General features: G+C 46.5%; 1 protein-coding gene and 1 long non-coding RNA gene across 2 annotated transcripts; one reads left to right on the plus strand and one right to left on the minus strand.

The window, feature by feature from the left end:
- Positions 1-31,056: 31,056 nt before the first annotated feature.
- On the minus strand, positions 31,057-32,250 carry LOC123953427. Its single transcript, XR_006820873.1, has 3 exons — positions 32,130-32,250; positions 31,393-31,624; positions 31,057-31,120 (listed from the first exon to the last, which is right to left on the minus strand). It is a non-coding gene; the product is annotated as an uncharacterized LOC123953427 (long non-coding RNA).
- Positions 32,251-34,693: 2,443 nt separating this feature from the next.
- Positions 34,694-41,538, plus strand: DMRT2 (doublesex and mab-3 related transcription factor 2). Its single transcript, XM_046023232.1, has 4 exons — positions 34,694-35,002; positions 35,770-36,341; positions 37,945-38,047; positions 40,183-41,538. Exons 2-4 carry the CDS (start codon positions 35,817-35,819, stop codon positions 41,238-41,240), a joined length of 1,686 nt encoding a protein of 561 aa, XP_045879188.1. The 5' UTR covers positions 34,694-35,002; positions 35,770-35,816; the 3' UTR covers positions 41,241-41,538.
- The last annotated feature ends 29,848 nt before the right edge of the window (positions 41,539-71,386 follow it).

The following is a 71,386-nucleotide window of genomic DNA, read 5'->3' on the forward strand; positions in this document are numbered from 1 at the left end:
TCGAGAATTTTAACTTGGCTGTCTTCCTGACTTAGTACAGAGGAAGGAATACATGTAATTTCGTGGGAGGGTCTTGGTCAGACTACTAGCTTACAAAAGAGACCCATCCCACAGGCCTCCAGTTTCCTTTGGTGGGAGAAAACCCATGGTCTGGCAGTCAGATTGCTCTGCTCCGACGCCTGCCACTCTGTTCTTTCTGCTGAACGGGCCCCGCCGCCCCTGTCCTCGCTGTAGGTCCTGATGGGGTTCTGACGCTTCCCACTAAGGGCATTAAAGCAAAATGACTTTTTCTTTTCCCGGAAGGAACACCATAAAGACAACCAAGTGCCTGAAGGTTTCCAGCGTGTTCAAAGCCCATCCACCACGAGCTCTGCTTTCTGATCCTCTTCAGAAACTTCCACCTGCCTTTGAAAGCACACCGCTTCCGTTTCCGCAAAGCGGGGCTTATAGTCTGTGCCTTTATGCCTAAGGACAAAATGAATGTTACCCTCCTCGCATGTGGGACAGACTCCTTGACCCTGAGCACTGTTTCTGAAACACAGAGAGACATGTGGATGGTGGTCTGGTGCAGATGACCTGCTGGGTTCCCATGCTTTCTTTTCTGGCCCCGTGCTCAACCGTCACGTACCAGCTGTGGAGCGTTCTTCCTCTGGAAGGTTCACGCAGGCCCCTCATGGTTAGGAAGGGCCGCATCCTCCTTCCTGCCAATCTTCCTGCAGTTGTCTGAAAAAAGCAGAAAGCAGAATCAGCACTAGGAGGGGCGTGCTGCCGCCAGAGGAAGACTTCCCCTCTGGCCCGGGGCTTTGATATTCTGGAGGCTCCAAGCCTCAGCAGCCAGCCGCAGAGCCAGAGCCGTGGGGTCTCTGTCCCTCCTGCTGTGTCTCTGAGGTAGACAACAGGAAAAACAACAAACTGAGACAAATCTTGTGTATCAAGTTGAGGAAATGGGGCTGAACTGGACCATTTGCTGAGTTACTGTGTATCTAGCCCTGTACCTTGGGGTCAAGTTCTGGTAAGGTTTCATTTTTTTTTGGTTCCTTTTTTTTTTTTTAAGGTTTTATTGATTAATTGACAGAGATCACGAGTAGGCAAGGAGGCAGGCGGGGGCGGGGGGAGGCAGGCTCCCTGGTGAGCAGAGAGCCCGATGTGGGGCCCGATGTGGGACTCGATCCCAGGACCCTGAAATCATGACCTGAGCCAAAGGCTCAACCCACTGAGCCACTGAGCCACCCAGGCGCCCTTTCCTTCAGTTCTTAATTCAGTCAACAAATATTTCTGGCACACCTACTGTGTGCCAGGCTTGGTGCTGGAGATAGCACGGGCCAAAGAGCTCAGCTGCCATGGGACTTATGGTCCAGTGGGGGAAATCTGGAAATAGATATCAATCTGGAAACAAATATAAGTGTAAATACAGATAAACTACAAACATAACTCTGAAGAAGAAATTCAAGGGGTACATGAGCAAAAGGCTGATTAATTCTGGGAAGACTTTCTGAGGGTGTTGGCTACTTGTTTCATTTGGGTGTAGCTGACACACAGTGTTACAGTCGTTTCAGGCGTGCGGCCCAGTGAGCCAAGACGCCATGATGGTTAATTTTATGTGTCAGTGTAACTGGGCTAAGGGAAGCCAAGACAAAGCTGGTAAAATATTATTTCCAGGTGTGTCTGGGAGGGTGTTTCTAGAAGGGGTTTGAATTGCTGAGTTGAGGAAAGCGGAGGGTCCTCCCCACTGTGGGTGAGCATCACCTAACCCCTTGAGGGCCTGACTAGAACAAAAAGGCGGAAGAAGGGTGAATGCATGCTCTCTCTGATTCATCTGAGAAATATATCTTCTCCTGCCCTTCTGCCCTCAGACTGGGGCGCTTGTAACGCTCAGGCTTACAACATCAACCCATGTTCTGGAGACTTTTCAACTTGAACTGAATAATACCACTGGCTCTCCCAGGTCTCTAGCTTGCAGATGGCAGATTGTGGGACTTCTCAGTCTTGTGGCTGCATGAGCCAAGTCCTGTAACTGATCTCTTTTTATATAAATGTATCCTATCGATTGTTATTCTAGAACATTCTGATTAACATACAGAGTATGGAACAGATGAGAAATAAAGGAGGCCAACGGGGAGGAGGAAAATTTTAGGAAGAGGGAATGGCAGGTGCTAAGGGCCTGGGGTCAGAACGTATGTGGTGTCTATGAGGAATTGAGGAAGCCGCTGTGCCTGGGTGAACCTGCAGAGAGCAAAGAGATGAGACAGAAAGAGAGCGGGAGGGTGCTACATGTTTTGACTTTCCACCCCAAGGACAGCAGGAAATCATTCTAGAATTTTCAGTAGGGGAGTGGTACAGTCTGATTTTATATGCACGTCTTGCGGAGCTCTGTGAGGACAGTAAACTCGTTAAAGCAGGGCCGGTGTCTTCTGTTTCTTTATATGCTCCGCGGAGCCAGCAGCATGCTGTGTGCGTCCCCGGGCCCGGCAGGGTGTGTTGTGATGATGATTCATGTAGGAATTCACTTAGCTTTAGGTTCAAAAGTTTGTTTTGTTGCACTTGGTAAAAATAGAATATCTGTGTTCCCTGTAACACAACCTCGGAAAACTAGATTTATCTCAGTGTACTGCAAGGAAAAATGCTTCTCTCTGCACACACATCACACACGTATGTACGTATATGTACACACTTCAAGTGAGACCGTTTCTTACCACTGGCAATCCATACCTGATTTATGACTTTTCCTAACCCCTCTCGATCTCTAGCCAAAGACTATTCCTTTTTTCAGTTCACCTAAAATATTGTCCAGCTAATAAATAGGTTCAAAGACAGACAAAAGGAGCTTCCACAAGTTATGAGAAAATGCCTGGGCTCTTGAAAGACCTCCACAGATACAAAAACATAAATCTCGCAGAGCTCTTTTGAAATGTCATTCACCTTCCTTTCTCATAGGAAATCAGGGCCCGGAGAGAAATTAACTAACGTTACAGTTCATCTGGACCTTGTTACTCAACCCAGGATAAGGATGGTCGAGGAGGATGGACCCAGTAGAAGCAGACCCGGTCGGAGTTTTATAGTTTCCCATTAAGAAAACACACACACACACACACACACACACAAACACACACACACCCCCACCCACCCACCCACCCACACCCAAAAAAACCCTCTTGAGCTTTCTAGTAAGACAAATGTATTTATGCAACATTCGGCACCTGGAAGATATTCACTGATGACAATCCAAAGAGTTATCTATTAGGCAGGGTTGGGATTGCAAACGAGCAATGCAGAAACAGAAGTCATCACTTGGTTCTGAAGCAGTGGGGCTTCTAGAACACATAAAGCCATCAGGGATGTTTTCACATGCTGAAGCGTGCGGCCTTAGTGGGCTGGGGAAGTGCGCTTCTGAATATCACTTATGGTTACGAGCATTAGTGTTTTAGGAAACTACAGCTTCGCTCACTTTCTCATTTCCCCATCCTTCTTTTCCTCCTCCCTCCTTCCTTCTTTCCGTCCATCAGATAAGATACAGCCCATCGCTCGTGTGTAGCAGATGCCGAGGCGGATTCATGGAAGTCTAGGCAGGGTCCCTGGCTTCCTAGAATTTTCATTCTAGTGGGAAATAAAAGATGCTCGATGCGTGCAGGATGGAACCTGCGAAGTACCCCGAGACTGTAAAAACGTGTCCCGAGCAGGGACGCCAGCTTAGGTTGGCGAGGAGGAGGCTGTTAAGGGGGACTAGGTAGTTGTGAGTCAGGATTTAGGGAACAGAGACCCCAAGGAGGTCCTCCTGTTATCAGTTTGCTCTGGGAAGGGGCTGATTCATCCACACACATGGCTTGAGTGGCAAGATTTCTGCCGTGAGGCGATTTTTTGGATGTAGACCTGGTGATGCCTGGCGCCGAGGGGTTAGCCAGAGCGAAGCTTTGTGTGCTCCCGCAGAAGAGGGCGCTGATAATTTATTTTCCCTTCTTCGCTCTCAGTCCCCTCTGCTCCGGGAGGGGAGGAGCTGTCAGATGGCCGTCTCCCTGTATTTTCTCCAGCGTGGGGACCTGGCCGCCCCTTCCCTTCTCACTGTTTTCCCTCCAGTGTGTTCTTCTGTCCCCTCTCGGATGAACCAACCTGGGACTCAGTGTGTTGGCCCCAGTGCATGTCTACTTTACCCGGCACACAAATACCCCGTCTGAGAACTGCCGGCGGCACCACGGGCTTGGGGGGCTTTCACGTGTCCTTCCAATCCAGCCTGCTGCCCTCAGGAAAAAAATTGCCTGTGTGCCGAGATGCCCATTCCCTCTAAGAAAACAGGAAAACCTATTTATCCCCGTTGGGATGTGCCCCCTGTGCCCTCTGGGGCTATTCTTAGTGATGCTTCTAGAAGATCCATTTTTAAAGTTTCTGGGGTCAAAGTAGTAGCTGCTCCAAGAGGCAGTACTAGCAAAGCGGCTGAGGAAGCAGATTCCCGCAGACGCACTGCCAGTGTCCAAATGCGGGTTCGGCCTCTTACCAGCAGAGGCACCAGGCATCTGCTTTCTCCCTCAACCGTGAGGTTCCTGCCGGTGTGTTCCTCCCACGCTCCCGGGAGGATTATATCTCTGCAGTGTCTAAGAGGGGCCCTGGCACAGGATAAGTGTCATATACGTTTTCTTTGTGACCATTCCACCGCGGGTCACAGGGAACATCTGTTCTTAGACTAAATTCTCATTAGCAGCTGCTTTCTGAGTCTTACGTGGTCAGAGATATTTTGCTAAGGAAGACTGATAACTTGTTCCTGCGGCTAAGGAGAGACCTAGAATGGGGAGCCCTGACTTTCTTCTGTCCCTTCCCAGGCAGTGTCCCCAACCCCAGCCCCAGGTAGCTGCTGTCCTGCTTTCTGTCCCCACACGAGGTTGTCTTTTCTAGAGTGTCGTGTAAATGGAAACCTACGGTGTGGTATAGTCTTCTGTGTCTGACTCGGTTCACTCAACGTGGTGTTTTTCAGGTTCAGCTACGCTGGTGTAGGCGTTAGTTCCTTTCATTTTATTGCTGAGTCATATTGGGTGTGGCTGGGACATAGCCACATCACAATTTGTGTATCCATTCAGCTGCTGGGGGACAGTTGTTTTATTTCCAGTTTGGGCTCTTCTAATACGCATGCTGCGAACATTCTTGGCCACATCTTTATGGAGACATATGTTTTCCTTTTTCTTTCTTTCTTTTTTTTTTAAAGATTTTATTTATTTATTTGACAGAGATCACAAGCAGGCAGAGAGGCAGCAGAGAGAGAGGGAGAAGCAGGCTCCCCGCTGAGCAGAGAGCCCGATGTGGGGCTCAATCCCAGGACCCTGGAATCATGACCTGAGCCGAAGGCAAAGGCTTTTAACCCACTGAGCCACCCAGGCGCCCCTGTTTTCCTTTTTCTTGAGTGAATACCCAGGAATGGGATTTTTGGGTCATATGCCCAGTGGATGTTTTACCGAATAAGCAACTTCCGGAACATTTTTCAAAGTAGTGGTACTGGTTTCATTCTCACCAGTGAAGGATGAGAGTTCTGGGTGTTTCCTATCACTGACACTCTGCATTGTCGAATTTAAACATTTTCTAGCTATGCTAATTCATTATGTGACTGGTGACTCACCACGGGAAGCATCTTCTCGTGTGCTTTTTAAGAGTGTGTATGTCTTCTTTGGTGAAGTGTCTATTGAAATCTTTTACCCATGTTTCTTTAGGTTGCATCCTTTGCCTTTTATTTGCAAGAGTTCTTTATATAATTTAGTTACAACTCCCTTGTCAACTGGATGTATTATGGCTATTTTCTTCTAATCTCATTGTTAAAGTCTTTCCTCCTCCCATGCAGTACTGGTTGTCCATCAGGCACTAACTCACCCACAAGTAGCCCCGAACCAGGGGATCCTTAAAGAAACACCAAGTCATTGCTCGTCCCAGCAACCTGGTATTTCTTCCACTCTTGGAGCTCAGTGTTTACGTTTGGAGTTGAAAAGACACCCCGTGTGAGCTAGAAACAGTATTCCATCTAATGCTGTCAGAAGAAACAGCTCTTAGACCCAGCATCCCCAAGTCTGCAAGATGGAACAAACAGATGTTTTGTCCATCACAGAAGGGGGTCTATCACATTTCTGAAAAGTTGTCTCTTTCTCCGCAGTGTCCTGGCTTTTATTAGCAAGCAGTCTGCCCAGATGGGCTGTCCCTGGCCTCTTTGATTCTCTTCCGGCAAAGAGCGAAGTTATCCAAGGCGTGCAAGGTAGGTCCTGTCTACTCTTGTAGGCTTAGAGGATGGGCAATGGAGGCCACTCGAGCCCCATGGAGTAAACCCAGAAGGCATTTATCAGACCAGGAAAATAAACCTCTCGGGGAGAAGCAGCCGAAGGGGAAAGTGGAGGTGGAGGCAGTCAGGATTTGTCTCCTTTCCATCACCGTCTAACAGAGAGTAAAGTAATAAGCATACTGTGAGTGTTCCCGGAGCACAGACGAGTCACTGGGCACCGTGATGGACGGTTCACACAGATCCCATTGAATCTTCATAAGAACCCAAAGAGGAAGACACTTTCATTATCCTCATCTCAGAGAAGGGAATGGAATCTTAAAGTGACCGTATAACTGATAATGGCAGAGTTGGGACATTGAGTTATGTCTACCACCCAACCCGTGTTTGAGGTACTTCTGGAACCTTCCCCCTCACAGAGAAGGACTGAGTCTTTGTTGTTAGCTTACCCTCTCTTTTGTCTTCCTGGCTGCCTTCTTTCTGCTAACCCTAAATGTTCCCAGAGAGAAGGATAGGGCCCAGTTCTTTCCTGACTCCTTTGCTTAGAATTCCGGATTCCCCGGGGCAGGAGGGGAGGGGATGCTCTCTCTGCATCATCTCTGTGCTGATTTACTGACTGACCCATGCAGATTGTACTGTGAACACAGCTCATGGAACCAAGTCCTCCTCACCCACGCCAAGGATATATTTCCTGATTTCTTTGCGACAGTGAGAGAGGGGGCTGACCCAAGACCTTCTGCGGTCCCATTCCAGGGCCTTTGTGAGAGGCCCGCTTGTATCAGTCTCTTTCCTTCTTCCATAAAATACGTTCTAGGTTTGGAGAAGAGAGCCACACAGACGAGCTGAGATGTATACACTGGGTGCTTAGTGATGCTCACTGTAATGAAGGAGCTCGCTTCCGCACACACCACTGAGAACGGACTCAAGTTTGTCCCCCAGAAAAATCGCTCATGTCCACCTGTCCTGACCTTCAAGCCAGCTCAAGTTGGAACCATGAAGGTTGAAACTAGGTATGCCAAGAGTCTACACTACTTAAGATAGCCCTCGATTTCTCTGTGAAATGACTTTGTCCCTATCCTGGGATAGTAAATGAGAGAAGGAGTCAGGGCTTGTCCTTTCAGAGGGAAATGAATACCCAAGTCCGTAAGGGAAACTGAGGCTCAGAAAGTCCTTATCTGCATCAGTAGGCACCTCTCAGCAGAACCTGGGGTGGGGGGTGGGCTTCTCAGCGGTGGGAGTCATGGAGGAGGCAGGAAGGAGATAAACCAGGGAAGGAAAGAGCATGCGTCATACGTGCAGGTTCCTTCAGGAGCTTGTCTGGAGGCTAGGGGTGGAGTGAGCATCACACACTCAGGAGCGTGGGGAGGGAGGTGGCCTGTGTGTGTGTGTGTGTGTGTGTGTGTGGCTCCTGCAGATGGCACCTTTGTCCTAGCTGTGCTCTGTGCCCTGGCCTGGCCCCTGACGTGACTGAAGGGCTTTTAAATATGAGGAAACCCACTTCGGGAGCCCTTCTCCGTAGGCTGCCGTTGTGGGAATCTGCCGCGCTCTCGGGTAGCTGAGCTCAAGGCTTTTGATCATTGCTCAGACCCAAAGCTGTTCCCACGTTCCTTTACCAGCCCCGAAGGGGTGCAGAGACATTTTGCTTTGGTTTCGATTAGCTTGCTGGTTCTAAGGCTTGTTTTTTTTTTGGGGGGGGGGAGCCAAAGCACGCTTATTTCCTTTTTTATTTAATTTTTAATTTTACTTTGAATTTTTTAATTTTTAATTTTTTTTTATAAAGATATAATGTATTTTTATCTCCAGGGGTACAGGTCTGTGAATCGCCAGGTTTACACACTTCACAGCACTCACCATATCACACACCCTCCCCAATGTCCATAACCCCACACCCTCCCCCCAGCAACCCTCAGTTTGTGTTTACTTTGAATTTTTATTATTTTATTTTTATTTATTTTATTAGTTTCAGAGGGAGAATTTAGTGATTCATCGGTTGTATTACAACACCCAGTGGTCATTCTGTCACGTGCCCTTCTTAACGCCCATCCCCCAGTTACCACATCCCCCCACCCCTCCCCTCCAGCAGCCCTGTTTGTTCCCCAGAGTTCAGTGTCTCTTATGGTTTCCCTCCCTCTCAGTTTTCATCCTACTTTATTTTTCCTTGGAATGAAATCTTGCCATTTGCAGTGACATAGATGGAACTAGATAGAGGGTATTACAGTGCTCAGCAAAGTAAGTCAGAGAATGACAGATACCGTAAGATTTCACTCGTATGTGGAGTTTAAGAAACAAAATAGATGAGCACTTCTCTCTTTCTTTCTTCATTTCTTTCTTTCTTAAGATAGGTCAGTACCGGGGCGCCTGGGTGGCTCAGTGGGTTAAGGTCTGCCTTTGGCTCGGGTCATGATCCCGGGGTCCTGGGATCCCGGGGCAGAGAGCATGCTTCCTCCTCTCTCTCTTCCTGCCTCTCTGCCTACTTGTGATCTCTGTCTGTCAAATAAATAAATACAAAAAAAAAAAAAAAAGCTTATCCTTAAAAAAAAAAAAATAGGTCAGTACCTAGATTAGTGCCTTCTCATTTTTTATTTTGAGGAAGAGGAGGGGGAACTTGGAGTTTGGGCTCCCAGACCTAGTATACATAGAACCGAGACATGAGATTGCGTTTTAGAAAAGGAGCCCCACTGGGGAGCAACGCTGCTTCATCACCTGCTTCTGCCCGTCATCTCGACTGCCCCTGGGACCCAGGCATCACATAAACGTTTATAGGGCTCTTTGAAGGCAAGTGGTTGCTGAGGCCCGGGGGCTCCAGTACAACACTTAAGTTCAAGTCTTTAAAGGTGGACTGTCAGTTCTGGGCGCGGGGGCCCTGGCACCTCTGTCTCCCATGATTGCCCCAAGGCTCTCATCAAACGCCTTGAAATAGTCAGGTGAGCCTCTGGACAAGGGCCTTCAGTTTCCTTGATATGAATACCGAGCATTTGATTTAAAATTTATTTTTTTCCAGATTTATTGAGATATATTGACATACAACTTGTTGTACATTTAAGGTATACAACCTGTTGATTTGATACACGTGTGTCTTACAAAATGATCACTGCCCTAGGGTTAGCTCAGTCCTCTGTCACACCACGTAATTGCCGTTTCTCTTCTGTGGTGAGAACATTGAAGACCTACTCTCTTAGCAACTTTCTGGTATGCAACACAGCATTGTTACATAGAATCACCTTGCTCTGCTTTGCACCATCAGAACTTACTCAGGTTATAGCTGACACTTTGTTCCCTTTGACCATCTCTCCATTCCCCCTTGTCCCCCAGCCCATGGCAACCACCGTTCTAGTCTAGTCTCTCCGTGAGTTTGGCTTTTTTAGATTCCACATGTAAGTGATCTCATGAAGGGTTCGTCTTTGTCTGACTTCTCTCACTCAGCATCATGCCCTCAGGGTTCCTCCATGTTGTAGCAAATGGCAAGATTTCCCTCTTTCTCGTGGCTGAGTCATATTCCATTGCATGCACATACCCCGATCTCTTGACTGGTTCGTTCACTGGTGGAACCTTAGGTCCTTTCCACCTCCTGGCTATTGTGAATAATGTCGCAATGAACACAGGAATGCAGATATCTTTTCCAGGTCCTGCTTTTATTTCCTTGGGATAAATACCCAGGAGTGGGATTGCTGGTTCATAGGTTAGTTCTATTTTGAATGTTTTTTTTTTTTTTTAAAGATTTTATTTATTTATTTGACACACAGAGAGAGATCACAAGTAGGCAGAGAGGCAGGCAGAGAGAGAGAAGAGGAAGCAGGCTTCCTGCTGAGCAGAGAGCCCGATGCGGGGCTCGATCCCAGGACCCTGAGATCATGACCTGAGCCGAAGGCAGTGGCTTAACCCACTGAGCCACCCAGGCGCCCCCTATTTTGAATGTTTTGAGGAACCTCCATGCTGTTTCTGACAGCGGCTGCACCCATTCACATCCCCACCAACAATGCACGAGGCTTCCTTTTTCTCCACATCCTTGACAACACTTACTATCCCTTATCTTTCTGATGATGACCATTCTTACAGGATACGGGCGTTTTATTCCCTGATGATCTGGGTGTAATAGACATACCAGTGGTCTGTTGAAGGCTGACTTTTCTTGACCTAAAGGGAAATCATCTCAGGCTATTTTTTTATCTTCCTTATCTGTTACTGATTACTCTTAGACCTTGAGAGTGGGGAAGGAGTGACGAGAACATGGGGGATGATTAATAAACGTTTGCTGAATAAATGGGGCGCCTGGGGGGCTCAGTTGTTTGAGCACCGATTCTTGATTTTAGCTCAGGTCAGGATCGCAGGGTTCTGGGATCCACCCCCTGTCGGGCTCCACGCCCAGCACGGAGTCTGCTTGAGATTCTCCCTCTGCCTCTCCCACCACTCACACAGAGGGTCTCTCTCTAAAATGAAATAAATAAGTCTTTTTAAAAAATTAAAAAGATGTTTGTTGAATAAATGAATGGGTGGATGTACCACAGTTTACCTAGTTGGTCTTTATTGCTGGGCTTTTGGGTTGCTTCCATTTAAAAAAAATATATAAATAATGTTACCTTCAACATATTTGTATATGTAGCTTTTTCTTTGCTTTGTGTTATTTCCTTTCAGAAGTAGGATTTCTGGGTCAAAAGGTATGAACGATGTTATGGCATTTGATAGTTTGCTAAGCTTCTTTGCTCAAGGTTGTACCAATTTTGGATGCTCCCAGCAATGTTTCGGGGCCCGTTTCACACCACTGGCTTTGCGTGTTGACATCACATTCTTTTTTGCTACTTTATTAGGTGAGTAATGGTATCTTGAGGTTTAAAATTTTGTATTTCTTTGATTTCCAATGAGGCTATTTTTCTATATTCATTACTTACTGTATTATTATTTTGTGACTTCTGTTCATGTCTCCTTTCTATTATCAAGTAAATAACACTTTTATCTTTTTAAGATATTAACCCTTTATCCTGTTTGCTGCAAATGTTTTCCCTAGTCTGTTATTTTTCCCTTTCCTTTTCTTTCTCCTCCCTCCTCCCTTCCCCTCCCCTCCTCCCTCCCTCCCTCCCTCCCTTCCTTCCATTATTTTAATGTTCAGGTAGTCAAATCTGTTGATCTTTTCCTTTGACTTCTTTGCTTCTAAGCTGTAAGAACATAAATACTAGTAACAGCGGAAAGATAGGCACCCAGTGCATGAGCTGGGAAAATTTCTCTAGTTTTATTTTTCTGGTTCGGTCACACCTCACTCCGTATTTACTTTAGGAATTTCGGGTCATGTGATTAGTTCCTGGTGTGAAGGGCATGTTACAGTTCCAAAACCTTTGGTACCGTGCTTTTGCTCAGTGGGATTTAGGAAGAAGTAGGCAGGAGGCTCACTTTCTTCTTCTTCCTTCCATACTCCCTTTGTGGAGACTCAAGATGGCAAGAGGGGAGAACAGCAGCTGGCTCGAGTTGCTGGAGGAAGGAAGGGGATTATCATAGTGGAATACCTTTGGAGGGACCAAATACCTTCTAAGCAAAACCTGGGAAAAAGAGGAAGGATAGAGTCTGTGTTTCTTGGCTCGGGCAAAGCTGGCTTTTAGGGTTGTGTTAGGGGGTGTGTGTGCAGTGGGAGACTTGTGCCCACACAGGTGTTCAACTGCTAGATGAAAGGGATGCAAATGCGCCATATTAAAATCAGAGGGAAATGTTGGGTCAAGCATCTTCTGGGTATATCCAAAAATCAGAATACTGAGGCTGCAAAAGGCCAGTCCATGAAAATCCGGAAGCACGTGTCTCCCCAGGGATTCCCATCTGGGTTTTCTATTCTGTGTTTCTTGTGGTCTCCCTGTGAAGAGCAGGGAAGTTGCTAGCTGTCACGTCATCAAACAGAGCATGCGTGCCAACTCCCCAGCCGCCGGGAACCGCTGTGCAGAGAGTTCACGTGGGAACGAGGCGGGCATAAACATTCTCTTCCTCAGTTGCTGGGTCTGACTTGCCCTTATGTTATTGTAAATATTGAGCTACTATTGCCCTATGGCCTGACCCCAGGCTGTGGCTTGTGTGAGGTCTATTAGCAACAAGCGATTGTTTGAGCTACTAGTACCATTGACCTGAAAAACCACGAAGGGTTAGTTAGCCATTTGTACCTCCCCTCTCAGTTATACGGAGAACGTACTGGGCTTAGAGCAATTAGTAGTTGTAATGAGAGATGAGTATAAGATGTTACATAATTTTGAGTTGTTGAAGTGTGAGACTCACCGTGCCAGAGTGATGAAGAATGAGTGACACAGATGTACTGCATGGTGACTAACATAGCATAATAAAAATTATAAAAATAAAGCAGGTAAAAATTAGAAAAAATTAAAGGTGAACGACTAGAAACTTATTAAACAAAAGAGGTAGGAAAACAAGATTTATTTTTGGCTTGTTTTGCTTTTTGTTTTTATTGAGGTTTTCACCAAAATGTAAAAGAATCAAATTCATTACTATAAGCAAAAACCTGAGGGGGGCGCCTGGGTGGCTCAGTGGGTTAAGCCTCTGACTTCAGCTCAGGTCATGGTCTCAGGGTCCTGGGTTCGAGCCCTGCATCGGGCTACCTACTCTGCGGGGAGCCTGCTTCCCTCCCTCTCTCTGCCTGCCTCTCTGTCTACCTGTGATCACTCTCTCTGTCAAATGAATAAATAAAATTAAAAAAAAAAAAAAAGCAAAAGCCTGGGGAAAAAAAAAAGAATGAGTGACACAGAATATAAATTCTGTACTTTGCTCAAGAATTGGTCATGTCTGTCTAAGTTTGCTAAGAGCTCTGAGCCCTCAGCCCCTGTCCTCACCAATTAATACAAGTGTTGGCCGGGCATATATGGGATCAGCTCCTTAAAGACAGGCATGCCAGCTGGAGTGCCGGATGGAAGGACAACTGCCCTTTAGGGATTTCTCCTTTTGGCTGGTGTCCTCAGGGAGTAATCCAGGTTTTGATTCCTGGTTCTTTAATATATGTGCCTTTTAGCCCTACCTGATCCTTCCTTCCTGGTGCTGGTCTGTCGTGAAGACTCAGGTGGGAGGCTTTGTTGACCTGCTGATGGAAAGAGCGAGAAAAGTGAATGCTCTCCCTGCTCTTCCTTATCTGGGGGAGCTGAGGTTTATCTTAGATCCTAAGGAGCCGTTTGGGGTAGTTTGCTCATGTAGGAAGGACCTGGGGTCTTTTTGCCTTATTTACAGGCAAAGGCTCTGACCTCTTCAAATGGACAGCAATGACAGTCAGTATGGGATGGATTTCAGACGCCATGCTGAAACCTATAGGATGGTTCTCCAGGTGGGGGCTCTGGTCCAACCATGTTGTCATCACCTGGGAATTTGTTACAAATGTAATCTCAGACCCCATCGGGAAGTGTATTAGAAATGTACATCCTCAGGCCCTAACTGAGACACCGAATTGGGAAGTTTGGTGACGTGACCCAGCCATCCCTGTTCTAGTGCTTGGACTGTGTGATCCTGTAGCATACTGAAGTTTGAATATCACTGCGTTAGAGTGTGCTAAGTGAGTTGTCTCATCCACACAGCATCCCTGTAGAGGAGAACCTCTTTCTAAATTTTGGGGGCACCTGGGTGGCTCAGTTGGTTGAGTATAGGACTCTTGGTTTGGCTCAGGTCATGATCTCATGAATCATGGGATCGAGCCCCACATGGGGTTTTTCACTCAGGAGGAAGACTGCTTGGAAGAGTCTCTCCTTCTGTCCCTCCCCCTGCTCTCTAAATGAATGAGTAAGTCCATAAAAAGTCTCAATTTCACAGATGAGGGAAGAGGCAAAGGAAGGCGCAGTAGGGTTTCACAGCAGCAGAGGTGGCCTTGAACCAGATATGCTGACTTGGGTCGCAAGCCCTCACCTGCTGTGCCGAGATGTGCGGACGGTAACAGAGGGAAGAAGAGGGCCAGTGGTACAGGTCATGAGGAGCAAGGATGATTTTTGTTCAGAAGTATTTACATAACTTACAACCACGTACTGGGGCCTGTTCCTACTGGCGTGTGAGGAACACGTGTGAACACCTCTTCCCGCCTCTGCATTCAGGGGTGCCGGGTTCGTACTCGAAATTGGCCGTGGTGGGAATGTTTACACCCCAGAAACTACCAGGCCCTGCACCTCATGGCGGCCTCTGTGCATCACCCGGCAGTTGTTAAACCTTTCCCAGCCCCCCACTGCCCAAACGTATCGACACGTATTCCCTGTTCTCAGGTGATGTTATGTTCCAGGTATCCTGGCTAATCGAAAGCAAGCACCAGTGAGTCATTCGTATTTTAGCCACTTCCAAAATAACTTTTGTTGGCCGCCACTGTATTTTCTCACGTGGACACAGTTGCTTTGACTGCATTGGAACTCTGGAACCCTACCATGGGAAGGGAACTTGGAATTTGTCTTCCCTACGCCCTCAGAGATTACAAAAACAGGCCTGTAAGAATCATGTGCCTCGAGGAGTGCCAGGTTTTTCGACATCCTTTCTGAGCTCTTTTGGTACCTGTCAGGCTGAGGTCGAGGTACACAGAGCTGACCCAGGCCTGAGAGGCAGCAGCCGGCCTAAAACCTGCTGCGAGGGAAGAGAAGTGCCCTCCCTGTGGCCTGGCGAGGGTGTGGGAGTGATCGGGCCCCAGATTCCCTGCCTCTGGAACGGGGTAATGGATTGAAATGTCAACCCAGAGCCTTCTCGGAACTTCTGTCTCAGAGGGGTTCATGTAGGAACAACTGAGGATTTGAGATTTCAGGGCTCCCAGGCCAGGGGGCCGGGGCCTTCTGTGTTTTCCCGCCAGGCTCTCATTGCATCTCTGTCTTGGATGACAGGTTACACCACTCCCAGGCCGGTGGGGTGTCCCTCTCCCCAGACGGAATCAGGAATGAATTAGCATGTTTCCCTCTTGTAAGTGATCCTCTTTTTAGAGTAAACATCCCCTGGGTTTCTGTGACGTGTAACTAATGGGGTGCCGAACTCTCAGCGCTGGTTTCAGACTCCGAGCGCACACGTGTTGCCAATCCATCATGCTTCCAGTGCTAATTAACATAGCAGGGACACAATAAAGCCGCAGATCCTACGCACATTACCCGGCTCGGGTTACGCTCTCTAACAGTCTCGCTGTTGACCCAGCGAGAGCCCACGTTGGGAAACAGAGCTCTGGCCTCTTCTCCCTGGCCAGACCTGTTCCAATTGGGTGAAAAAATGCCCTTGTGCAGTATTATAAGCCTGGTGCCCACTGGCCGCTTGGTGCTTGGGATTCGGAGACAGGGCCCGAGTTCCCGGAGGGGTGGTGTGGGGCTCTCCGGCTGTGCTGGACCAGGGCTACTTCTCCAGCAGCCTGGGCTACCGTTCCGACTGGGACTTCCGGCCCCTGCCTGGTCCTCAGCTCCCGAGGCTCTCAGCAATATTTCAGTCGGAGAAGGGCTCACCTGCACACGGCACCAGGCATCTCTCTGTCACCCCGAGGGCAGTCGGACAGACATGCACTTGCATCTCAGTTGGGGTGTTGGCTACATGGGTATACACATTAATCACTGAATCACACACTTAATAGCTGTATCTTTCACTGGATATAAATTCCAGGTCAATTAAAAAGTTTAAAAAATTACCCCTTGCTTATACTTTATAGCCCTTGCTTAACCCTCTCTGAATGTCTGACATCGAGATAAGATACAGAAATGGGGCATTGCGGTGGCTCAGCTGGTTAAGCGTCTGCCTTTGGCTCGGGTCGTGGTTCCAGGGTGCTGGGATCGAGCCCCGCACCAGGCTCCCTGCTCAGCGGGGAGCCTGCTTCTCCCTCTCCCCCACTGACCCTCTCTCTCTCAAATAAATGGATAAAAAATTTTAAGAAGTTGATAAACAGATGCTGAGGTTAATATGACAATAGGACCCATAACTTGTCTGTCAAATGGATTGTTATTCCCCGATAATATTATTCTCATTAAGAAGATTTATGGATGTGAGCTTATAAATTCCTTCAGAAACAGAAAAGGAAGGGTATGTTCAGAGCCCATTCATGGTGGAGCCTCACGCTCTAGTAGTGGCTGGTATGTGTAAGTTCCTGCTTTCGGGGCCCTCATAAAGGGGCGATCTAGGGAAAACCCGATAAAGCGTCAGCTGTCTGGTGTTGAAATGCTCAGCACACAAGTCCTGCTTAAGATAGCATCCGACTAAGCCCACCTTTCCTCAGTTTCCATGATTTAGGGACCACCAGGCTGGGCTGGGGAAGTCGAGAAACACACGGTCCCCACTCCTGTTTCGGTCAGGGCCACTCCGGACTTGAGCGTTTCACCCTGGGCCTTCTCGGATGCTCTCCGGGGTGGAAAGGGTCTTAAGCTAAAAAATGGGTTTGAAGACCGCTGGGGTAAATGACTTCTAAGGTGTCTCCCAGTTCTTAATGTCTCCGTCACTCCATAGCACAATGAGGAGATGTTTGCCTGAGCACACATCTCACGGGAGCTGTACTTTCGTATCGCTCCACAATCAACAAATCTTTTTATGTTGAAGTACGCCGTACACGTAATGTCGGAAAAATGGTAGTTATGCAGAATGTAAGATGTTCAATGTTTTAAAAAAATCCATATATACTTAACAGTTATATGAATATTAGGCACCATCTAGAATATTATAATGTATTAAATATTACATATGACAATTTTTTTTTAGAAGATTTTATTTATTTGACACAGAGAGCGAGATCACAAGTAGGCAGAGAGGCAGGCAGAGAGAGAGGGGAAAGCAGGTTCCCTGCTGAGCAGAGAGCCCGATGTGGGGCTCAATCCCAGGACCCTGAGATCATGACCTGAGCTGAAGGTAGAGGCTTAACCCACTGAGCCACCGAGGCACCCCAAATTGTTTTGTACAAATAGGAAAAACAATCAAAATAATCTTGAGACTTGTATTGTGTAGATAGAGAAAGGTGACCTGAAAATGGCTTGTTTGTGTCCTCCCTGCCTAAATATTTTTAAAGATGAGGTTGCTGGTAAACAGTAGCATGTTTTTCACATATCCTCAGCTGAGGGATTTGTTTGACTGTCCAACAAGTTGGCCACTCAAGAAAATACTAAACCAATAATTAACTTTGGAAAAAAAGACAAAAAGAAACAAACAGTGTCACACTGTCAGGCTCAGAAAACATTGGAGGAAGAAGCTAAAAGCTTGTAAGAGAGACAGTAGCCAACAGTTAAATAAACAAGCCATTAAGAATTGTGGCGTCAGCACGTTGGCGATTTGATAATTGCTCATTGCTGATGGCTTTCATCCAGCCATGGGACTACAGTAAACTATAGCTTCATTAACCATGACATGTTTTATAAACCACGTGATAATTCAGTTTACCCTTCTTCTTAAGCATGAACATTATTAGCTAAATGAATAAGTAATATTAAAGACTGGGTTTTCTCTTGAGATCTCAGTTGGCATACCCCGTGATTAAGCGGAGCATAGATAGGTTTTTACCTGCTAAATATCAGGGCTACTGTTTCTTGCAAGTTCGTTTCCTTTTTGGGGTTGGGTCGGATGCCTCTCTCTGCTGTGATCTCCCACTTGGCTGTGGTATAAACCGTGCTGTTGCACGGCACATTCATGACAGATGTTGCTAATCCATCACTCTGCTCGGTCCTGCCCACCCTCCGAATCCCTGTCACGGTGCCATGATCGTGGCAGCCACAGACTGGCAATGTGAGCTGGCGCGGGGATGGAGACCCCGTTGCCATCCCGCCTCTGACTGCCGCTGCTTCCTTTTTATTTTTTTAAAATTAAAATCAATTAGCCAACATATAGTAAATCGTTACTTTCAGATATAGTGTTCAGTAATTCATCAGTTGTGTATAACACTCAGGGCTCATCACATCACATGCCCATCACCCAGTTATCCCATCCCCAGCCCCCCTCCCCGCCAGCAGCCCTCAATTTGTTTCCCAGAGTTAAGAGCACTACTAGGTATTTACTCCAAAGATACAGATAGAGTGAAAGGAAGGGGCACCCGTACCCCAGTGTTCATAGCAGCAATGTCCACAATAGCCAGACTGTAGAAAGAGCCCAGATGTCCATCGACAGATGAATGGATAAAGGTGTGTTATAGACCTACAATGGAATATTATGCAGCCATCAGAAAGGATGAATACCCACCATTTCCATCGACATGGATGGAACTGGAAGGGATTCTGCTAAGTGAAATAAGTCAGTTGGAGAAAGACAATCATCATACGGTTTCACCACTGCTTCCTGATGATCCCAGGACCCAGGTGGCCAGTGGGTACCTCTCTTTGCAGTGATGACACTTCCTACTCCCTTTGTGCTTACTAGACTGCCTGTCCGTAGCTGCTCCTTTTACATGTTCAGGTCCAAACACTATGTCTGGAAGTTCATCTGAATGACACAATGTTTTGTGATTCTAAAATGAAAAAGAAAAAAAAAGAATTTGTTGGATTGATATTTGCCATGTAAGCCTTTCAATTACGAAGTCAGAGCTGGACAAATTCTCTGGATATTATGGCTCTAATAGAACACTTGTGCCTCTAGGTCAGTGACTTTTTTTTTTTTGCTGGTGGAAACTCAGTTTTTTAAATTTTATTTTATTTTGTTATGCTAGTCACCAAACACTATATCACTAGTTTTTGATGCAGCGTTCCATGATTCATTGCCTGCATATAACACCCAGTGCTCCATGCAATACATGCCCTCCATAATACCCATCACAGGGCTAACCCATCCCCCCAACTCCTCTCCCCTCCCAAACCCTCAGTTTCCCGGAGTCCATAGTCTCATGGTTCGTCTCCCTCCTTCATTTTTTCCTTCCTTCTCCTAATGTCCTCCATGCTATTCCTTATGTCTCACAAATAAGTGAAACCATATGATAATTGACTTTCTCTGCTTGACTTATTTCAGTTATCATAATCTCCTCTAGTCTCATGGATAAGGAAGATGTGGTCCATATACACAGTGGAATATTACTGAGCCATCAGAAAGGATGAATGCCCAGGGATGGGTCAGTGACTCAATCTTCAGTGGGCATCAGAGTGGCTGGTGTTCCCTTCAGATCTGTTGATTCAGCACCTGCAGGAATAAGCAGTCTTTTTGGAGGGGGAAGGAAGAGCCAGAATTTCGCAGGTGGCTGCCATCTGTTGTGGAAGCCGAGAACCTCTGCCCCGGGGGGATAGGTGTGGTCAGTATTTGGCTCTGTGGATATGGTCCAGACTAGTGGAAAGGCTGCAGTCGCAGGCCCTGGAGGCCTTCTCAATACAGAGCTCTTACTCTCAGGCCCTTCATGCAACTTTATTCCACGAGAGGACGTCTAGTAACACATTAATGGCAGATAAATTATCACTTACCTGTTTAGTGCCCCTTGCCAACAGTCTGCATCCAGATTCTCAAATGTCAAGTGCAGTAAAAGGAGATGCTCATACAGCTGACATTGACTATTTTTTTTTAAGATTTTATTTATTTATTTAACAGAGAGAGAGAGAGAGAGAGATATCTTAAGTAGGCAGAGAGAGAGAGAAGCAAGCTCCCCTCTGAGCAGAGAGCCTGACTCGGGGCTTGATCCCAGGACCCTGAGATCATGATCTCAGCTGAAGGCAGAGGCTTGACCCACGGAGCCACCCAGGCACCCCTGACATTGACTATCTTATAAATAAGTCATCTGTACGCAAGAGCATGCATCCAAAGGTAGTGGGTGTTGGAGATTTCTGCCATTTCCACAGGCGGTGGTAAAGGGATTGGGCTCTGGAGTCAGATCTAGCAGGGTTTGAATGCCTGCCCCCACTAATTTATCATATGTGTGATGTTGGGCAAGTTTCTTAAAACTCTGTAAGTCTAAAAAAGGTAGACATAATGCTTGACTCACAGCACTGTTTTGAGATATGAATTAGGTAATCTATTCATGGATCTGGTCCAGGTGGGTGCCCTATAAATGTCGTGGTGTTTCTGTTTTACACGAGTAGCTGGAGTGCTGGTCTGCTCTTAGACACTGGCGTTCATACCGAATGCCACAGATTGAGTTCGTGTTTTACATTTCTGTTTATTTAAGTTCCCCATCTGTCTCAGAGTGAGGACCCAGATGATAGACTGTATGATCTGACCCTCCCCACCTCTCAAACACCTGTGCACCTGCACTGTCTCCCTTACTCACGCTGATACAGGTGCACTTGCTACTGCTTGTTCCTTAAACAAGCCAAACACATTCCTACCTCAGGACATTTGCACTTCTCATTTTCTCCAGCTGGCATGGTATTCCACAGACATCTTCAGCACTAGAGGAAGAAGCAGACTTCCCACTGAGCGGGGAGCAGGATGATTTGGGGCTCAATCCAAGGATCCTGAGATCATCATCTCAACCGAAGTCAGAGGCTTAACTGACTGAGCCACCCAGGTGGCTCTCTGGTTTATTTGTTCTTGTCCATCTTTCTCTCATGATGCTGGGAGACTTTGTTTTGTTCACTGCAGTGAACACAACTGGGCTCAGCACATGGTAAGTACTCAGTAAATCTCTGTTAAATTAAGGAATGGGAGACTTTTATTTGCCTCTCACAAATTAACAGCTTAATTAGTCATTTAATCAACAAATATCCACTAACCAGGCATTTTTTTTAAGGTATTGTTCTAGGTGATATTGGGAAACTGGAGTTGTAAGATATGGACCCTACTTCTAAGAAACTGACAGCCTAGATTTGGAAAAATGACTCAGACCAAAATAGTAAAAACTAAATAAAACAATAGAAACATAACTAAAAATACATGACGGTAGATTATAAAGGACATAGACATTAAGGCAAATCAGAGGTCAAAGGAGAAAAGGATTTCTTGGATAGGGTGGGCAGGGATGGTTTTTCGTGAAACAGGGATCTGAGCAAATCCTCGAGATAGGGTAGTATGTTGGAGAACTGAGGCGCCGGGTCCAGTGGAAGGATAGAGCGAAGGCATCCGTGAACACCTGCAGCTCTGTGAGAGCGCATTGGCTACGCTCACAGCCACAGTGGGGATTGAGGTTGTGGATGGCTTTGCAAACCGGACAAGCATCAGGGCGGGTGGCATTGTCTGGGGACAACAGAGGAGGAAGTAATGGCTTCGGAGAGCGGACTGTGGCAGCATCATCAGATGACGCACCTGCCAATGTGTGCGGGGTGGGCGTGGGGGGGCGGCTGAGCTGGGAGAGGCTTGCCAGCAGAGGAGGCTTTGGAGACAGGCCAGGCCGAGGGCATGGGAGATAGAGCCACGCACCAGGGAAGAAGGCTGGTTTTGAAAATAAACCCTTGAGCCCACAGAGGCTGGCTAGAAAGCTTGGTCATTATCTAGGCTCTACTATCACTTTTCATCTTCCTTTTATTAACATCTAGCTTTTTGGTCCTTTCATGGCTTGTGGCCTCTTTCACTAGATAAGAGGGGTGAAATCCAGTCTTTTAAAAAACCTTTCTCAACCCCCGTTTTAAAATTGGTTTTCAGAGGGAGAGCGATTTGGCTTCCGGGCTTTGATAAACATTAAAAAAAGATCTCGTGAGCATTAAATTTAATGTTTTATAATGTCTTATAAACACTAATTCCATCAGGCTGCATGTTTAGCAAGATGAGTTCACTTCGCCCGCCCATCCCTAGTCCCCAGTGCCCAGATGGAGGGGGACCCTGTCCCGTAAACTGTTTCAGCTGTCTTATGCAGTGTCACACATGGGTTTAGCTTAGACACTGCTCCACAGGCAAGGAACAACAATGGTGTTAAATAAATGTTGTGCTGGTGGCTGAGACCCTATCAGGTTAGTGGGCTTTGCTTATGCAGGTAAGAATTTTCCGTTCATGTCTGTTTGGAGACATGAACCCGCTCCCGTGACCCGCTCCCCGACTCCCCGAATGGAGGCAGAGCAGTCTGAGTCTTTGAATTACTTAGCTCATGGCCTCAACTGTCCTCTGGCTGTTCTTTTAGTAAGTGGTGGATATAACTTTATCTCTCAAACACGTTAGAATAATCAGGCTCTGACTTGGAATCTTGGAGAGCCGTCCCATATGGCCCGAGCATTCTTTAATTTCGCTGACAGATGACTAAAAAAGAAGTCCTTGCATACAAAGGAAGGAAGCTCTTTCAGTGTTTTTCAGAATTAAGTAGATTGGGTGGTAGGAATTTAAGTAGAGGGGAAAAAATGGATTCACAGAAATGCCTTTTTTTTTTTTTTTAAGATTTTATTTATTTATTTGACAGACTGAGATCACAAGTAGGCATAGAGGCAGGCAGAGAGAGAGAGAGGGAAGCAGGCTCGCTGCTGAGCAGAGAGCCCGATGCGGGACTCGATCCCAGGACCCAGAGATCATGACCCAAGCCGAAGGCAGCGGCTTAACCCACTGAGCCACCCAGGCGCCCCACAGAAATGCCTTTTAAAGCCCATTAAGATCTGCTTCTATGGAGGCAGTGAATGGTAGAGGATGCTGGGTGGCTTTCCCCTCTATTTTGGTGTTTCTGTAAGCAACTGCCCCCAAAGTCACCATGACTCCACTGAAGCTTAGTAGGGCTGATTTGGATTGAGATGAATTTCTTCTTGGTTGGATGAGACTCACAACCAAGGTAGGACTGGGACCGGGGTCCCTGAGGATGGCTATCATGTAACACAGTAGCATAAAGCCAGTGGCATCATATGAAAAGTCTCTCGTCTGTCACTCCTGAATGATTCTGGCGCATGTGATAAATTTTGTTCCCTACTTCCTTTGTGAGAATACTGTGATTACTGAACAATCGAGAAGTAGCCTCATTGTCTGTTTGCATGTACCATGTTGCAAACAATGAGAAACAGAAGTGAAATGGTTAACACCTCTGGGGTGAGTCTCCTTCCCCAAACCATGCGCCACAGATACTGTTGTCAGTTTAATTAGCTTTGTAGTTTTTAGAGACCAATTTTACAATGGCAGCAAAAGCAAATTGTACTTTCGGAAAGCTTGTAAATTTATATCTAATTTCTAATTTATATCAAGTACCAAAAGTGTGGTTAATAAAACTTTAATGCTTTACAAACATGCAGACAAACACAAATGTGAAGCTGATGTCATTATGATATATTTCTCAAAATTTCTAGATAAAATTCCACACTTAAGAATTCATATCTTTCCAGAACATATCATTTATACACAATGTGGATTTTGAAGTGAATACTCTAAAATTTCCTGATACTTATTTTCTGTGCCCTGCACAGGACACAGAATCAGAGTTTCTTTTATTTCCCTTTGCCTTTTATTATTATTTTTTTAAACAGAAGAGTTATTAAAAAAAAAAGAAAACCCATAAAAACTTTTCTTGTAGCAGTGATAACAAAATTACATTTATCTGAGCCTACCAAATACATATACCCCGTAACAATGAATGCTTACTTACAACTATGGAACGGGAGAAGAATGGAAATTCTGTCGTGGTGCAGGATCTGTAATTTAAAACAATTTTTAAACCACTTTTTGCTCTTTTGAGTTATTTGGTAAGCTCCAAAGGGCTCAAGAGTCTTTCTCAGGGCAGGCTAACCACATGGATTCTTCTCCTCTTTCAATTTTTAGTTATCAACATCCACAAATTTAGGTTTAAGAACCAGTGTATACTTTGCCTCCCTCAGATAACTAAGGATTGGTGTTCTCAGGCTTGTCTTTAGAAAAAGTCACTGGTTGAGCTGAGTTTATGCAGGAAAAATTTCTCCCCAGAAGGATAATGTTTTTGGAAAGGAGTGGAAACAGAATTTTGAATGAAGGCATGTGTGTAACCGAACGTGGGCAGGGGAAAAGGTTGTAACTGACAGGTCCCTTCTGTGGTGCAAAAAGTCACCATTCCAGTAACTGCAAACTACACTCAATTAGGCGGTTACTCAACTTGTGTCTTGACTTGAAAACTGCTTGAAATTCAGGAATCGTGGTCCTGTGGTCAGAAAGGACAATGAAAACATATTAAGCAAGGAAACTCATTGATATATATATAAAAGTTTATCTTCGGTCAGGAACCGGCATGTTAGGAAGACTTAAAAGATGTTTCAAACACCAGTAATCCACAGAGACAAATAAAAGCAAAAGGAAAATATGACAGTGAAACCCGGCATCTGGTTGACATTTACATAAAGACACGAGAGTACAAACAACTTTCAGGATGACAACTCTAGTGACATATTTTTTAAAGAGTGCAGAAAAGAAATATTTGGCTGAGCAAATCTTAACACCACATGTAAGGGAGCCATCAATGTTTATTACATTATAGATTTGCCAAATGACGTGGAGCATCTGGGAATACTACACGGAGTGCCGAGATGGAACTTGATTACGTGCTTTCATACGTTGTTCTGTGGACTGAGGCCAGATACGGTTCTTTTGGAAGAGATAAGCAGGGGTCTACTGACTTTGTAACTCTTCAGTAGATGGAAGTTAAGCAGACAGATGTCTGCGTGGACGGTGCAAGTGGGAAGCAAAACACCGTGGAGAAGAAAAAAAAACAACAAACCCCTGTTCTTTGAGACCCTCCCTGGCAGGGTGTCTGTTTATGTAAAGGCAGGGCAGGCAAAGAAGCCTTTGGGCTCAGGACGGGTTTTCATTAGTAGGCAGAGTAAGATTCCCTGAGTGGGGAGGAGCCCAGCAGGTGCACAGTTCGAAAACCAAGGGGGAGGTAAGCTCTCTGGGAAGTAACTGCTCCCAGGCCCTTACAGGGTAACAGCCCTAAAGCTCTGGGGGAGTAATTAATGACCGCGTGTTTGAGAAGGGCTCCTCCAAGTTGGTTAGAAAATCAGGCTGCATGGAATTCAATTTCTAGACTCTCGAATCTAGCGGCATGGTTCACTTCTGCCACTTGTGTCTCTGTCCCCAGTCCTCTGGCGTCAAGCCCGGTGCCCAGATAGTATTTTGCTAGAATGAGTTGTCACAAGATTGTGAATTCTAGAAAATATCAAATCTGAGGCCCAAGAAATTCCATCCACTTCGTGTACCGATTCAGCCAATGGGGCTGCTGCTCTAATGGACAAAAATGCAGTCGACTTTCTCAAGCATCCTCTGAGCAGGGAGGGGCAGAAAGAATGGCCCATGACACCTGCTAAATCTGGCTAATGGATAGATATTGTATATCCAAATGGATATATGGATAGCATGGATATTATACAATTGGATTATACTAATGGACATTTTACTATTTGGCCTGCTTTTATATATTGTTTAAAATTTTCATTACTACAAGTGTAAGTAAGAGAAAGGGAAAGAAAACAGCTCAGCGTCTAGCTGCAGCTGGAAACCAGGCTTAGAGATAAGAGAATGGAAGGTGAACCTGTCCTTTCCCACGCAGCAGCACGTTCCTTTGGAGGAGAAAGAAAAGTGTTTGAGTCAACCTGTTTATTTAGGTTTATTACCTTTCTGCGTCCCTCCTGCCTTTCAAATGGAAGGAATAGTTCTTTCTCAGTGATTCCACAGGGATAAAGAAATCTATGTAAACATTCCATAGCTTGGTTCCCTGTTGGCCACAAGAGAGGTAAAGCACTGGATTTTTAAGTTTGGTGGATGAAAGAACGTAATGGCAGCTTAATTGGAGAGAAGGGCATTGCTTCAACAGTCATGAATGAAACAGCACCTGTCACTTCCCTCTCCCGCCTGTCACAGACAGCATCTGATTTGATCTTGTTAACTTGCTACCCAGGGCTTGATCTTCCTGATTTGAAAGTGAGCAAAATCAGACAAGGGGAACCTCATTAATGCTGAAAATGCTTTGTGATTTTCAAAGAATTCCATTTTTTTTTGAACTTAAGAAACCACTGATAGTAGGCAAAGAAAAATATTTATTGTGCCTATTTACAAACGAGCCATGGAGGCTTAGACAGGTTAAACGACTTGTCTAAAACTTCTCAGGGGTTCCAGAAATGACTTGTGGTCTTCTATGCTTTTGGAGTCCAGGCTGGTTATGCAGCTTCCTGTCACGTTTGCATTATGTGGGTGTCTTGGGTCATTTCCTACCACCAAACTTCAGTCTTCCTCACTGGCCACAAAGCCAAATTCTGAAAATCTGTTCCTCACTGACAATGCTCTTTGTTCCCCAGGGGGCTGTCTGTAGGGAGAGATCTGCAAGGTGGAGGCAGGGGAGTATGGGAGGAGAGAAGGACTGAGAACCATGGCGTCGTTTGGGCAGGGGCACTTCTGAGAAGAGAGCTTGCCAAATTCGTGTTTGTGGAGATCAAGTTGGCTTCTCCTGGAAGAAAAACCTGGGCGCATGTGCACGTGGGGAGCTGATTTCGGACAGAAGCCCCTGAGATCTAGGTCCCTTTTCTTTAGGGCCCCTCTGGCTAACTCCTGGTAGGGAGCGTGCTAAATGGGGGGCTTCAAATTCAGACCTGGCTTCTGTTGTCCTAACCTTGTACTGTGGACAGGACAGCCCTTCCGGACTGGCTCCCGTTAAGTGTAAAATGAGGAGCTGTGGACGAGTGAGTAATGCCGAGTCAGAACGGTCTGCCCAGTACAGAACCTGACCTGGACCCCCAGTAAGTGCGATTCCTTCTTCTCCTTTCCTTCTGGCAAAATCCTTCAGAGAATCCGTTCTTCCCAGTAGACGTTAGAAGGCTGGAAGGAGGGGATCAGAACCCCCAGGGAAGCAAATGACCTCCCCCGTCTTCCTTTCCTCCGCCAGTGACCGTCCAAACTTATGACCCGATCACTGTCCCTAGGACCACAGACCCCGGGATCTGTGGTCCTAGGGACCACAGGGGGTGGGATGGGGGGGGAGGGAGGATGGAACGCGTGGGTGCTGCTCAGTTCTGAGACCTGGACCCAGACCTTCGGGTTAGCCGGGTCTCGGGTCCACGTGCCCGCTCCACAGCGCCCCCTCGCGGCCTCTTGCCTTAGGGAAGACGAACTTGCCACTGGTTTCCCCAAGCTGGGTCTCAGGGCAGCAACCCCGCCCTGGGGGTCACTGGCGTTTGACACTGCAATCGCCTGGGGATCATAGACACTGGGAGAGGATCAAAGCATTCCGAAGTGCCGAGGGATGCACTTTTGTTAGCCTGGCCTCACCTCACCAATAAATTTTTCTGCAAACGGTGGGGCAGGGGTGGAGGGCCAAGCAGGGCCTGGTGGCCGGCAGGAAGGGACAGGAGTGTCATGCACCTGTGCTCCTGCCGCGTTAAATCAGTATGGTGCCAGTGACATCTCCCCCTTTCTTGCCCCCTTCGAACCACTCATCTCCCTCCCGCTCATCTCCCTTCTTTAAACACTGGCCTGCTCTGTGGGGTCAGCGTTTTCAAAGAGAGTATTTCTTTCCTCGGGGCTCTTAAAAGTTTATGTAACACTTTGTTATAAGGGGTGCGCCCTCAGGCGGGGCTTTCTTCTCTCCCTGCCCCCCCTTCCTCCCCCCACACAGGCCTTTCCCATTTTCTCACCCCACCTAGAAGTATAAAAAAATATGTGGGACATAGCTTTAGGGGTGATTTGTTTTAACTTTAGGTCTTTTATTTTGCAAACTAACAGATGGAAGCCTCAAGGAGGGAGGGTGAGGAGAGTGGCTCAAGGTCAAGGGTGACTTTAGTTGGCAAAACCAAGGATAGAACAGGAAAATCCTTAGCATTACTAACCCCCACCCCCCACTTATTTCACAGACAGAAGAAAATCCCAGAACTATCTCAGGCCAAGTCAAGTACTTTGTAGAGGTGTCGGTGTTCTCACCAACTGGCTTCGAGGCTGGGCACTCACACTTCAGTCACTGGAGAATAGGGACAGTCGCTGGCTAGCCACAGGAAAGCAGGACAGAGCCCAGTGCAGTTTGATTCTCTCTTCCTCTCCACTCCCTCCCCACCCCCAACCCAGAGCAGACACCATAGTGCATCTGAGCCGTGCAGGTCATTCTGTCTCCGTCTTCTGCCGGGCTGGGGTAGAGCTTGAGCATAGGATGTTTCTGGTAGAAATTAGGAGGATCCCTCCTGCCAGGAGAGACACTTCTCAGAGAGACTTCCTGGGGCTAAAACTCAGACCCGAGAGTGAGCATATCACACAGAACAGGGCTAGGAAGGCCTGTTTAGATGGCCTGTAAGTTTTTGCTTAAAATCCTACTTTGGAACCTTTGTGAATTGTGAGTACCTTCTTTGTCACCGGAATGAATCCTCATCAGATCTGGGCTCTAGGAATTAACTCTTTCTTGAAACTACTCCATGTTCCCTTCTTTGACTAGTTGACAGCTTTGGTTTGTTTTTCGTTTTTTCTTGTTTTTTTTTAGTTTTGCTTTCACATTTTTTAAAGATTTTATTTATTTATTTGACAGAGATCACAAGTAGGCAGAGAGGCAGGCAGAGAGAGGGGGAAGCGGACTCCCCGCTGAGCAGAGAACCCAATGTGGGGCTCAATCCCAGGACCCTGGGATCATGACCTGAGCCAAAGGCAAAGGCTTTAACCCACTGAGCCATCCAGGTGCCCCCATCGCTTTCACGTTTTTGACCTGCATTTTGACTAGACAGGATCACTCTTAGAAGTATGGTGCAGCAGAAATACCGCCAAGATGTCAGAACCAACAGTGAAGTCTGTTTCTAATTTTTTTCCTCCTCCTCTTCCTCTTGTCCTCTGTGGACTTTCCTCATGCCCTTCATCTTATTACCATGAACCACGAGTCCATCAACAGAAGTGACAGTTTGTTAGAGCCTTTAAGTTTTGAGAGAGAATCTGGAAACCACTGAATCTTACTCCTTCACTTTTTAGTCGAGGAATCTGAGGCCCAGCAAGGTAAAAAAAACTGCCCAATGCCTGCTACACATGGATGAAATTAAAGTCTCACCATAGTGCCTGACCCCTCCCTGCTTTTTGCTTCCTCCTCTCTCTCTTGCTTTCTCTCTCCTTGGTGTAGTTGGACGATAGGGAAAATATTGAGAGTGATTTGAGCGTGGATAAAGTCTGCCCCCTCCCCATGTTCAACCCCAATAAGGGATGGGAGTCCGGGTATAAGTTCTCAGGGTTGAGGGTGTGCTGTTTCAGTTAGTCATGAGGCCCCCTAGGGGTAGTGGGAGCTCCAGATCAGGAGACAGGCCGAGCTTCCTCTCATGGTGACCTTCCCTATAGCATGGCAGAGCCTGGGGCAGAACCCAGGCTCCGCCACCATTCTGGAGTCCGCCTCCCCTAACCACCATTTGGAATGAGTACTGAGGAGGACGGAGTTCTGTGGTTGCCTCACCTTCTAGCTGCGTCAGGACCCTCCAGTGAACTGAGCCCCAGTTCCCAGCAAGGAAGATAAATACTGCAGGGACGGTGATGGGTGGGGGGCGATATCCTTCAGATATGCAAGGGAGGCACGACTGCTTCACGTTTGGGGCATCAGACGCCACACCCACTGCAAAGGGCACTTTTTTTTTTTTTTTTAATTTGTATGGAGGCACCGTGGAGCCTGAGAAGTTACTGTGGGCCCGTGGGTCCTGGGCAGCCACTGTGTGCCTCCCTAGCAAATCCCATGCACTTCTCTTAGCCTCAGTTTTCCTCTCTGGACTAGTCATGTCCCTCTCCGTTTCAAATGCCTGTGATTTAAACCCTGCTTCATGGGGCGCCTGGATGGCTCAGTGGGTTAAAGCCTCTGCCTTCGGCTGGGGTCATGATCTCAGGGTCCTGGGGTCGAGCCCGGCATCATGCTCTCCGCTCGGCGGGGAGCCTGCTTCCTCCTCTTTCTCTGCCTGCCTCTCTGCCTGCTTGTGATCTCCCTCTCTCTGTCAAATAAATAAATAAAATCTTAAAAAAAAAAATAAACCCTGCTACATGCGGAGGAGCAAAGAGAACCCAGATCGCACTGTCCTTTTGTTCAGCTTTTTTTTTTGGACACGCGGAGCAAGGAAAGGGAGAACAGTTATCTCCCGAAGGCTGTCCCCCCGCCCGCCCCCTTGCTTGTGACAGGTCGTATATTTGATTACGCAAAGCAAATTGGGAAATCATATCTCTGCAATCCCATCTGGGATTATTTATTTCGCCGCGTACGCAGCGGGTCAAAGTTGTGAGAGGATACAATGTTAAAAGTAGCTTCCCGCGAGAGGAGGTGGATTCGAGTTCATCTCCAGAGAAACCAGAGCCATAACCGGCCACAGCAATCACTTCTGCGAGACGCAGAAGTTTCAAGCGTTTTTTACCAGCCCAGGCGCTCGCCGCAGGCTGATCTAGCTGGCTGCGTCTGAGGCTGGCGATGCAGGGCAGGGGTCCTCCCGGGTCCAGCTTGGTCTCCAGGCCTGGGAAGCAGGAAAGTGGGGCAGGGCGGGGCGCTGAGGAGATCGGGCTTGGAATCTCCCCTGGCCTCGCGCTTTCTGCAGGCTGGTTCGAGGCGTTAAAATGACAACCATAAACTGATACAAGTAACAACTTCCAGGTACTCCGGGGTCAGTAAGGCCGGGTCGCCGAGCCAGGGGATCTACAGTGTCCTGTCCTTTAAGGTTAACCCCGCTTCGCAGTTGGGGAGAGGGAGGCGCAGAGGGAGCTGAAGGATGTTCTTCGCTACCGCCCAGCCGAGGAGCTGCAGAGCCCGCGTTTGAAGCCCCGTCTGCCGGCTCCGAAACCTCGGCGCTCGGCCTCCCAGCCGGATCGCCCGCGCCCAGCCACCGCCCAGAAACCGGCCCACGGCCCACTACGCTCCGGCGGCCGAGGGCTCTAGGAACCCGGCGAGAGGCGGCCAGCCCGGCAGGGGAAGCCAAGCGCCCTCCAGTCGCACCCAAGCCGGCGTGGCCACGCGGGCCCGAGGCACTGCGCGCGGCGGGCGGGGCGCGGGGGCGGGCAGCGGTGGGGGCGCCACAGGGGATGCACGCGTGAGCCGGAGCTGATCCGAAACACGCTTCCCTCTTTTTCTTCTTTTTGGAGCGGGATTTGAAGGGGAAAAAGAAGAAAATGACCCTTCCTCCCTTCCGCTTTCTTGTTAAAGTTCTGTTGCTGGACTTGCGGCAGGGGGTCTTCGCACCGGGTAGGTCCGAGCTGTGCGGGGAACCGGGGGGGGGGGGGGTGGTTGCTGCGGTTAGGGTGAGAGAGATTTGGGAGGCAAGGGAGAAGGAAGCAGAGAGAGGAGCTGAGCAGAGAGATTTGGGAGGCAAGGGAGAAGGAAGCAGAGAGAGGAGCTGAGCAGTTAAGAGAGAAGGACATTCTGCGGGCCTCGCCCACCAACCCAGACCCGCGAGTCACCGGCGGCCCCGCTGCTTTGTCATTTAAAAGAGGGACTCGGACTTGCACTTGGTAATTTGGTGGTTTACCTGGCAAGGGACTTGTTTCCTCACCTAACAGGTCCTCGACTCCTGGCGTGACTCCTTTTTAAAGAGGAACCCGGAGAAAGGAGCTGGATTCCCTGGCCCCTCGCCTTTCCGTCGAGCATCCGAGCCCTTTCGCGGCCGGGCCCAGAACCAACCAAGGAACATTCGTTGAGCTGTTCTCGCTAGGTGAAGACTGCCTAGGAAAGGCTCTCTTCCCATCTCGCAGATGAGGCAACTGAGGCGCAGAGATAGAATTGACCAAGATCACGTGGTCAGTGGACCGAGCCGTCTCTCTGCTCCTGCTGCTTCCGCAGGGTTTATTTACTAGCCACTTAGTGCAACCGTAGATTCTCTTTTCATTTTCCCAGAAAAATGGAGACAATTTCTTGTCTAATATCGGAGTCCCTCAGACTTCCCGAAGCTCATCCCAAGATAAAAACATCCCTTTCCCCACTCGCTTCCCACATACCTCACTTCTAAGCGGTTGTTGGAATTGGGATACCCAAGGGGGGGAGGCATTCGGGGCCAGGGAATAGTGTGTAATTTAACTGGATCGCGATTGCAGCTGCGGGCCTCCCCGTGGCGGCTGGGGTGCAGGGAAGGTGGTAGGACCGGTGGGGGTGGGACGGAGCGGGACTCACGGAATTGGGCAGGGAGGTGTGGAGGTTTGGAGGCTGTCTTGTAGGTTTCTGCTAGGGGTGGGGGAATGCTGAGAAGATAAGGGCCCTGGGCCCACCCACCTGAAACCTGCAGGCTGGTCCCTTCCGCAAGCGCGGGAGAGCCGCCTTCCCCACCTCCGGCTGATGAGGCGGGTCCTGCTGACTCACGTTCTCAGAACCTTGCTCTCTCGGTTTGCTCCGAGTCGCGGGAGCCAGTGCCACTGTCCTTGGGCCCTACTACCTCCTACCCCCCCCCCCCCCCCAGTCCCCAGCTCCAGTCCTAGGTTCGCCCGCATGGTTTACTGTACACAAATCCCTCTTGTTTCCTCCTTATGTGGCAGCTTTTACAACTCCCAACTAGTTCAAGGGCTGTCTGTCTGGTTTATTTTCTGTTTAGGAAATTGCCATTCAGTGCCCCTTTGCCCTCCCGTTCCTTCCCAGTCCCTCTTCCCCTTGATCTATTACCCCACATTAGCAAACCGACTTTCTTGATTTTGTTTCTTAATATTTAAAAGAACTAGTGAAGGGCTAATGATCTCATACACTACCCCCCTAAAAGCAATAAATGAAATAAAAGCCCAGGGAGCCAACTGCGCGCCCACGCGGCCGGCTCCGGCGGAGGTTTGTCCTTCACTTTCACATCACCGGGGAGAAGCACTGAAATGCGTGTTTGCAAAAGCAGAAATGTGTCTAGCAGGAATAGTCGCAGAATAGTTGATAAAAACGTGCTGTGTCCTGTTATAGCAGGGCTGCTCCTAATGCCAGGTACAAAAGTCAGACGGGGAGGGGGGAATAAAACAAACAAACAAACAAAAAAACCAAAAACGCGGACCCATTGTGAGTCTTTGTGGTTGGGTGGCGAAGGGCTCCGCGAAGATTCTGAGACTTCAGAGAAGAGGCCGACCAGTCCACTGCTCTCCCGGAGACCACTGGGCTCCTCTTTGAACCTCAGAGTCGTCCCTGGAAAAAAAATGGGGGAAAATAACACATTTCTGTTGTGGTCAAGAATTCAAACGATCTAACGTAGGTGAACAAATGCACTTAGACGAATATAAGAAGCTATGAAAAAGGTAATAAAACTCATTGGTGTTATTATTAGTGGGGCCAAGCGAGAGGCACGAGCGTTCTGCGTGACGCTTTGTTCCGTGTCTGAGCGTGCACAGCTCCTAATTTACCTTCTGAGACGCCCCAGAGCAACTGAGCAGCGCACTGCAATAATCAGAACGGATTCTCTGGTTCCTTCCCTGGACATCGCGAGAGGCTTCGGGGAGAAGCACCCGCACAAAGGGAAATCCCAGTGTCTGGTTACCAGGAAAGAACTCTACAACTCCGCCAAAGGCTTGAGAGTACCTGCGCGTCCCGCCGGCGATCGCGTTACTTGACAGTAATCAACTGCCTCCTTTCCACCGCTCAGAACTTGGTTAACTTCTTTCCACGGGCTCTGAGAAGAGAGACGCTAGAATCAGTTCAGCAATTTCCTTCCTTTAACACATACTTACCGCAGGCCTACTATGTGCCCAGTGCAGTGGCACTTTCCCAGTCTCTCCTAAACCGATCCTGAGAGGCATTGATTATTTAAAGGTGTTCCTAGAAGTGGGTCTAAAGGCATTTAAATTCATTTCAAGAAATAAAATGTAACGTTGAAATAGGGGACTAATTCTTCGAACATGTTGGAAATTTAACTGTTATTCATTTGCGTAAGGGATTTTTGAGGCAGACGGTAGAAAGTCTTTTTTTTCCTTATAAGTGCACCCATGCACACTAAAAAGTCATCCTTTTAAAAAACAACTTCGTTTAAAAACATGCTTGGAGTGGGTATATTGCACTTAATGGCATGTGTTTCCGTCCCCCCCCCCCCCCCGCCATCAACTGTAACAGTAATTGACGGCGGAGAAAAATGTAAGTGACGTGGGTGACTTGGCCACCTATCTCCCCCACGGGTTTGGTGGAAGTTAATGAGGAACTACTTTGCACTTCAAGGATGAACGGCGCTAGCCACAGAAATATCTACAGATCATTTGTCCGCCAACCTGGCGCTGGGGGGGGGGGGTGCAAGGTATCGTGGTTTAGTATTGCAGGAGAAAGTAGGATGCCGCTGTGCACCGGGTTAGAGAGGCCTCACTTCCGCGCCCAACTTTGGGTTAATTGCCGAGGCGCGGAGATACTGGCGATGCCGATAACGTGCAGATCAACACCAGCCTTTCTGACCGCTGGCTCGACTGTTGCCTTCTCTGTGAACAATGGGATCCGTAAGAGTGTATTTCTGCTTGTTTCCTATAGTCCGCGGGATAAATGGCGACTTCACCCCAGCAGACGCCGTCATAACTGCGGATTTAACGTTGGGACTAACGACCCGGCTGCACCGAACGCCGCACGGGAGCATTTTCGAGACGAGCGCGAATGGGAGGGGCGCCGCGGCCGCGAGGAGGCGGAGAGCGCCAGGCCGGCGCGCCTCGGCCAATCAGCGTGCACACCGCCTGACAACTGTCCAATTAGAGGGCGCGGAGCTCGGGTCCCGGAGCGGATAATACTAGGAAGGGGAGCAGAAGCTGAGTATTGCAGCAAGGGGCGCTGCGCCGCGCGCAGCTGCGTGCGCCCGCCCGCCCCTAGAGCCTGAGATCTGAGCCAGGCGAGGGCGGCCCAGCCTTCCCGCCCAGACTGGGTCAGAGGAAGCCGAAAGCAGCTTTAGCGAGGTGAAGCGCTCGGGGGTGCCAAGGACCTGTTAGAACTTTGCAGAGTCCGGGATGTGCAGAGCGAGGCTGCGGAGGACTTGATTCATCTTCTCCCCCGCTCCCCATCCACTGGGCTCCAGACCTCCAGCTGTCAGACCCCGATTTCGTGGCAGGGTGTGGCGACCCCGATTTCTGTTTGCAAGCACAGCCAGCAGCCCAAGAGCCAGGTCCCAAGGCTGGATAACTTTTGCCTCGGCTGCTGGCCCGGGCCTCAGAGTCTTGGTGAGTGCTGTGATGTTGCTGGGGTGTCAGGGAGGGCAAAATCACCTTTTCTTTTCTACTTTACGTGCATGTCTTGCCAGTACGTGCAAACCGCGCCTGATGTCGATATGGAGACCTTGCAGCTCAGCCCTGCGCGGCTCAACCCTTATTGGTACTGGAAGGGCAGCTCCATGCCCGTGTCCTTATGGGGATCTGACAGAAGAACAATTTTGGCTTTGAGTTGATTATTTGCTGGGGGGTGGGAGACATGAAAGGACCTTTCCAAGCTCCAAATGGGGTCCCTGTCTTTGAGAGGCATTTGAGAAGTGTAGGATGGTACTTCGCTGCGTCCGAAGGGCCCCTGTGATCTAGAGGAAAAGGACTCTCCCATGGACGTGGTCCTGTTCATCATGGCCATACTAGTTGGACGTGGGGAAGCCTGACAAGTGGACTAGGCCGGCCTAGTTGGACACAATACTTTTGTGCGTGTGATCAACGCGTTTCCTAGGGACTTGTCCCAAGATGGGGTGTAAAGCCAGAGAGGCCTGTGGTTAAAGGTCAGGTGCTCATAGAGCACTTAGAATCAGTAGATAAAAACCTTGTTGGTTTGGGGATTTCTAGGGCCTTAAAGATACAAGAAAGGCGCTGTGGTGTGGAAGTGAGGGACGTGTAGAGAACAGGGGTCTTCAAGGGGCCAAGGTTGGCGGACCAGGAGCGTGGGGCCCGAGGCCGAGGGTCCGTGCCTGATGGCGGTCGGTGCCTCTTGGGGTCTTTCCGTGTCTCCGCAGAGCGCAGGAGGAGACTGAGCGTAGGCCGGGGCCGAGCGCAGGGCGCCATGGCCGACCGGCCCGCGGCGGGCCCGGCGGCCGGAGACTGGGAGATCGACGTGGAGAGCCTGGAGCTGGAGGAGGACGGCCGCGGGCCGCCGCCGCCCACGCCGCCCGGGCCCAGCCCGCCGTCGGCCGACGGGGACGGCGAGGACGACGAGGACGAGGACGACGACGACGACGCGGAGGACGAGGGCGACGGCCTGGACGCGGGCGCGTCCCCGGGGGGGCCGGGCGGGCCGGAGCAGCCGCGGGGAGCACCGCCGGGGCCAAGCCCCGCGCCGCAGGCCTCGCCCGCGCCGGCCCGGCCCCCGGAGCGCGGCGCGAACGCGGGCGGCGGCGCGGAGCCGCGCAAGCTCAGCCGCACGCCCAAGTGCGCGCGCTGCCGCAACCACGGCGTGGTGTCCTGCCTCAAGGGCCACAAGCGCTTCTGCCGCTGGCGCGACTGCCAGTGCGCCAACTGCCTGCTGGTGGTGGAGCGCCAGCGCGTCATGGCCGCCCAGGTGGCGCTCCGGAGGCAGCAGGCCACTGAGGTGCGTACCCGCCGGGCCCCGGGTCGCGCCTCGCGGGGGAGCCGGGCCGCCGTGGGGGTCGGGCGCGGGGAGGGACGCGGCCGCTCCCCGTCCCCGTCCCCGGGGCCGCGGCGCCTGGCGCTTCCCGGGAAGGCCGGGGAGGACGCTTCTCTGCTCCCCGTGGCCCGCGGAGGCGGGCGGGGTGGAGAGGCGGCCGCGGGCATCGCTGGGGGGACGTGCCGGGAGAAGTTTTGTATTAAAAGCAGGTGGAGAGACCTTGAAAGTGGTTCGGAACTTTGTGGGAAAGTCTTTTTTTTTTTTTTTTTTAATCTTTTAAATGTTAAGGCTTGTTTTGGTGGTGCTGGGGGGAGGAGGACGGTGGTTGCCGCAGTGCCCCGGGTCTGCCGTCTGTCCCCGTGTTTTAGTGCTGGTCTCGGGAAGAGAACCGCGCCCGGGTTGTGCGCTCAGCGCTGCCGCTGTCACGGGCCATTTAAGAGAGGCACACGTGCTGCCCCTTGTACGGATGAGACCACACTGGCCAGGGGAATTAGGTGCCCGCAGCGTAAGGTCACGAAGCCGGGAGCTTCTGACCTAGGAGCCAGTGGAAAGATCTCTGCTGCCTCGCACCTTGCCAGGGTTTTCTTTAAGCGGGAGGCTCTTCTTGAACTTCGGGGTTTCTCGTTTCCTTGTGTTCCTGCGCACGGAGAGCTCAGAGTTAGGGAGGCTGCGCGGGGTCCCCTCTCCCAGATTTTTGCGTTTACTTTTTGGCGAGAAGGGACTGGGGAATGGATCACCATACACACAGAGGACAGTGACCCTACTGGAAAGGTTCCCAAGGCCCCCCCGGAGTGTGCGCTGGATTCCCCAGGTGGCCTTGGCCCTGGGCTGGGCCTGTCCCCACCTGCGCCGCGTTTCACCGCGGTCTCCTGGATTCCTCGCGGGTCCCCCTGGCCTGCTGGTCTGAACGCGGGGGTACAAGGGCCCAGAATACCACAGACCAGGCGGTGAGGGAGGGAGCGAAGTCGTGTTTCTCCTTGTTCCCCCATGCCAGGAGGTCTCTGAGGGTTTTGTTTGCCTTCCTGTGTCCCAGTCTTCCAGTGTTTTTAGCCAGGCTCGGGTTTTCGAGACCGGTACCCTCATACCTGTCCTTCAGCCCCCTGCTCCGCATGGCACCTGCCCTACTGCGAGGAGGAACCAGCTCTGCCTCACTACTCAGTGGCAGGCCATGGGCACCTTTGACCCTACCTCTGGGTTCCTGGGACACAGCTGTACCCCACAGCTCTCCTTCAGGGTCTGGCTCCTGTCTCCACTGTGGGTTTTGCTTTCCTGTGGGATGTCCCCTAACTTCTGGCTGTGGGGTGAATCTGGGGTGACTCTAGCCAAAGTGGACCCAGGGAAAATCTGCCCCACTCCCCAGCAGTTGAGGTTGGTGGCCTCAGACAGAGCTTCCAGCTCGTCGTCCGGAATTAAGGGGTGCTGGTGTAAATTAGTTGAGAGTCATTTTTGACATGGGTTGGGGAAGTAAATACATTTAGCCGGGGAGGGTTGCTGATGCCACTTCCTAGTCCCTCCCGTCCCACAATTTCTTTTAGGCCATTGTTGATTATGTTTCTTGTGTTTACAGGACAAGAAGGGGCTTTCCGGGAAGCAGAATAATTTCGAGCGCAAAGCCGTGTATCAGAGGCAAGTCAGGGCGCCCAGTTTGCTGGCCAAAAGCATTTTAGAAGGTAAAGCAATGCAGAATTATTCTTCAGCCTTTTAAACCAAGTTCTGAGGGATTCCCATTATTCACACATTTGGCATTTTTATTAACCTGTGAAGGAGCCGTCTGAGGGGAGGGTGCTTTTTATTAGGAAGTTTTGCTCTGGGGAGGAAATCAGGATGTGGGAAAATGGATCTCACATCCCTCCTGAGGTTTTCTTCACCGATAATTCTGCTGTCTGCTTAGTAGTTGTTGTTTGCTTAGTAGTTAAGGGGTGAACATGGAGTGTGTCCGAAATTTGCCCTAGCATGAGGGGCGTGCAAAGATCCACTGTCCCCTGATAATGGGGTGAGGAAGGAAATCAATTTAAAACATTTCTTTGGTTGTCGTTGGAGCTAGAGTCAGTCGAGTGAGGAGGTCAGCAGCTAGCCACGAGGATAAAGACCTCTAGTCAGGCTGACCCACCCTCTAACCACCACTGTTTTTCATCGGACTGTATTCCTCCCGGAGAAGCTACGTAATTGTGGTTATTGTGCACCTCAGTTGGCCATTTCTGACAGTCAAGTTTGTCGAATTGGGAAGAGGTTTTGAATCAAACGAGGAAAGTGGAGATTGTAGTTGAATTTGAACAGCGTGAATTCTTTCTCTCTACCATGTCTAAAGCTTGAGGATACATTAATTCTTCTTAGATTATTGCTGATTTTTAAAAGCCACTCTGGGAATAGAATTTATTGATTGATCTGATAATATATTGACTACCTTTCACCATTTAAATAAAGGAAAGTTTATATTTGTTCTAATCACTGTCTCTTCATAAGATTTGTGTTGAAAAGCAGGCTTTTTTTTTAAAAGTAGATATTTGAATTCTTTTTTTTTTTTTCTTACGTGGCTTCTGAACGGAGTTGGTTCTATGCAGGTTTTAAAGTTGTTTGTGTCTTACTCTGTACTATATACTTCTGACCTTAGGATGGTTTTTCATGCATTAAAAATGAATTTGGTTGCAAACTGGGTAAACAGATTTATAGCCATAGGGACCACAGGGAAACTTGAAATGGTGCCAAAGCAGCTCAAGGAGTGGGAGGGCTAAATGGAATAGTAAATTCAAGTAAATAACTTCCTGGCAAAACCTACCATAGAGATGGAAACATTAATATTCAAATTGTATTTTATTTGCAAATGAAGACAATGGGTTTGTCACTGTGTAAACACAGACATCACAATGGAGCCTTCAAACAAATCTGAGAGCAGCCAGTCCTGGGGGTTAGTGAAATACTCAAAGTATTTTATGCTGCCAGGAATTCTACTTATGTTATGTTAATCTTCATTGTTGTTTTGTTGTTTTTAATACTTTGTCCTTATTCATAAAATGTGCACCGACTTTTTATTCTAATGATCACTTGTTCAGTCATTCTGGGGTCTGGCCAGCGTGATCAGAACTTGGGAAGAATGTTTTAGTTCAGTAATTTTCAATGTAGCTGCAGCTCTCCTCTCTGCCTTTATTTTTGTTTGCTTGTTTCTACCTCCAGCCTCTGGGAGGGGCCTGCTTAAATCACTGCAGAGTCTGAACAGTTAACAGCTCTTTTTAATTTTCTGTGTTTCTCTGTTTCCTTAAGTCCCTTCTCTTTTTCTCCCACTAATCTGTAACTTTCTCTTTTTCCCTAGCTCTCCTTGGACTATTCTACACCTGTAACCATGTGTATGTAATGAACCATCTTTAGAAAATAGCCCTGCCATCAGCTTTAGGAATAGAGATCTTTTTTTTTTTCTTTTTCTTTTTTTATTTTTTACCATGGAGAAAGATGACATGGGTAGTAAGAAAGCATTCACTGAGCAAGATGATGGGCAGACTTGTCTCTCAATATGTAGGAGTCTGGGAAGTGCATGACAGTTTCAGCCAGTGAAGTGTGCCTGGACAGGTAAACAAACACACCCGTAATGACAGAACAATAACAAAGTTACAGGATCGCTCCCCTGCTCCCCGGAGAGACCTATTTTAAACTGAGCCTACATTTTTTGCTTTCTGTGTAAAAGACGAGTGTTTTGGAACTGTAAATTTGTCGGGTTCTGCCGACTTGCGGTGTTTCTGTTGCCTTCTCAGCTCCCAGAGTTGTCTTCCCTAGACGTTAATCTCTTTCCCTGTGCAATGCTTACTCATTTTAGGCTACCGCCCCATTCCAGCCGAGACTTATGTGGGAGGGGGCTTACCCCTACCTCCCCCGGTTAGTGACCGGATGCGGAAAAGGCGGGCCTTTGCCGATAAAGAGTTGGAGAACATTATGCTGGAGAGAGAATATAAAGAGAGGGAGATGCTGGAAGCGTCCCAAGCTACTGCCTTGTTCCTGCCCAGCCGCCTGGGGCACGGACCGGAGTACAGCTCCTACCAAAGCGCCTACAGCCCCACCCCAGTGGAGCCGGCGAACAAAGACTTCTGCAATTTCCTGCCCACCTGCCTTGATCTCACCATGCAGTATTCAGGGTCTGGGAATATGGAACTCATCTCTTCCAACGTCAGTGTGGCCGCGACTTACAGGCAGTATCCCTTGTCCTCGAGATTTTTAGTTTGGCCCAAGTGTGGCCCCATCAGCGACACTCTTCTCTATCAGCAATGCCTGCTAAACACCACCACCTCGGTTCAAGCCCTGAAGCCCGGCACCGGCTGGGACTTGAAGGGAGTGCGGGTTCAGGACGGACTTGTGGCAGAACACGACTTGACGCCCCCCAAGCTAGAAGGCTCGCTGCTGCTGCCTCACCCTGCGGAGGTCCAGACCTCAAGAAGTGACCTTCAGGGTCACCAGGCCATCCCTGAGAGGTCTGCATTCTCCCCACCCAGACGGAATTTCTCTCCCATTGTTGACACGGACTCCCTGGCAGCTCAAGGGGACGTCTTAACCAAGATCAGCAAAGAAAGCGCCAGGCACCCGCTGCCACTTAAACATAATCCATTCCACTCATTATTCCAGCAAACTCTTAATGACAAATCAGGTCCTGAGTTGCAAACACCATTTGTCAAGGAGGCCTTTGAAGAGGTCCCTAAGAAGCACAGGGAGTGTCTAGTCAAGGAGAACCAGAAGTACACATTTACAATAGACAGATACGCCAAAGACCTTTTCGTAGCCAAACAAGTCGGAACAAAACTGTCTGTGAATGAGCCGCTGTCATTTTCTGTTGAGTCTATTCTTAAGAGGCCTTCATCTGCCATCACTCACGTCTCTCAGTGAAAGGCTGCTTACAGGGAAAGCTGGATTTTCTGCCATCTCAGAGGGTTCTTAGCAGTTGCTAATTTTTTTTTTTAAACAAAAAAAGCTAAGATGTTTGTCTAAGGAAATTTCTAATGTAAATGGTGATGATTTAAAAAATGGTACCTATTCATATGCATGTACTTTTTCTCCCATAAATATATTTAAACCTAAAGATGGAGATTGCTTACGTGCAAACTGTAAAGTTCCGTGCTTTACACCGCATTTCAAAAAGCAATAAAGTTGACACTGTCTTCTCAAAGACCCACTATTTGCAGAAGTACCTGGTCGTCTCTGTCTACAGGAAAAACTAGTGTCCATGAAACATGTTCCTTGTTTTTCTGTGATTCTGCGTAGTTTCAAATGCTCCCAGTGGTCCCTGGGGGCCACAGGAGATAGCTTATAGTGCCTTAGTTTTGCATTTTAGAGGCTGTGTAAATAGAGCTACTCAAAACTGAGGCAAAAAATAGCTTTAAGGAGCGCATAGAACAGCTTTGCCTGTTTCTAGAATCATAATTTTGCGTGGCTGGACAAAGTGGAATTAACTTGCAGGAAGATCAAGTTTAAGATGTTGTTCATATGGTGATCTGAGTTCTCGGGATGGATGTCCTTTAGCTCTTGGCATCCTAGTTTCCTTTCCTGACGGGTGTGTATCTGGAGCCTCAAGCTTCCTTCCCACATTGAACTTTCTATGCATCTCGGTGGCTAGCGCTCCAGAGCAGATTCACTTGTCATCAGACCGTATGGTTGAACCCCTCTCAGCTCTGTTACTGCACTGTTTCCTGAGGACCGGAGACAGCAGGCACCGAGAGGGGGACACGGTCACGGTCACGACTCTTCCGTGTCCAGCTTGATGCTCCCACTTGTCACCAGTGCCAAAGGCTTTCGGTGTAGCTTTAAACAAAGTCACGTTCAGATCCCTTCAGCTGACAGTGGCCGAGGCCGGCAGACAGTCTTCACAGCATGAGGGTGACTTCTTGAGTCTTAACCCCACCCCTCCACGTTTGAGTTTATTACTACCTTCCAGTTTTGCTCAATAAAATGTTAATAACTATTGTTCTCTATGATTGATAAAATGAGAGTAAGTCATTTATGAGAGTATTAAACTTATCTCTGAAGACCTCATCTGCAGATCCCAAATGAAGTTTTAGGATGCCACAGTCATTTCACCCCCCAAAATCCAGAGCCAGACAACCCACGGTTGGTTTTGCAACGGAGTGAGCTGTGATTTCCAGTTCTCCTGTCACTTGGGGAGCGAGAACACTCGTTGGGCATGTGGAACGTGCCAAGAGGTTTGGCAATTTAAAGAGTTTCTTTCTTGCTCTGGAAAATGTTTAAAATTACTTAAAAATGATTTTGCTACTGATGAGCTCATGTAAACCTCCAGGGGTTCTCTGAATTCTTGCTTAAAATTAGAATCGATTTCAAAAACAACAAGCCAAGCCTTAGATTGATTTCCAGTTTGTTCTTGTAAAATAATATTTGGTTTGATTGAGTCAAATGTACTTATTCTTGCTATTGCAAAAGCCAGAGCAAATGGCAGTTTGCCAGAGGGAAAGAAAATGAAAGAGGACAGAGCTCACAATGACGGAGATTATCATCATTAAGTGGAAATATGTTTTCCAGTCACGAATGCTGGTGTCTGGGACAGAATCTGACTTCAGCCACCCCTCCCGCTCCTGCAGTCATCTTTGTTTTATCGGTATAGTTGATTTTTTTTTTTTTAAAGATTTTATTTATTTATTTGACAGAGAGAGAGATCACAAGTAGGTAGAGAGGCAGGCAGAGAGAGAGGAGGAAGCAGGCTCCCTGCGGAGCAGAGAGCCCGATGCGGGGCTCGATCCCAGGACCCTGAGATCATGACCCGAGCCGAAGGCAGAGGCTTAATCCACTGAGCCACCCAGGCGCCCGGTATAGTTGATTTTTGTCTTCCTCTCAGGAATTTGTTTTTTGTGTCCGGTGTGAAGTGTAAACTTAACATTCAACCTAACTACTGCTGAGGTAATGGGGAAAACACATCAGAATAAACTCACAGGAAAAAAAAGTCCCAACGGGGAAAAATAAATCCCAAGGAGAAGACCTTCTAAATCCAAACATGGATTTCCTCTCTTTTTTTACTCTATTTTAATAATTTGAACACTAGCATTTGTCAATTTTTTTTTTCCCCCTCTTTGTGTTCACTGTACATTTTTGGGACATCTTTTCTGTCCTCTATCATTTTAGTCTCATTAAGTGAATCCCATTGGCTGTGGGTATAAGCGGTTTTTATCACGTTGCCAGTGACCAGAATTTTTTTTTAAAGATTATTTATTTTTATTAGAGAGAGAGAAAGGGAGCCAGCAGGTGAGCTGGGGAGGGGCAGAGGGAGAGAAGCAGACTCTCCAGCAAGCATGGAGCCCTCCAGGAGGGCCTCCACACAAGGCCCTGTCTCAGGAGCTTAAGATCATGACCTGAGCCCAAACCAAGAGCCAGAGGCTTAACCCACTGAGCCACTCACTTACCCCACCAGTGGCCAGAATTTTATTGTTCTTGAACATTTATAAGGGTCAGTACTTAAAGTAATATTATTATTACTGTATCATGCATTAGTTCTGCTCTAATGATGAGTTCTTGGGATTTCAAACCTACCGTCAGCCACTCAGTGAGAGATTTGTGCTTAGCCTGTTACGTCCTACCATCATTTCACTTCGATCAAAGCTACTGTTTAATTCTGTAGAACCTTCCAAGAGCACTGGCATCGACATCAAATCAAACTTGTGGTTCAATTTAAGCATTTTCCATGTTCAAGGCAATAAACGGAGTTGGCTTTCATTATTTTTAAGAAGGTAAAGAAGAGTAAAACAGAGACCTTCTCCTCCATTTAACTCACAATAAAGTAATGCAGTTTTTTTTTTTTTATACTTTTTATTTATTTGACAGAGAGAAATCACAACTAGGCAGAGAGGCAGGCAGAGAGAGAGGAGGAAGCAGGCTCCCTGCAGAGCAGAGAGCCTGATGTGGGGCTCGATCCCAGGACTCTGGGATCATGACCTGAGCTGAAGGCAGAGGCTTTAACCCACTGAGCCACCCAGGCGCCCCTAAAGTAATGCAGTTTTAATGACACATCTTTCTGCCATCTCAGCCAATCCAACATTACAATTCTTTGCTCTGTTTGTAGTCATGCATAGTTTGGGAAGAACACTGCTTCCCAAACTTGAATGGACCAGTGAATCACCTGGGGATCTTGAGAAATACAGACTCTGATTTTCCGTAGGTCTGGGGAAGGGCCTGAGATCCTGCTTCTCTAAACCGCCCCCCCCCCCAGGGGATACTGGGGTTGCTGGTCTGTAGCCCGCACTTTGAGCAGCAAATATTTACATTTTGGTTATTTCGATGCACGTTTAATCTACTCTTCTGTGGATTTTGAGTTCTAACGCAATGGAATTATCATCAGTAATTTAATGTAAATGACTTATTGAAAAAACACTTCTCTCCAAACCCGCAGACTGTACAGCATTAAGAGGGAATCACGTGGGAACGTGGACTTGGGTGATTAGGAAGTGTCCATGCTCGTTCATCAGTTGTGATTCCTGCACTGCACTGGACGGAGATCTGTTAGTGGGGGATGCTCTGCCTGTGTTGGGGTTGGGGGGGGATATGGGAAATCCCTGTACCTTTCTCTTAATTTTGCCATGAAGCTAAAACTATTAAAAAAAACAAACAAACAAAAAAATCCTTTCTTAACCCTTTGGTGGCAGAAAGAAGTAAGACCTAGGCATAGTCCTGACTGAGACAAATTGCTTCCCTTTCTCCTTTTCTTAAAACTAGATCTTTCAGTTCAGTTACAAAGTATTTTTTTTGATTGCAGTGAAACACACATCACCTAAAATTTACCATTGTAAACTTTTTTTCCCCATTGTAACCATTTTTAAGGGTACAGTCCCCTGATACTAAATATATTCACCCTGTTGTGCAATCATCACGCCATCCATCTCCAGAACCCTTTATCTTGCAAAACTGAAACTCTGAACTGTAACTCGGAGTTACACAATAACTCTCCCATCGCGTCCCCACCCCAACCCCAACCATTATTCTTACTTTGTGTCTCTACGAATTTGACCATACTAGGTACCTCCTATTAAGTGGAATCATTCTGTATATTTTCCTTCTGTGATGAGCTTATCTCACTTCGTGGTTCATTTATATTATAGCATCTGTCAGAGTTTCCTTCATTTTTAAGGTTGACTAATACGCCATTGTGTGTATACACTGCACTGTGTCTATCCATTCCTCTCTCTGTGGACGCTTGGGTTGCTTCCATCTTTTGGCTCTTGTGAATAGGGCTGCTGTGAGCGTGGGTGCGAACATCTCTTCCCTCAGTCCTCACTTCCTGATTTCGCCTTCTTCCCATCTTCAGGAACTCCATTTTTTTCAAGTATACATCCCTCCCACCCCAACCCTGTCCCCACCCCCAGTGTGTGGACCACCTCTGCTCCTTCCCAAGGCCACACAGCTCTCCCCAAAGCCTCCAATGTCAGACGTGCACTTTCTGATTTGCGTGTATAATCACATCGTCTGCATGTAAAAGCTTAATTCCAATTGTGAAATGAAGGACTTGTATTAACTTGTATTAAGAAACTTCCTGGAATTCCTTCTCCCAAGTCTCAGGGGTGCTAAAGACCAAAGAAATGGCTGAGGGTCAAGATAAAGAAGAAAAACGAAGCCACAATTCCCTGTGGAATAATGGCATTGCTTATCAAGGCTGGGTTTCCCTTTGGGACTAGAATTCTTACTGGCCCAACCTGGTTTTATTTACTTTTTGGTAAACTTTTAAAAATTCCTATTCTAGGTCTGTGAATTCAGGCTTACTTACTTCTAGGATCCAGTTTGTAAAGCCAATAATTCTTTTGATGGCTGGATCCTGAAATAATAAAATTTGGTCCACTTGTATTTATTTTAATGATTGTACCAAGCTTTTATCATACTTTATGACCCTTAGTTATTTTGGTTTTTAACTTATTATATCTATAAACACATTTAGAGATAGAGATAGCTGGAAATAGGTTGGCATTTGGTGTGGTAGTAAATATTCATAATACTAATTAGCATGCATTTAGTGCCTGCTAAGTTACAGAGCACATTCACGTTTAACTCTTTTGTTCCTCATACATAAAACTTCTGTGTAAGATTGGCAAGTGGCCATATAAAGAGTTTAATTTCATCTCTGTGTGTGTGGACAGAAATTTGGAAAAATTTTTTCCCCAGTATACAACAGGACTTGATGTGGTCTAATCTGTTTTTAAGACTTTTTTTTTTTTTTAAAGATTTTATTTATTTATTTGATACACAGAGAGAGATCATAAGTAGGCAGAGAGGCAGGCAGAGAGAGGAGGAAGCAGGCTTCCTGCTGAGCAGAGAGCCCGATGCGGGGCTCGATCCCAGGACCCTGAGATCATGACCTGAGCCGAAGGCAGCGGCTTAACCCACTGAGCCACCCAGGCGCCCCTGTTTTTAAGACTTTTTAATGTAAATGTAATATATATCATATGTAATGTGTATATTATATAATATGTATTATATGTACATTATATGTACTTTATATATACATATATAATTATAATTACATATAACTGTATATATAATATATATAACATTACATAATATATATATATATTTATATATATAAAAATGTTACCTGTAAGACTGGCTGTATCTCTATGTAGAAATATTTGGATATCTGTCCTAACTTCATAAAATAACAGACACACACACACACAGACACACACAGGGTCCATGGGGTTGTGAGAACCATTGGGATGAAGAATGAGAAAGAGAGTCTACTGGGCATAATTGACTGACAGCCCGAGATGTCAGGCCTTTCAATCCACTGCAGTGTTCAGGCCAAGGCCACATTTTCCTTGGCTGCTTCCGAGTGACAGTAGAGTGGGGTTGCTAGAACGGAACAATTTCTGCCCTGATACAGGACCCCTCTAACAGGCATCCTTGGCTGGGGACTCCCTATCCAAATATTTCCTTATGGATATGTGAAGAGCCTAAAAACTAGCACCTCTATTATTTGCCTGGAGTTTGATCAAGAAGTAAGACAAAAGAGTTGGCATTTGGAGATTAGAATATACCTTGGCTACCTTATTGCTGCTTATGATTATAATAAGAAGGACTTACATCCAGAACGCAGGAGACTTCCCAAATTGACCTCTGGGACGGATCTCTACTATTAAACTCCAGGATTAAGTAGATTTACCTGCGTAGAAACAGTCAGCAGTGGTCCCCACACTTGTCCTGCATGCACAGAGTGATGGACTGACTCTATTCCCTGCACACAAGTTGGCTCTTAAACGGAAGGGCAGAGGAATAGGCAGAGCTACCCGTACTCCCTTCCCAAGCCCAAACTCGCCAATCAGGTAAGCTACTCTCCCTCCAAAGTCACTGTTGAAGATACAAGCTAGGGGATGGGAAAGGTTGTGATTACTTCATATGTGCAACTAGGCTAAAAACTATATGCATCTTTTAAGAACAAAAAAGAAAACGGGAGAAATGACTTAATTTACCCCAGATGAGACCTAGAGCAGTAAGTATAATACACTGGCAAGCGCTAAAGTTTCATTTTACTAACGAGAACATCATTTGGTATTGGTAAGTAGCATGACCCAGAGGATTTCTCCTTCTATCAGCCATTACCACGTTGTTTTCATGGAGCATCATCATAAAAAGTTATCATAGGAAGGTACCTGAGATGTCGGGAAGTTACCAAGCTGAAGAGCATTTCCTTTTTTGACAGGGCTGCTAGAGAGGTATCAAAGGAATGCCATAGACCAAATGTATCTCATTTTAGCAAGGCATTTAACAAAATCTTTCATGGTAGGGAATTGTGGATGGAAAACGGTGATGTCAGATGGATTTATTTGTAACTGAATAGCTACTTTCAAAAAGCATTGAGTAAGAAATCAATGCCAATTTTGAGGAAAGCTTTTAGTCTTATGACCCATGGGTCTTCTTGTTTTGGATCCTGGTTAGCAAATGAAAACATAAAAGGTGTATTATCAGTATGTAGAAAACATTTAAGTTGGGAAGTCAGACCACTATGTGGATAGCAGAATTAGACTTATACTGGGACTGTACATCAAATGGAAAATCTTACATCTGACTTTTGAAAACAACTGTCATCCAATTATGAAACTATATGTCGAGGGAGATTTGACTTGACATTAGTTTATGTGAAAATGATTTGGGAGTCATAGGGGATCACAGAGCTCAAAAGGAACCAAGAATGAGTCATGGCTGTAAGGAATTACTAATGCAAAGTTGGATTCCATTAATAGAGTCTCCAGATCAAGGGGAATGCTAACTATTATTCCTCTCCACGCCTCCACTGCCCTTGGTCACATCACATCTGGGAATTTATGTCCAGCTCTGGGCATTACGTATTTTAAAAAAAAATTTTTTTTTGAGAGATCATGAGCAGGGAGATAAGGGCAGAGGCAGTGGGAAAAACAGACTCCCCACTAAGCATGGAGCACAACGCAGGACTCCATCCCAGGAACCCGAAATCATGACCTGAGCCAAAGTCAGACACTCAACTGACTGAGCCACCCAGGCGCCCTTGGGCATTATATTTTTAATAGGGACATTGATGGACTCGGTTCCATAGAAGGAGTGGAACCAAGGATGAGGATGGCAAAAGATCTTGACATCTTGTCTAACTACAGACAGTAAGGACACTGGGGATGATGACCTGGAGAAGAGATGTCTTGAGGAAAAAACACTTGATTTGTGTCTTCATATTAATGCATTCCTTAATTCAGGTCCCCTGGAAGTCTCTAGAAGAAGTAAGCAGAGCTAAGAGTATGTCCTGAGAAGTGAAATACAGCTCAATAAAAGGGAGACCATCTTGCAGTCTAAGTTGTCCATGAATGGGCTGGTCTGCCTTGGGTTGAATGCACGTGGAGGCCTTCATGTGGGGCACAGGAGGAAACCTCGCATTGAGCATGACATTGAATTGGCCAGCAGGGAATCTGCTTCGTTTATCTTTGTGTCCCACATCCTACCACACAATGGAGTCAAGAAGTGTTTGCTGAAAGAGGAGAGTGTTTTTCAGCTCCAATAATTCCTCATTTTATGACACATAACCTGTGGTATTTTTTTCTGTCCCAGGCAAACTTTTCAGAATATCCCACCACCAATTTATTTTAATTTAGAAGATGGCACAAAGAAATAACTCATGAACATCTTACATCTAACATCATTGTGAATAAAAACATTGCACCTTTATTCTGTATAGTCCCAATCTGAGTAGTGAAAAAAAATTTTTTAATTATTTATTTATTTTTTATTTTTTTATAAACATATAATGTATTTTTATCCCCAGGGGTACAGGTCTGTGAATCTCCAGGTTTACACACTTCACAGCACTCACCATAGCACATACCCTCCCCAATGTCCATAAACCCCCTCCCCCTCTCCCGACCCCACCTCCCCCCAGCAACCCTCAGTTTGTTTTGTGAGATTAAGAGTCCCTTATGGTTTGTCTCCCTCACGATCCCATCTTGTTTCATTTATTCTTCTCCTACCCCCCTAACCCCCCATGTCGCATCTCCACGTCCTCATATCAGGGAGATCATTTGATAGTTGTCTTTCTCCGATTGACTTATTTCACTAAGCATGATACTCTCTAGTTCCATCCACGTCATCACAAATGACAAGATTTCATTTCTTTTGATGGCTGCATAGTATTCCATTGTGTATATATACCACATCTTCTTCATCTATTCATCTGTTGATGGACATCTAGGTTCTTTCCATAGTTTGGCTATTGTAGACATTGTTGCTATAAACATTTGGGTGCACGTGCCCCTTCGGATCACTACGTTTGTATCTTTAGGGTAAATATCCAGTAGTGCAATTGCTGGGTCATAGGGTAGTTCTATTTTCAACATTTTGAGGAACCTCCATGCCGTTTTCCAGAGTGGTTGCACCAGCTTGCATTCCCACCAACAGTGTAGGAGGGTTCCCCTTTCTCCACATCCTCTCCAACACACGGTGTTTCCTGTCTTGCTAATTTTAGCCATTCTGACTGGTGTGAGGTGATATCTCATTGTGGTTTTGATTTGTATTTCCCTGATGCCGAGTGATGTGGAGCACATTTTCATGTGTCTGTTGGGCATCTGGATGTCTTCTTTGCAGAAATGTCTGTCCATGTCTTTTGCCCATTTCTTGATTGGATTATTTGTTCTTTGGTTGTTGAGTTTGCTGAGTTCCTTACAGATTTTGGACACTAGCCCTTTATCTGATATGTTGCTTGCAAATATCTTCTCCCATTCTGTCAGTTGTCTTTTGGTTTTGTTAACTGTTTCCTTTGCTGTGCAAAAGCTTTTGATCTTGATGAAGTCGCAATAGTTCATTTTTGCCCTTGCTTCCCTTGCCTTTGACGATGTTCCTAGGAAGACGTTGCTGGGGCTGAGGTCAAAGAGGTTGCTGCCTGTGTTCTCCTCAAGGATTTTGATGGATTCCTTTCTCACATTGAGGTCCTTCATCCATTTGAGTCTATTTTCATGTGTGGTGTAAGGAAATGGTCCAATTTCATTTTTCTGCATGTGGCCATCCAATTTTCCCAAAACCATTTATTGAAGAGGCTGTCTTTTTCCATTGGACAGTCTTTCCTGCTTTGTCGAAGTTTAGTTGACCATAGAGTTGAGGGTCTATTTCTGGGCTCTCTATTCTGTTCCATTGATCTATGTGTCTGTTTTTGTGCCAGTACCGTACTGTCTTGATGATGACAGCTTTGTAATAGAGCTTGAAGTCCGGAATTGTGATGCCACCAAATTTGGCTTTCTTTTTCAATACTCCTTTGGCTATTTGAGGTCTTTTCTGGTTCCATCTAAATTTTAGGATTATTTGTTCCATTTCTTTGAAAAAAATGGATGGTATTTTGATAGGGATTGCATTAAATGTTAGATTGCTTTAGGTAGCATAGACATTTTCACAATATTTATTCTTCCAATCCATGAGCATGGAAAATTTTTCCATTTCTTTGTGTCTTCCTCAATTTCTTTCATGAGTACTTTATAGTTTTCTGTGTATAGATTCTTAGCCTCTTTGGTTAGGTTTATTCCTAGGTATCTTATGGTTTTGGGTGCAATTGTAAATGGGATTGAGTCCTTAATTTCTCTTTCTTCTGTCTTGTTGTTGGTGTACAGAAATGCAACTGATTTCTGTGCATTGATTTTATATCCTGACACTACTGAATTCCTGTACAAGTTCTAGCAGTTTTGGAGTGGAGTCTTTTGGGTTTTCCACATATAGTATCATATCGTCTGCGAAGAGTGATAGTTTGACTTCTTCTTTGCCGATATGGATGCCTTTAATTTCCTTTTGTTGTCTGATTGCGAGGCTAGGACTTCTAGTACTATGTTGAATAGCAGTGGTGATTACTGAGTAGTGAAATTTAAAAAAAAGTCTAGACTGGGTAAATTCCCTTAGTTGATTTTTTCCCCATGTGATCTGTTTTGAATGTTTTCCTTTTATTCCAAAAAGCATTTATTGGAATATGAGTTTATTGAGTGTCTTTGAGGTTTTATGACATGGAAAGTCTTATTACAAATATAAGTAATTAGTTTGCTTTGAATGAAATTAATTTTATATATGAATTTTTGGGATTTAATTGGATTAAGATTATTGCCTAAATGATAACAAATAATGAATTTCAGAAGTGTCTTCTCTGCTTCAGCTACTTTAATAGCTGGTCAATTTTGATTGAAAATTTTGTTCAATATGGTTAAAAAGACCAAAAGGGGTTTGAGGTTACTGATTTAGATAAAGTTGGAGTCTGTTCAAGCATGGTGAAGTAGAGGTTCTACGTGCCGTTCTGTGGATCAGTCTAGAAATCCGATTCTTACCCTTGAGTACTGTTTTATTTAATTCAACAAACGTTCACTAGGACCTGCAGTGGGCTGGGAGTATTGGGCTCTGAGAGATGAGACAACTGAGATAAGACCTTTCAAAAATGGGTGATCTTGAGATGAATTTAGGTTACACTCGCTGACTCTCTGTCCACGGTTCCTTGTGGATGCCGGCGGCCCTTTTGCTTTCCCACTTCCTCCGTCCCCTCCTTGGAGAGAGTCCCTGGTTATTTCCTGGCATTTCAGGCCTGGGTTGTTTGGATGTGGCTCAGCTCTGTTGTGTTCTCCCTCTGTTTTCTATGTTGGTCAGAGCGTCTCTCTCTCTCTCTCTCTCTCCTTTCTTTTTTTTAACTTTTTTTTTTTTTAAGATTTTATTCATTCATGGTCAGAGGAAGAGAGTGAGCCCAACCAGGGGGAGCAGCAGGGAGAGGGAGAAGCAGGCTCCCTGCTGAGCAGAGAGCCCGATGTGGGGCTCGATCCCAGGAATCCCGGGATCATGACCTGAGCCGAAGGCAGATGCTTAACGGAATGAGCCACCCAGGCATCCCTTGATCAGAGCTTTTAAAATGAAATTCGTAGACTCAGGAGATCCTTGTAGGAAAATAGTGGGTTTGGCCTCAGTTGCTCCAATCTGCTAAAAACTCCAGCTCGGTGATAGCCCTAAAATCAACGAAGGACCCTCATTCACCAATGTATGCACTAACTCATGACCCACAAGCCAGAAAGCATCCAAACGCTTGCTGGTGATGATGACTGTGCATAAAACATGGGTAAAATCCCAGGGAGAAATAAATGCAAAAAGCCCAGCACCGTCTTCTGAGATAAGGCTCAGGATGTGCAGACAGCAGGTGGGTAAACCACAGAGCTCTGTCATTGTGTCACTGTTCATGGAATTCAGTTCAGTGTAGTAAACATTGACGGAGAATTTTCTGCATGCCAGATACATGCCAGAGGCTGGGCTCGTGTTCTTTAAAGCAGAAAAAAAAAAAAAAAAAAAGAAAATCCCCCCAAACTCCCGAGGCTTACTTATTTTTAAAAATAACAGTTTATTTTAAGGAGAGATAAAGAAATAAGGAAGATGGGAATCTTGATACTTAGCAACTCTCGCAAAGACTGGAACGTGGTCTGGGCTCTGGGAGAGGGTACAGCCTGGTAGAGCAGACTTACTTCCTTGATAGTCCCTCGGCGGGTAAAGGCATGACCTATGGACAGTAACGGAAGCTGCTGCTGTTTGATAACCTCTCCTCCTCCTCAGCAACAGAGCCCTGGTTCCACTGGGACTGGAGACATGCCCGGCCAACAGGCAGCATTTTCCAGCTTCATTTGCATCAGCCACAGCCCTCAAGATATGCTTATTCATTTGACAGAGAAAGAGTACGCAAACACGAGTGCGGGAAGGGACAGAGGGAGAGAACATGCAAGTAGACTCCCTCTGAGTGGGGAGCCCAACTGAGGGCTCAGTCCCATGAGCCATGAAATCGGGATCCGAGCTGAAACCTAGAGTCAGATGCTCACCCGACTGGGATGCCTGGCATGCCAGCCAGGGGCCTCCCCATCGCGGCTTCTCTTTACTAAGGTCTCCATACGCATCTTTTGGCTTTTTTCTTTACCATCTGTTGATGCCTCCTACTCAGCCTTTCATTCAAACCCAAGAATGGGATCTGATGAATTCGGCCAATTCCTGCTGTCTTCTTTCAGCCAGGCCTTACAGGTTAAGATGCCCGCATCTGGTCTCTGTGGGGAGTCCCATGGTATAAACCACCTGTGAACCCCCTCACTGGAATCCCGGGTATAGCGGGCTCTTAGAATATAATAAATCCTTCTCCCACATTAATTCATAGAGGAGCAGGACTTGCTCCCTGCACTCCAGGAGCTCAGAGCCTACTTCAGGAGAAGCATCTCTATGCTTCATGTTTTCTGGCAAAATCTTTTTCCCTAAGTTAGACAATAACAGCAGTAAAGATGCTAACATTTATTTTGGTTCCTTGGTGTTTGTTTGCATTTTGCATGCATTATTCCACGTAATCCACACAAAGTTCACCTCGTGAAGTAGGTGTAATTGTTCCCCTCACTTTCCGCATAAGGACACAGGCTTCGAGAAGTGAAGCTCCTGGCCAGGTACATACATCTGGGAAGTGACTGAGCAGAGAAGAATGCCAGACCCGTGGAACTAGTGTCTCAGGCCATCTCCGAGATATGAAATATGGCTCATGCTCACGGCAACGTCTTGGTGTAGGAGGAAGGACGTGGGTTGGAGAGGTGGGAGATCTCAGCTCTGACCCGGTGCTTCCTCTCCGTCCTTCTGCTTCTCTGGACCTCGGATCTTTTTCCATCTGTAAGACAAGGGGAGTAGATAAAATAGGCCATAAGGACTTGGTAGTCAAAAGGCCCAAGTTTTTAAAAATTTATTTTTGTTTACTTTTATTTGTTTATTTGATTGAGAGAGAGCGCGCGCACAAGCTTGGAGGGAATGGCAGAGGGAGAGGGGGAAGCAGTCTCGCCAACGAGCAGGAAACCCCATGCGCCAGATCCCAGACCTATGGGATCACGACCTGAGCCGAAGGCAGACGCCCCATCTGAGCCACCTCGGCACCCCAAGGCCTGAGTTTAAGTCCCGGCCGGGCCACATGCGTGTCACGTGGCAGCAAGACCCTCCGAGCCATCTGGGACGTGGTGGCTCTGGCCAGTCTCTGCAGCATGGGTTCCCTCTGGAGCGTTATTCCTCCGGAAGGAGAGTCTTTAAAAAATCCGCTTCAGGCAGACTCGATCTAAATTGTCAGGGGATTTCAGAGGCGTCAAGCAGAGGATGTGTTTTAAGAAGTTTACCCTGATGCTGAAGAGCCTGTGCCAGGGAACAGACGAGTTCACAGCAGCGGCAGCTCGGGTCCACCTTCGCTGTGACGTTTCCCCTCCTTTCCCTCCTCTCCTAAGTGACCAGTGCTTTAATGGGAACCTCTTTCCTACGTTGCTTCCAGGAGGCAGCCTGGTAAGTCGGAACGCATATGGACGTCACGTCAAGTTAAACCTGGGTTTAAAACTCAGCTCTTCCACGCAAGCCGCCTCCTCTCCTTCTTCTGCGTGATGGAGAAATTACAGCGCGGAGAACTGCCGTGAGGGTTATGGGAGATAATGTGTGTCAAGTCCCTGATCCATAATTAAATGACTCTCTGCACCTTTGACCCATGGCATTCCCTGGAAGGTATGGTGGTGAGAAGGATCTCACCAAACGCCCCTACATTAACCAGCCTACAGAGAGAACTGAATGGCTTTAAGGGCTAATCATTAAGGTGGAAAAGTTCCATCTTAAGATTCTATAGAACTGCAGCCTGTATCACTTAATTTTAGAATATGATAATAAATGTGAAGTTATTTTAAAAGCAAGCTACAGGTGGGTGGAAATGCCCTATAATAAATAGTAGAGGTTTTGTATCTACTCGTAACTGAACCTCTTTTCTGGGCTTTAAGTTATTAAAAAAAAATAAGGTAAAGAATGCACATGGCTCAAGACCACAAAGGTTATACAGAACACGGCTAAGTGTCTTTCCTGCCCTCTGTGTCCCCTCTCTAGAGGCACCTACCACTGCCAGTTCCTTATCTGTCTTGGCTGAGATAGTCAGTGGCCGCAGGGCACGGATGGGAGACATCACATGCACAGCTTCGCAACTTGTCCTCTTCAGCCAGTGCTGTGTCGTGGGGAACGTTCCCTGCCCCTTCACAGAGAGGTGAACCTTGAATTCAGCTCAGACTGTTAGGCTCCACATCTTGGACAGGTTCTTGGAGACGACCTGGTACAACATTTCACTGTGCAGATGAGGACACTGTGGCCCACAGATGGCGTGTGAATTGTTCAAGTTCGCAGATCCCTCGATTTTTTTTTTAAAGGTTTATTTTTATTTATTTGACGGATAGAGATCACAAGTAGGCAGAGAGGCAGGCAGAGAGAGAGAGAGAGAGGAGGAAGCAGGCTCCCCGCGATGTAGAGAGCCCGATGTGGGGCTCGATCCCAGGACCCTGAGATCATGAGCTGAGCCGAAGGCAGAGAGTTGAACCCACTGAGCCACCCAGGCGCCCCTCCCTCAATTTTTATTCCAGCAAGTGATCTGTGTTAGCACGATGTGTAGGAACGCAAATGTGTGCAGACGTGTGTGGACGCAAGGACCAGTGAGTTAGCTAATGTTTATTTATTTACTCACGATGTGCTAAGTCATTTTAAAGTTATAAGAGTTATGAACACAAATGAGGAGAGTGCGGCTTGAGTAGTTCAAGAATTTGCCCAAGGATTTTGCTTTTCTTTGACTCTAAAGCCCATACCCTCATGCGCTGCACGTTACTTTCTCTCTCGCTCTTGGCTGGGTCATTGCTGTTTAAAGTAAATAGGTTTTGATTAGACATAAAGTTATTTTCAGTTAAAGAAATTACTTTGTTGAGTCTTGATGGCAGGGCACACTATGTTGTGTTGAAAGATACAAAAGTGGCTGAGAAATTAGTCCCTAGGAGAGATGGTTCAAAGTCCCAGGTGTGGCAGCCTATTCTAGCTCCGTGATGCAAGCCCAGGGACATAGGTGTCCTCGAGGCCACTCGGCTAACTGACTTCATTTCCATAAGAACCAAACCTGCCAGCCGGGTCTTCTCTTTTAAACCATAGAACATGCCACCCAGTTTCATTGTGGCTTCTCAGCCTGTCGTGAATCCTCTCCCCTTTCCCTAGGGAAGGGCTCCATTCTTGGGGGTTGACAGACAATGTCATCTGAGCCATCCTCACTGGGGCAGCCCTGATCCGGGGAAAACATCATTGCACTTCGCTTCTGTATTATAAGGGTCAGGCTGGTTCTTAATTTACTGCCACAGATATCTTGCCTCTTGTATGGAAGACACTGTCCAACAGCTTTACAAAACCGAGAGTGAGGGGCGCCTGGGTGGCTCAGTGGGTTAAAGCCTCTGCTTTCGACTCAGGTCATGATCCCAGGGTCCCGGGATCGAGCCCCATGTCGGGCTCTCTCCTCAGCAGGGAGCCTGCTTCCCTCCTCTCTCTCTCTGCCTACTTGTGATCTCTCTCTGGCAAATACAAATCCCATAGTGATTGGTGGCTTCTCTTTAAGAGGGTGTTTAGGCGTTACAACCAGCATGAACTGGCCTTAGGACTGGGGGCATGGTATCTGCTTTGAAGGAGCAGGAGGTAAGCTTTTTAGGACTGAAGTCATGCCTTTCATGACCCCAGGATCGTGCTGTTTTCCTCCTACTTCTCTGTTTAGGAAAGACTGTATCTTGGCAGACTTCCTCGTCTCATATGATTTGTGAATTACCGAGATGTATGTCGCTCTAGGTATTCTGGACGCTGTGCGAGGATCCCCTTCTGAGTTGCCTCAGTGTTGCTTCTCATTTCGAGTAATGAAAACAGAGAAGAGCTGAGGCAGCCCCCAAGGTAGGGAATACTTCCCCGAGGACATGTCTTGGCACCGGCAGATCATTTCCCAGCCAAGACTGGAGGATTTGGAGGAGCACCGACAAGGTCAAACTCATCCTCCGGTTTTCCTTTTGGCTGGAGAATTCCCAAATCTCTGTCTCTGACTTCGATACAAAGCACGCGTCCCCAGGAAGGTAATACTTGAAAGTCAACCATCCTATTTTTACAATTGTCAGAAGAGTATTTTTGTTGGGCACAACATTCTAAGGCGGACACTGGTCAACTGGGCATATCCAGGGAACAAGCACAGCTGTGACCAAGATCTGGAAATCGCATCGCAAGAGAGAGCATAGCAGTTACCTTCTCGTATCTGAAGTCTTTCTCTGGGAGCAGAGTTAAGCTTTCCCTGTGTAGCTTCGCAGAATGGAATTCATAGGGGCAGGGACAAGTGCCAGATAACCTCAGGTTTGACTTTGACATTGTTCAGAAGTGGAATGGACTGGCCAGAGGAGTTGTCACAGGCACGTGCTGGGCTGGGGTTTCTGCTCTGGGAGGGAACTTAGTCCTTAAACCTTCCAACCATCAGGATAGCTTAGGAGGCTTTTCAAAACTCCCACTCCTGGGGCTCATCCTTGGAGATGCTGGTGCAGTAGATCTGGGACCTGGGACAGGGTGTTTCTGAAAAGACCCTAGAGGATTCTGACAAGTCTCCAATTCACTGATGCCTCAGACTGCATGAAGGTGCCAGAGCAGAGTACTGACAGAAGGTGCGGGAAGGAGGCTGAGAACGGGGACACCTGGGAGGTGGAGATGACGCCACAAGTGGAGGAGAGAGGTGCTGTCCCAACTATTGGCCTTCAGTTTGCCTCTGAGCGGAGGGAAGAGCTGTTCGGTACTGCGGCTCAGAGAGCGCTCCTTGATCAAGGTATAGGGGAACAGGGGGCTACTTAGGAAAGAATTAAAGAGCCAAGATCACATGGTGGCAGACCAAAGTTTATCTGTGATCTGTGTCGTAGTTCATGCGACATCCAGGTCAGGTCTCATGTTACAGTGATGACGCCCTTCCCTGTTGCGGTGGAAAGTCTCCCCTGTGACGTCTTGTGCATCACACACAGGCTCATCCGTCAGAGCTGGAAGGGACCTTAGCTGGGTCATGTGGTTCAACCCATGCCCTCAAGGTCGAAAGCTGGTTAGTAACAGAGTTAGAATTCAAACCCAAGTTCCCTATTTTCAAACACATTTTCACGGGTGATATTAAGAGCTATTTGCATGTGTATAATCACACTGTATTGCCCAGAGCAAATCTCTTGGCCAAACCTAAAGCCACATGTAGGGATAACCCTCCCCTGGTGGGCAAGGGAGCGGGGAGGAAGTAAATATCGGGAAAACAATGATCTACTCTACCCCTGGTGGTTACAGCCAATTAATGAAAGATGCTTGGTGTTGAGAGTTAAGTTGTTTCTTACTTCCTATACTCTGCTTGACTGCCCTCCTCCATCTTCATTATTTCTAGGTCTTTATAAGAAGTAAATACACGGACACCTGAGTTGCTCAGTCGGTCAAGTGTCTGCCTTATGCTCGGTCATGGTCCCAGGGTCCTGAGATCGAGTCCCACACTAGGCTCCCTGCTCAGTGGGGAGTCTGCTTCTCCCTCTGCCTCTGCCTTCCCCATGGCTCATGCTCTCTCTCATATAATCTCTATCTCAAATAAATAAATCAAGTCTTCAAGAGAGAGAAGTAAATATACAATAGTCTGTGCAGATAATGCTTGGGTTGGAATGGAAAGGAGGGTGGTTTTCCATCCTTTGGTTATATAGACTTCAAGAAATGAGTTGAGAGCAGCGATTATCAGGCAAAAATCAGTAGAAAGGCAAGCAGAGTTGGAAACTATAACCTTCTACCCTACACTGAAGCCTCCTGGAACCCTTAGAGTAGAGGCTTTTAGACTTCTAGGTGTGTGAAAATCACTTGGTGTTTGTGTTAATAATGCAAACTCTCGGATGCTGCTCCAGACATTCTGGTTCAGGGGATGGGGCCAGGAATCTGCATTTTGGACAAGTACCTTTGATGATTCTTCTTTAGACAAATTTTTTATTTAAATTCAATTTAGTCAACATATAGTGTATTATTAGTCTCAGGGGTAGAATTTAGAGATTTATCAGTTGGCTATAACACCCAGTGCTCGTTCCGTCACGTGCCTCCTTAATGCCCGTCACCCAGTCACCCCAGCCTCCACCCACCTCCTCCCTAGCAATCCTCACTTTGTTTCCTAGTCTTAAGAGTCTCTTATGGTTTGCCTCCCTCTCTGTTTTTAATCTCATTTTATTTTCCCTTCCTTTCCCCTATTTTTGTCTATTTTGTTTCTTAAATTCTACATATGAGTGAATGATATGTGTCTTTCTCTGACTGACTTATTTTGTTAGCATGATACCCTCTAGTTCCATCCACGTCATTGCAAATGGCAAGGTTTCATTCTTTTTGATGGCTGAGTAATATTCCATTATATATCTATATCTATATCTTCTTTATCCATTCATCTGTCAATGGACATCTGGGCTCTTTCCATAGTTTGGCTATCGTGGACATTGTTGCTGTAAATACTGACAAGCAGGTGCCCCTTCAAATCACTATGTTTGTGTCCTTTGGGTATTTATCTAGTAATGCAATTGCTGGGTCTTAGGTTAGTTCTGCTTTTACCTTTCTGAGGAACCTCTGTTCTGTTTTTTTTTTTTTAATTTTAATTAAAAAATTTTTTTAAAGATTTTATTTATTTATTTGACAGAGATCACAGGTAGGCAGAGAGGCAGGCAGAGAGAGAGGAAGGGAAGCAGGCTCCCTGCTGAGCAGAGAGCCCAATGCAGGGCTGGATCCCAGGACCCTGAGATCATGACCTGAGTCAAAGGCAGAGGCTTTAACCCACTGAGCCACCCAGGCGCCCCTCTGTACTGTTTTCTGGAGTGGCTGCACCAGCTTGGTTTCCCACCAACAGTGTAGGAGGGTTTCCCTTTCTCCACATCCTTGCCAACATCTGTTATTTCCTGAGTTGTTTAATTTAGTCATTCTGCCCAGTGTGAGGTGGTATCTCACTGTGGTTTTGATTTGTATTTCCCTGATGCTGAGTGATGTGGAGCATTTCTTTGTGTGTCTCTTGGCCGTTGGTAGGAATGTCTGTTGGACAAGTCCCTTTGATGATTCTGATACAGGTGCCGGCAGACCAACACCCTGAGAAATCGGAGGAGATCCCGAATGAGGGCGAGGAGTATGAACCAGTTTATTTGCAATCGAATGTGCATGTTGGGGGACTTGGGGACATTCTGGGAGTAGATGATTGGGTTCAAGAAAGAGATATGCCAATTTAGGGGTCTGAATTCCCAGTCACGGTCTTGTAATCTGCATGGAGTGTGGTCTGTGTGTGGGCTGGCCCACCACTACATCCCAGGGCCCAGCACACTGCTGGAAAACGTGAACGAGGTCCGCCTTCAAGCAGCTTTGTGCCCACGGACAGATCCCTCTGCTTCCCTGGCAAGCATTTTTCTCATCTGCAAAGCTAGATGGTGGGTCTCTCTGAGCTCGGACACTGCTTACCTGTCCTCGTCAGAGTTCTTCAGAGACAAGAGCCAGTAGGAAATACATGTACCCTTACCTACCTATGTCCATATCAATTTATTTATTTTGAGGAATTTTTTATGATTATTTTGATTTGATTATTATGATTATTATGATTATTTTGATAAATTTATTATGAGGAATTGATTGACCTGATAATGGAGGCTGAGAAGTCCCATGATCTGTCAGCTGCGAGCTGGAACCCGAGGAAAGCCAGCGGTGTAACCTAATCTGAGTCCGGAGGCCTGAGGACCAGGGGAGCCAGAGACCAGGTCTGTCTGAAGGCAGGGGGAGAGCAGACCATGTGTCCCGGGGCCAGCAGTGAGGCAGGAAAGGTTAGGCACCTTCCTCCTTCCTCTGCCTTTTGTTCTACTCAGGCCTCGATGAATCGGGTGATGCCCACCTACATGGGGGAGGACAGTCTACTCTACGGAGTCCACAGATTCAAATGCTAATCTGGATAGTTCACCAAACTATCCAGAAATAATACTTAATCTTGGGCTCCCTAACCATGTGGGCAAACAAAATTAACCGTCACAAATCCACCCCTGCCAGCCTGACATCTACCTGTGTCCCATCAAAATATACTTCATCTCTAAATGAAGTTAATAACAAGGTCCTAATTGTGTCTAACATGATGCATCTAGCCCGTGCACAGTCGGAAACAGACTGACCCCTTCCTGAGAGGAGGCGGTAAAGTCTGTAACGTGGATTACTCTTCTTGATGTCCCGTAACTTAAATGCCATGATGCCAAGTTAACAATACTTAACTATTTTGATATAAAATCAACACATCTTCTGTTACATGATAAGGGAGAAAGAGAGGAAGGAACACAACGATTACATATGCATGTATGTGTCCATGCAAACGTATTCATAGCCAAATGGGGGCAGAGGGGGAATATTCATGAGACTACCTGTGAGCAGGGACAGCTCCATTCACCCTGCCAGAAGCAGGCAGACCGCAGACAGGGGTGGCTGGCCTCTGCAGCTGTAGCCACCTTACCCTGTCATCACTGGTCATAACCCCTCGGCATCAGGATCCACTGCGCATCTAATGTGGCAAAGCAGCCCCTGCAGGGGTCAGGACCCAAGAATCAGGCTGGGATGACAGAGGACGTGGTAGATTTGAAGTCAGGTGATTTGTACTTTAATTTAAAAATATTTTATATATATATATTTATTTATTTATGTATTTTTTTAAGAGAGCGAGAACGCATGGGGGGAGCTGCACGCAGAGGGAGAAACAGACTTCCCACTGAGCAGGGAGCCCGATGGGGACTCGATCCCAGGACCCTGAGATCATGACCTGAGCTGAAGGCCGGTGCTTAACAGAATGAGCCACCCAGGGGCCCCTGTAGTTTAATTTTTTAAAAGAGCTTTATTGAAATGCAGTTCATATACCATGCAATCTGCCCACGTGAAGTCTATAATTTATGGGCTTGTCGTGCAGCCATCACCACCATCAGTTCTAGAACATTCTCACCAGCCCCTAAAGAAGTCCCGCACTCCTTAAGTGTCATTCCCAACTTTCGCATCTCTGCAGCCCTAGAGAACCATGAATCTACTTCTGTCTCTATAGATTTGCCTATTCCGGACATTTCATATAAATGTGCTCATGCAGAATGTGGTCCTCGGCAGTTGGCTTCTTTCCTCGAGCCTCATGATTTCGAGGTTCATCCATGTGGTGGCATCTCAGCCCATCATTCTTTTTGTTGACGAATAACATTTCACTGTATGGATGTAAGACTTCAGCTTATTCGTCAGTTGATGGACATTTGGGCTGTGAACTTTGGCTATTGTGCTATGAACATTCGTCATCTAGTTTTCGTGTGAACCTGTCTTTCATTTCTCTTGGGTAGGCATGGCGCCATCTCTGAAGACCTCTTTCCAAGGGCCCTAGGCCTATATATCAGGCCTTGTGCTCCCAAGCAGCTGCTAGGTTTGAGGTAAGAATTACCTGTAAGAATGTTACTTCTCTCTTCCCAGGTTGCGCTCTTGCTGCCACTGTCCGAGACCAGAGACGGTGCCGCTCACACATGGATGTCAGGGTCGCGCTGCCCAGTCCTCAGCAGAAACACAGAGTCTGAACGGAGCAGAGTCCTGCTCTGCTTGGGTTCCTGGAACAATCAAGTAGGGTGAATTACATTCAGGGCTCCTATTATTAGCCTCTTTGTTGGAATGTCAGCCTCTACCCTTGCTTTGTAGTCCCATGGGCGCAGTTGAATTTCCCAGAGAAGTGAGCTACCAGGTGGGTCGTTGGGGCTAGTCATTACAGAGGAGTCTGCTCCACTCAGGCTGCCCTTCCCCCACCCACTGCTGCCCCCTCCCCCCTGCCTGAGTCCTCCACTCTCCACTCCCCTGCATGGCCTGAGTCTTTGCCTAAATTACCCATGTATGCTCTCATTTTCGGTTCTCATAGAAGGAAACAAGCTTTCTCACACCTGGGTACAAAGGCCGTCTTTGCTAATGCAGGACTGTTTGTTGGGAATAGTTAGCATGTGCAGAGGACTCTACTGTGTTGATTAGACTTTGAAGTGAAAGTGAGAAGTTAGGGAACCAAGGAGTGAGGAGAACATGCCTGAGTCCGGCTGAATGTGTTCTGATGAAAAGCCATGAGGACATTTTCAAAGCAACTGTACCATTTAGTAGGAATAATGTCAACAAAGCATAACCTGTTCCACCAGTAATTTTGTGGCTAATGTTCAACGTGTAACCTACCTGATCCAAAATCCTGTCCGTTTTCTGAGGAGAAATATTAGTGTATAATTAGGATTTGGTAGCATGCTAATACCTCATAAAATGCCATATCAAACTAAAGTGAAAATATACATTCATTTTACACAATTATTGGCTACTTGTTTGCACCTAAATTCAGATAAATACATCCGAGAAATGTCAACAAATCAGCAAATGTATATTGAAAACCTACTTTGGGGGCGCCTGGATGGCTCAGTGGGTTAAGCCTCTGCCTTCAGCTTGGGTCATGATCTTGGGGTCCTGGGATTGAGCCCCACATCTGGGCTCTCTGCTCAGCAGGGAGCCTGTTTCCTCTCTCTCTCTGCCTGTCTCTCTGCCTACTTGTGATCTCTCTCTGTCAAATAAATAAATAAAAAATCTTAAAAAAAGAAAACCTACTTTGTTGGTAACAATAGACTAGACACTGGGAAATAGAAGTATACTCATGGACACAAGGATGTTCACTGCAGTGTTGTTTAAGACCAAAATGATTGAGAAAAATTTCCACATGCCCACAAATAAGAAATGGGTGAAAATATAGTTTAGCCAAACTATGAGATACTGTGCAGACTTATCTTTAAGAGATTTTATTTATTTATTTAGAGAGAGACTGCACGTGAGTGGGGGAGGGCCAGAGAGAGGGAGAGAGAGAATCTGAAGCAGACTCCCTGCTAAGCTGGGAGCCTGACGCCAGGCTCCATCCCACAACCCTGAGATCATGACCTGAGCTGAAATCAAGAGTCACCTCCTTAGCCAGCTGAGCCACCAGGGTGCCCCGATCCTATGCAGACTTTTAAAAAATTGAGCTTGACCTGTGTGTGCAAGCATGGAGACATATTACTGAGTAAAAAAATAATGCAGGATAAGACACAGATTGTGATATGTAGGTTAACACCCACACCCACACCACACTGTGTGTTTGCTGGGTCACACATATGTGGATGCCGAAGCACAGGAATAGTGGGGAAGGGACAGCCCAGCTTGGTGATAATTCCCGCATTTCACTCACAGCGAAGGCGAGTGAAGCAGTGGGAATTTTGATATTGATGCTATTACACCATCTTGTTTTGCAAGGGGAAAGCATTAGTGTATACTTAGTGAAATTTAAAACCGACTCTTCCTTAAAGAATATAGATGGAAATTTTGACCCAAAACAAAGGAAAAAACATTTTTAAGAAAATTTTATTTTATTTTTTTCAGTGTTCCAAGATTCATTATTTATGCACCACACCCAGTGCTCCATGCAATCCGTGCCCTCCTCAATACCCACCACCAGGCTCACCCAACCCCCATCTCTCTCCCCTCCATAACCCTGAGTTTGTTTCTCAGAGTCCACAGTCTCTCATGGTTCATCTCCCCCTCCAATTTCCCCCAACTCCCTTCTCTCCATCTCCCCGTGTCCTCCATGTTATTTGTTATGCTCCACAAATAAGTGAAACCATATGATAATTGTCTCTCTCTGCTTGACTTATTTCACTCAGCATAATCTCCTCCAGTCCCGTCCATGTTGATACAAAAGTTGGGTATTCGTCCTTTCTGATGGAGGCGTAATACTCCATTGTGTATATGGACCACATCTTCCTTGTCCATTCGTCTGTTGAAGGGCATCTTGGTTCTTTCCACAGTTTGGCGACTGTGGCCATGGCTGCTATGAACATTGGGGTACAGATGGCCCTTCTTTTCACTACATCTGTATCTTTGGGGTAAATACCTAGGAGTGCAATTGCAGGGTCATAGGGAAGCTCTATTTTTAATTTCTTAAGGAAGATCCACACTGTTTTCCAAAGTGGCTGCACCAACTTGCATTCCCACCAACAGTGTAAGAGGGTTCCCCTTTCTCCACATCCTCTCCAACACTTGTTTACTGTCTTGTTAATTTTGGCCATTCTAACGGGTGTGAGGTGATATCTCAATGTGGTTTTAATTTGAATCTCCCTGATGGCTAGTGATGATGAACATTTTTTCATGTGTCTGTTAGCCATTTGTATGTATTCTTTGGAGAAGTGTTTGTTCATGTCTTCTGTCCATTTTTTGACTTGATTATTTGTTTTTTGGGTGTTGAGTTTGAGAAGTTCTTTATAGATCTTGGATATTAGCCTTTTGTCTGTAGTGTCATTTGCAAATATCCTCTCCCATTTCTTGGGTTGTCTCTTTGTTTTACTGACTGTTTCCTTTGCTGTGCAGAAGCTTTTGATCTTGATGAAGTCCCAGAAGTTCATTTTTGCTTTTGTTTTCTTTGCCTTTGGAGACGTATCTTGAAAGAAGCTGCTGTGGCTGATGTTGAAGAGGTTACTGCCTATGTTCTCTAGGATGTTGATAGATTCCTGCCTCATGTTGAGGTCTTCTATCCATTTTGCGTTTATCTTTGTGTATGGTGTAAGAGAATGGTCGAGTTTTATTCTTCTACAAATAGCTGTCCAATTTCCCCAGCACCATTTATTGAAGAGTGTATTTTCCACTGTATATTTTTTCCTGCTTTGTCAAAGATTAGTTGACCATAGAGTTTTTGTCCATATTTGGGCTCTCTACTCTGTTCCACTGGTCTATGTATCTATTTTTGTGCCCATACCATACTGTTTTGGTGATCACAGGTTTGTAGTCAAGCTTGAAACCAGGCAACATGATGCCCCCAGTTTTGTTTTTCTTTTTTAACATTTACAAAGGAAAAAATTTTAAATACTAAAATGATGTCTCTTTGTAGGAACCAATAAACTAGTTTAACAGGTAAGATGTAAGTATTTAAGACATTAAATAATAAACATTTTAATTTCCCTAAACCATTTCTAGACAAATGAAAGATATGAGGCAAAATATGATTAATAGTCAAATAAATGATACAGGCAAAAGAGATATAGATATTGAGAGAATGGAGATAAGAGAATATTCAAAGAGGCCAGCAAGTTCTAGGACAAGATCTGGTACACTGTAGATAATCAATACATTCTTTTGTGAATTTAATGTAAAAATTTGAGCGTGTAATACATTCCCATTGTTCAAACTCGAAAGCATGAGGAAGTGGATACAATGACAATTTGCCCTCCTACCCGTGTCCCTTGGCCACCCAGTTCATTCCTTTAGGTGTGATCACCGTATTTTCCTCCCCCAGAGGAATGTTTAAAGTATATACAGAAAATACAGGTAGACATTCTTCTTCTTCCTTTTCAATGAAAATAGTATCAAATGATTCTCCTTCATCTTGTTTTTCCATTTAAGAACATCTCTACAAGAACATCCAGTATCAGCATATTATATCTATTCTCTTTCTTTTCATTGGAAGTACCATAGTTTGTATAAATGGTCCACTGCTGTAGGGCATATAGAATATTGGCATTATTTTGCAAGATGATCAGTACCCTTCTTTAGTAACTGAATTGATTCCCAACTGGTGGTGTTCTCATGTTCCACACTGGGAATCAATATCACGTGCTTATTGTGGGGCTTGATCTCATGACCTGAGAGCAGGGCATAAGCCAAAATCAAGAGCCTGATGTTCAACTGACTGAGCCACCCAGGTGCCCTGCAGTGGCCATTTTTAAATTCAATTATGGCATCAAACTCCTTTCAAAATTGAGATCTTCATCATTCGCAGCTCCTGCCACTTTCCCCCATCACTGGAAAACTACTGAGCTGGAGTTTGCAAATTTAACTTCAGAGTCCCACTTGCCTTTTGGTTCTTCTGGTGGTGATCAGCTATGGTCTCATACATCAGAGAGCTATGGAGGACCTGGATTAACATGCTTTTCTGTTCAAGTAAGGGAACTAAGGGAAGAATTTTCATAAACCTCTCATTAGGACACATACACTTTCTGTGTAATTTTGTACAAGCTGCTGATAGTCTATGATTCTTTATTCTTTTTTTTTTTTAAAGATTTTATTTATTTATTAGAGAGAGAGAGAGCAAGCACAGGCAGAGGCAGAGGGCAAAGCAGGCTCCCTGCCAAACAAGGAGCCCGATGTGGGACTCGATCCCAGGACGCTGGGATCATGACCTGAGCCGAAGGCAGCCGCTTAACCAACTGAGCCACCCAGGCGTCCCTATGATTCTTTATTCTTGTCTATAAAGTAGAAATAGTTATATACACATTACAGGGGTGTTGTATATTAAAATAGGTCCGATATTGGATGTACTCAATAAATATAAGTTCATTTGAAATAGTTACTATTTTTGAGGCGCCTGGGTGGCTCAGTGGGTTAAGCCTCTGCCTTTGGCTCAGGTCATGATCTCAGGGTCCTGGGATCGAGCCCCACATCGGGCTCTCTGCTCAGCAGGGAGTCTGCTTCCTCCTCTCTCTCTGCCTGCCTCTCTGCCTACTTGTGATCTCAGTCTGTCAAATAAATAAAATCTTAATAATAAAAAAAAAGAAATCGTTACTATTTTCCATTTTGGTAATTTTCCAAAAATAGATTTTCCTGGCAGCTATATTCCATGTTCTAACCTGCCCTTTTCATAAAAAAAGTTTTTTGGCTTACAACCCACCGTTGGATTGAGGAAGATTTTCCCAACATGTGGATGTCCACCATCACTCACCTCCCTTCCAAACATACTACTGATTTTTAAACAAGACAGATTTTCTTAGACTGTACTGTTTTAAAATACTTCATCAGAACCCAAGAATCTTTCTGAGAAAAATACTGAATGTGATTTTTACATAATTCATTACTAGAAAACTTTGGACCTCTAAGAGCATAAGAGCACCTCCATTTTTTCAGTACCCAACTTCCTGCTAGTGAATTAGTGATTGAAAATGGGTTCCACACAAGCTGAAGCATAATGGGGATGAGAAGACCAGACACTAGATGTTCCCAAGTCAGGACAGGATGGAAATAAACCTCGTATCCAGACTATTGCTGTAATTTTTAGGTCTCTTACTCATGGGAAGACCCAAACCCTAAAAATACAGAATATATTTCACTGAAATGAAGGTGAGGGCATGGGTATGAGGGAGACATATTCATGGTTCGTTCATGCTTGTTTTCAAAATTCAGTCTAGTTTGAATAATTTTGGCTATGAATGCCATAGATTTAGGGCAACTCCCACGGTGTGAACTGGAAGTTCAGCCTTGCAGAACCACCACCACCCTCCATAATCTGATAGGAACCTGGGGGAAGAAGGTCTGTACCCCAACTCCTGCTTATAGGATTCTGAATTGGGTGATGTGTTAGAATGCTTGGGGTTGGCCAGAGAATTCAAATTAAAACTACGATGAGGGGCACCTGGGTAGCTTAGTGGGTTAAAGATTCTGCCTTTGGCTTAGGTCATGATCTCAGGGTCCCGGGATCGAATCCTGCATTGGGCTCTCTGATCAGCAGGGAGCCTGCTTCCTCCTCTCTCTCTGCCTGCCTCTCTGCCTACTTGTGATCTCTGTCTGTCAAATAAATAAACAAAATCTTTAAAAAAAAACCCACTACAATGAGATATCACCTCACACCAGTCAGAATGGCTACATTTTAATTTTTATTTATTTATTTATTTTTGAGAGTGTGAGGGTGTGGGGCAGAGGTAGAGGGAGAGAGAGAATCCTAAGCAGGCTCCACGTCCATGTCCAGTGCAGATCCCAGCTTGGGGCTTGATCTCACAGCCCTGAGATCATGACCTGAGCCAAAATCAAGAACTGGATGCTAAACTCACTGAGCCACCAAGGAGCCCCCCAAATGGCTAAAATTAACAACATAAGAAACAACAGGTGTTGGGGAGGAGGGGAAGAAAGGGGAACCCTTTTACACTGTTGGTGAAAATACAAACTGGTGCAGCCACGCTGGAAAACAGTATAGAGTTTCCTCAAAAAGTTAAAAATAGAGCTACCCTACCTTCTAGCAACTGCAGTCCTAGGTATTTACTCAAAGGATACAAAAATACTAATTTGAAGGAGTCCATGCACCCTGATGTTTATAGCAGTATTATCAGTGATATCCAAATTATGGAAAGAGCCCAAATGTCCATTGGCAGATGAATGGATAAAGAAGATATGGCATAGGGGCACCTGGGTAGCTCAGTCAGTTAAGTGACTGCCTTCGGCTCAGGTCATGATCTCAGGGATCCTGGGATTGAGCTCTGAGTTGGGCTCCCTGCTCAGTGGGAAGCCTGCTTCTCCCTCTTCCTCTCTCCCACTGTGAGAGCGCATACTCTTTCTCAGATAGAGACATAAAACCTTTAAAAAAGAAAAAAAGATGTGGTATAACTGCTATGGAATATTACTCAGTCATCAAAAAGAATGCAATTTGCCGTTAGCAATGAAGTGGATGGAACTAGAGAGTTTTATGCCAAGTGAAATAAATCAGCCAGAGAAAGGTAAATACCATATGGTTTCACTCATACGTAGAATTTAAGACACAAACGAACGTGGTGGGTGGGGAGAGAGGGAAAACCAAGAAACAGGTTCTTAACTATGGAGAAGAAACTGATGGTTACCAAAAGGAGGTACCTGGGAGGATGGGTTAAGTAGGTGATGGGGATTGAGGAATATACTTGTGATGAGCACTGGACGATGTAAGGAAGTATGAATCACTGTATTATACACCTGAAACTAATATTATCCTGTATGTTAACTACCTGAATATAAATAGTATAAATAAAAAACTTGGCGGGAAAAAGAATGCTTTGGGTTGCAAGTGATGGAAATTCAACCCCTAAGCATTTAGTCAAAGCAGAGATGAGAATTTTGGGACACAAGTGTTGCTTATATGATTGAAGGAGGATTTATAAATAAAATCTCAGAAAAAGCAAGGAAATATTTGAACTTCAGAAACTACCAGAATCAAGACCTTTATCTGGGTGCTGGATTCTTTTTTACCTGTCATCTGTCATCTCTTCTTGTTGCATTTCTCCATTCTCTCTCATTGCAGACCATGTCCCTTTCATACATTGTATTCCATAGCTTTTACCCCTGAAAATGCAAAATTCCTGCTCTTGTCTCTGTTAAGAGTCCTGGGAAAGAAGTCTGACGGTTAGGCTTGAGCAGAGAACCATCCCTGAACCAACAAACCTTTTTCAGGGAGATGAAGACATGAAGGACAGGGGCTGCCAGAGACCAGAAAAGGGATACCAGACCCTCATTTGGTGCCCTTAACAGTGAGCTGGTCTTCGGTCTCTCCAGGTGCCCACGCATCTCTGTATTTCCTGCAAAAAACCCTGTGCACCTGATACAATTCTGTGCTGACCTCCAAGTGCAAAAACCCGATGGGACTCTGGGTGCTACACCCAGAGACCACATACAAATCTTGGACGCAGGGCAAAAGATTCTTTTGGCCAAAGAAGAAAGTGTGGGAAAGGTGCAGAGAAATTTCTTGTGCTGTGCATCCTAAAGGAATACACATTTCTTAGAACCAGGGGTGAACATGAGCACTTTGACATTTTCTTTTCCCCTTGAAAAGACATGTCAGACTGCTTAGTCATTCATTTACCTGACTACCTCTGGAAAGACTCATTCCATCTCTTCATCTTTGAGATGCTCAACAGAGACACTCACCGGATTTTATATCACAA

Source organism: Meles meles, chromosome 11 (genome assembly GCF_922984935.1).
Source record: "Meles meles chromosome 11, mMelMel3.1 paternal haplotype, whole genome shotgun sequence".
NCBI classification, from domain to species: domain Eukaryota; kingdom Metazoa; phylum Chordata; class Mammalia; order Carnivora; family Mustelidae; genus Meles; species Meles meles.

Bases quoted from the DNA above. Each gene is read 5' to 3' on its own strand.
- DMRT2 (XM_046023232.1), top strand. From the start codon at position 35,817: ATGGCCGACCGGCCCGCGGCGGGCCCGGCGGCCGGAGACTGGGAGATC. The intron at 36,342-37,944 runs GTGCGTACCCGC...TTGTGTTTACAG, and splicing joins GGAGGCAGCAGGCCACTGAG to GACAAGAAGGGGCTTTCCGG. The intron at 38,048-40,182 runs GTAAAGCAATGC...TACTCATTTTAG, and splicing joins GGCCAAAAGCATTTTAGAAG to GCTACCGCCCCATTCCAGCC.